Genomic DNA, 72,089 nt, shown 5'->3' with positions numbered 1-72,089 from the left:
CCCTGTACTCTAACGTCCTCCACAGGTAAGAAAAAGAAGATGCACATGCCACTCATGTTCTGAATGAGATGGTTCAGGACTTAGTGATTAAGGAATTTTCATGATTAAGAAACACGTAAGGATGGGTCTACTCATACTCTCTCAAGGGAACCTAAAACACAGATAGTGAAATGTGACAATGTTGACCAAACTACTGAGAGAAAGGGGAGTAAATAGCACTGGAACTATCCTGGGTTTCCAGGAGAGAGTGTAGAGAAGGGACAAATGAATGACACAGGAATTCTATCATCTCCTTTGTTTACTCTCAAGCTAATATACATATATATCTTTTTCAGTAGGTCTTGCTGTGGGTCATATATTTTGTTCCATGTTCTGCTTTTCTTATAAAGGGTAAACCTAGCGGCAAGGTGCTAGCACACCTAGTTGAGCATATCCAATAAATAAATACATAATAAAAAAGAACTATCTTAAAAATAATAAATGATAGCCCATCTATTTTCCTTTTTTTATTTTTGAGTTACAAACTTATTTTTTGTTTATTTCCTTACTTATTATTGGATAGAGACTTAGTGAAACTGTGAGGGAGAGGGAGATAGTGAAGGAGAGAGACAGAGAGAGAGAGACTTGTAGCTCTACTTGGCCACTCATGAAGCTTTCCCCTAATAAGTGGGGACTAGGGTTTGGAACGAAGGCCCTTGTGTACTTAACCAGGTTGCTGCCACCTGGCTCCCTTAACTCATTTATTTTACAAATGACTAAATCTGCCTTTTTACTTAAAATGTTTTTGATGAAATGTTATGCATGTTTTAAAAATGTTTGTATTGGTAAATTAATGGTTTACAGTCAACAGTAAAAGAAAATACTAGTTTTTACTAGAAAAATACTAGAAAATACTCACTAGTTTTCACATGTGTAACATTTCTCAGTTTTTCACAGAACAATTCAAACCTCACTAGGTCTTTCTCTGTTTTTTTTTTTTTTAATTTTTTATTTAAGAAAGGATTAGTGAACAAAAGCATAAGGTAGGAGGGGTACAACTCCACACAATTCCCAACACCCAATCCCCATAACCCACCCCCTCCCATGGTAGCTTTCCCATTCTCTATCCCTCTGGGAGCATGGACCCAGGGTCGTTGAGGGTTGCAGAAGGTAGAAGGTCTGGCTTCTGTAATTGCTTCCCCGCTGAACATGGGCGTTGACTGGTCAGTCCATACCCCCAGTCTGCCTCTCTCTTTCCCTAGTAGGGTGTGACTCTGGGGAAGCTGAGCTCCAGGACATATTGGTGGGGTCTTCAATCCAGGGAAGCCTAGCCAGCATCCTGGTGGCATCTGGAACCTGGTGATTGAAAAGAGAGTCAACATATGAAGCCAAACAATTTGTTGAGCAGGTCTTTCTCTGTTTTATAGGATCTGATCCTTACCTGCCAGCCTGGAATTTTTTCCTTTGGTGCAAAATGTTACGAATAACAGCCCTATTTTTGGCAAGTTCTTGCCTTTCAACTTTGGACTCCTGCATATTGCAGAGGTGATATCATAATGGTTTTGAAGCAATACTTTTCTGCCTAGGCTCCAGAGTCCTAGGTTCAAGCCCTTGCTCCATAGTAAGAGTTTTTCAGTATTCTGGCAAACACACAAACATACAAACAGCACTGTACACAGACTGTCTCTTTATATTTACCCTTTCCCCTGAATGACTGACAAAAAGCATCACTCAATTTCTCTACTATTAATTCAAGTTAAGCCCAAAGGACATTCACAGTATTGATAATTAAATCTATTGTGAATCAAATTCTGGAGAGTGCTAACATTTAATGAGATGATAAAAGCATTTATCATTGGAAATATAAACAAGTAAATAAAGGAAGCATCTTCACCTTCTCAAACACATGGGTATAGCAGGATAAGGATACTGTTACAGAAATTGTTTTAAATTTTTTTTTTACTGCCACCAAGGTTATTGCTTCTAATAGTCATTTTTTCTTATTAATTTTTCCTATTTTATTTGATATGACAGAGATAATGGCCAGGTAGGGTAGGAGAAAGTTAGAGACACATCTTTAGTTTGCATATATTTATTTATATGTTTATTTTGCTGCCAAAGTTATCACTGGGGCTGAGTGTTAGCATGGCAAATCCACTACTCTCACTGGCCAGGTTTTTCTATTCTTGTCTTTATCCTTGTCTTTCTATTTGATTTGATAGGACAGAGAGGGAAGTGGAAGGTAAAGAGGGTGAAAAAAAGACACTTGTAGATCTGCTTCACCATTTGTTAAGTCCCCCCTCCCAAACAGGTGGGGTACAAGAGTTCAAACCCATGTCTTGCACATGATAACCATGTGCATTTAACCAGGTGTGCCATTAAAGGCTTATTTTAATTATTATTTAGATAGAAACAAAGAGATGCAGACAGAAAAAACACACACAGCATTCCTGAGGATCAAACACAATATGTTTATCTTTTCCATAGTTCAAATTTTCAAATATTTTAAATTTTGATACAACTTGTACTGAGAAAGCTTATTACAAAAGGAAACATATCTCATAATCTGATAATTCTCACTTTTGACTCGATTGCAAGTGAGTTGGTTAAATGAATACAAAGGCTATAAGTCATGTGCTAGAGTAAGCAATGTGATTTGGCTTCCTCATTAGCTGGGAAAACACCTATGAGAATTTGCTGAGGTTTGCATTTAACTGGCAACACTACTTGGCTTGTAATTTATAGCTCAACAAAGCTACTTAAGAAAAAAAACAACAGGACAGATAATGACCATCAATGACCCTACAGGTGGTTCTGTACTTGGCAAGTCAGACTAGACTCAAAGTCTCCAAAGTCACTTCTTTATTGGTATTTACCACTTAATGTCATCAGTATGATCATGGAGGACCTAGGTAAGTTTTGGTTTGTTTGTTTTCTCTCAGTTCCCCATGAGTGTGGAACACTGTAAAACTTGATGGCTTATCCAATAGGAAACCTCAGATTCATCCTCAGACTGGAGACCAGAGATGGTCAGAGAGATTGTACTGCCTGATTGGGAGGCAGCGAAGAGATTTGGGATCATTGAAGGTAGAATACTTCCAAGCACCAAAGTTTTGGGGGAAGCACTAGGAATCTCTTGGTATCAGCCCAATGTTGTTGCTAGTTCCTGAGCAGGATAAGATGGTCTTTTTCCTTCAGACCCTGAAACTGAAGCTTCTAGATTGTGCGCCTGACCCTGGAAGAGAAGACTGAGACACAGGGTCAGTCCAGTGTAACTCATCTCTGCTTGCTCTTACATGGAAGGGGGAAACATCCCCCTGAACAACCTTAGTGAAGTTTCCTGCTTTCAGTATCCAGTTACTTAGGCTGAGAGTCCAGACATAGTGGAGAGACTCTGCTTTTGAGCACACAAGTGAAAGGATTACACTATGTTCCCTTTATGTCTTTCCTGATTCAAGGAACAATGTTTTGTGCCTGCCTCAGGTTTACACAATACATGGCCGCATCAATTATACCGCAGGTATAACAACTTCTAAAACTTCTGTAAATGTTGAGAGATGTCTTTGAGGTCAAAGTATCATGCCAGCATAACTGTGATAGCTTGATAAGCACCAGAGGTGGATGAACAGATTCATGACTTTTTGACCATTTAGCTACCAGATATCTGCTAAAATCCCATTAGGGGTGCTAGTTAGATGAAACATTGCAAGCTTGTTGGAAGAAATGTGACGATGTTACTCTTTGTTATACACGCCTCCTAGATGGAAAGTCTTCATTTTGTCTTCTTCATTAAAGAAGGATCATGCCTTTTTCTGATGTAAGATATTTTGAAATTCCAGTGAGGCATCCTCTCACTAACAAAACTGTCGGGACCCTTTCAGTCGGTGCTATACTCCTTCCTATCTACCTGCTAAAGGACGACAAGTTTGTTTTGCAACACTGATGTTCCCTAGAACAGACCTTAGTCTATGAGGAGTTATTTATTTCATTGTAGAATCCTATATGGTAACTGTATCTATGGATATTCACAGGCAAACCCTACAGCACACTATCTATAGGAGATATTTTGCAAGTCCGGAAAAAAAAATCTTTTTAGGGTGTGATTATTCTCATTTGACTCTACATCAGTCATAGGAATGCCATATGTTGGTCTGCAAAACATAAATTAGAGAGGATATTTAATATACCATGCTCAGATATATTCACACAAATAGTTTCCAAATTGCCTCATGCACACACTGTGTGATGCACTGGGGACATCATCTAGCCAATATACTTTTTTTTTTTTCAGTTAATTAAGTAAAATATCTTGAAGGAAACCTGATGACAGGAGAGTCAGCTGAAGTCAGATGAATTCCAGAAATGGCCTCTGTCATTAATGTCTCAGAGGTGATACTTTGATGCAGAGAGACACAGGAGAGGTTTTGGTCTCAGTTCCTCATAGGTCTGGAGCACTGTGTAACCAGTATTATCATTGGGCCAGACCTTACAGTAATAGTCAGCCTCATCCTCAGTCTGGAGCCCAGAAATGAGCAGAAGTCCTTCATTTTTTGAGGTGTCTTTGGATCCAGAGAAGCGACTTGGAGCCCAGCGGCCTTGGTACTTATCTGATTCAGAGTAGTAGTACAGGAGATACCAGGGATGACCCCCATTCTTCTGCTGATACCAGTATATGTGCTTGCCTTCAACACGGATATCACTGCTCAGGGTGCATGTGAGTCTGGCTGTTGATCCAAGAGTTGCAGAGAGGGAGGGAGGCTGAGTCACCATAGACTGGGAGAGGGAACCTGCAAACACAGACACTCATGCTTGATTATACAGGTAAATCAGAGTCAGTGGGGTTGAGAAGGTTGTCCAGTGTGATCTGGCTCAGAACCTACTCCTATCCTACCTGTAAAATGAGAGAAGAACAAAAGGCAGAGAAGAGCCCTGGCCATGGTGCTCTCTGTCCCCTGAGTCCACAGTGTGACTGGGCTGCCCAGTGTCTCCTTTTCTTCTCCACACTTGGTCAGAGGAGGAGCTGTTTATGCAAATGTGTTTTCATCCAGTGAGTGCCCACCCCCTTCAGAGCTCTGGTGCTAGAGCTCAGTTCACACCCTCAACTGAGAAAGATGGAGAATCCTTTTGCCTCTTAAGACACCCTCATAGGAAGCACTGCTGACACCACAATAACAAACTTTTCAGAGCAGCTTCACACACCAGAGGAGACTGGACTCCCAAACCTTTGTTACTGAGCACTTTCAGGCACTGACTGCTTCAACTGAATGATTTCCACTGAACAGTAACAGAGGAATAGAAAGATTGTCTTCGAGTGCCCTCTTCTGACCTCAGTGCACAGTCCCAGAACCCAATAAATCCCTGATAGCCCAGCTCTTTTCTTCTGCTCTTTAGGTCAAAGTCTCTATTCAGACATGCAGGACTTTAACAATGAGTCAACTATCACTCAGTGAGAATTCTTCAGTCATAATTATAAGTAGATGCTCAATGAAAGATTCAAATATCATATATCAGAGATTGTGCACAAATATGAAGCAGTGGTATATAATTAGTTACACATATATATTTTGAATTTGTAAGCATGTTTCTCTCAATATACTTTGTGAGTTAACTTCCTATATTTGAAGAGAACTTATTACTAATTGATAAAGTACAGGAATTATAATGAATGCTATGGCCCCCAGCAACTGTGTTGAATAATGTCATGTTGCAAAATTACTGTAGACATTCTAGAGAACCATCCTGATGTACAACTGAATTCTTACAGCATCATTTATTGACTGCTGTATGTCACTTAGTCAAGTGTAGAACCTTCTCTTTCCATATAGAGAGCTAAAAACACCACTCATTCCTCAAGATGTGTAACAGCAGTGATTGGGGAGTCTAGGGACTAGAGACAATAACACTTTAAGGAGTATTTGACTGAAGAGTACAACATTTCCATTCCAGCTCTCACTCAGTCATCACAGGGCAACCACAGAATGCCAGAACCCAACTCCCTCACAGTCTGTGCAGAGCATCTCTTTGATCTTCCCACCTCCTGCCCCATTCTAGAGACCCAAATGTAAGTGCCTATACTGGCCACAAGTCCATCAGTATTTCTCCTGTGTTGTTATAATCTGCCATAACTAAATTTAATACCCACTAAGTACTCTGTGACAACTCCCACATTAAGAGTGAATTTCTGATCTCTGAGTGTAGAGTCACTGAGACTTCATCCCCTGATACAGTAAAAACGCTGAAACATTATTCAAATGCTATATGTGAGTGCTTATAACTTATTTCCCACCCTTTTTTTTCCCAGTTTGTGGGCTGTTTTTTTTTTTATCAGAACATGGCAAGCTTTTTTTATTTTTTAAATTTATTTATTTTTTGTTATTGGATAGAGACAGAACAAAATTGAGAGAGAAGGGAGAAATAGAGAGGAAGAGAGACAGAGAGAAACTTGCAGACCTGCTTCACCACCAGTGAAGTGATTCCCCTGCAGATAGGGAGCTGGGGGCTTGAAGCAGGATCCTAACTAGTCCTTGCGTTTTGTGCCACATGCACTTAACCTGCTGCCCTACCGCAGGATCTCAGTGATTAGCATTTTTTGTCATATGTTCAGAGAAGGGACGGAACATGAAAGCTCTGAGGGCCAGGGTTGCAGATATTTTGCTTGGTGCTGGGCTGTGGCACACCGGGTTAAGAACAAATATTATCACATTTGCTCCCTCTGATCCCCACCTGGAGGTGGTATACTTTATGAGTGGTGATGCAGGTCTGCAGGTGTCTCTATTTCTCACTCCATCTCTATTTCCCCATCCTCTCTTAATTTCTCTCAGTGCTAGTCAATAAAGTACAGAAAATATACATGTTGTGTGTCATTATTCAGTCTCCCCAGACCACCAACATTTCATTCCTATCCACCTGTCTCACTTATTTTTTTCATATTTATTTAAAAAGAGATAGTGATAAACCATGGTGGAGAGAAAGATAGAGGGACTGAGAAATGGAAACAATTGCCACACAGCTTTATTGCTCTTGAATCTATCCTCCTATAAGTCAGTGCTTGGGGATTGAGCCCTTATAATATGTGCTGTCAGTCAAGTGCACCACTGCCTGGCTCAGCTGGATCACTTATTTCTAGGACTAGAGACTATATAAATAGTTGATAAATTCAAATTGAATCAAATTACACAGAATAAAATTGGATTTTCATAAAATCAATTTTTTCAGTGTATTTTACATGGTGATATTTTCCTTTACCTGCTTTATTTCTATTTTCATTTTTAGCAGCTTACTTTGCTTATATAGATATTTCACTGAGAAGAGAAGCTAGTCATTAAGACAGCCTGTCCTTGTTGCAGCTGTGTGTGAAATGATTATGATGTCTTTTATATTCTTAAGTAAAGCACCTATTTAGAAGGCTAGTTCAAAGACATAAAGTAGCTCCATCTGATTTTTTTAATTAAATACGTATCAGGTGGCCTCACACAATTGAGTGCTGTTTGATCATCCTCCTTGAAACACAGTACAAATTGTCCACTGCTGTCCAGCACTGTTCTTGTATATACTCTTTGCTATTTCCTCAGTTACTATGGTTATAGATAGAGTCCTTGAAAACCTGCTGGTTTCATCTGAGCAAGCTGGAATCTTCTATTCCTGATTTGTGACATCTTTTTACCTTTAGGGACAAATTTACCATGAATATTGAGAAGGGGAAAGTGACCCTGTACTCTAACTTCCTCCACTGCCAAGAAATGAAGATCCATATGCCAATCATGTTCTGAATGAGATGATTCAGAGCATGCTGATTTAGGAATCTTCCCAGAAACATGTAAGGAAGGCTCTCAAACTTTCTCCAGGGAACCCAAATCACAGATACTAAAACGTGACAGACACTGTTGATAACCTAGATACCTGAACTCAAGAGAAATGGGCATAAATAGAACTGAATGTAGACTTGTTTCTGAGGTGAGAAAGTAGAAAAAAGGGATGCTATCCCTTTAAATATTTACCCTTTCTCTTGAATGAGTAACAGAAAGCATCTCTAATTTCTTTAACAGTGATTCAGATTAAATCCAATAGGCACTCACAGCATTGATAATTAAATCCATTGTGAATCAAATTCTGGAGTGCTAATATTTAATGAGGTGATTAAGTGTTTTTCATCAGAAATAAAAACAAGTGACTAAAGAAAGCATCAATACCTTCTCAAAAGTATTCTACTATAGAAAACTTGCAAGAACTACAGTTTTGGGGGCAACACTAGGGATCTATTGGTATCAGCCTGCACATTAATTCCAACATTGTTCCCTAGTAGGGTGGGTCTCTGGGGAAGCTGAGCTCCAGGACACATTGGTGGGGTCTTCAGTCCAGGGAAGCCCGGCTGGCATCCTGATGACATCTGGAACCTGGTGACTGAAAAGAGAGTTAACATACGAAGCCAAACAAATTGTTGAGCAATCATGGACCCAAAACTTGGAATAGTGGAGAAGAAGTGTTAGGGGGATACTCACTGCAAACTCTAGTGTACTTCTGCTTTCAGATATATATTTTGCAGTAGTTTATGGATACGTGTGAACATATGCTCTCTCTCACAGAACCTGGTCTATATCTAGGTTTTTGGGACTTTGTTAGAATGTGAACCACCTGGGATGGAATTAGAGTATACTATGAAAGGAAAGGTCTCACCTGAGTAATGAAGCTGAAGGGTTGTCATTCCACACGTGAAGTATCTGGACACAGTCTGAAGTGAAGCATGTTGAGGTGGCAATCATTGTGTTGATTAGGTTGTGATCGGCAGATGCAATATTTGATATGGATTGGGAGAGGCATACGGGAAAGTGGGCCCATCCAATGGTTCCAGGACTGGGGGAAGTAGAGGCTCTATAGTGGAGATGTGATGTTCCTGCTGTCTTAGGGTTCCAAAAGACAATGGATAGTTAATGTTATCATCACATTATTTGGTAATTGGGTTAACTTTGAAAAGTCCTTTTGTTAGCGTTTGCTGTACAGTACCCAGTATCTTGTATATAGCTGTGCTATTGGTTGCTTCTCATCTACTTGGTCTAGGCTTTTGAGAGAGTCTGCATATCAATTACACAGCCTATATATTAAAAAGATTCATTTTGTGTTTTGAAATACTTCGAGACATACAATTAATTTTCCCCCACTCATATTAATTAACTAGTGATTTATATGACTACATTTTACTAGGAATGTACATAAACACCATTCCCACCACACTACTACGGAAAGAGAGAGGCAGACGGGGAGTATGGACTGACCAGTCAATGCCCATGTTCAGCAGTGAAGTAATTACAGAAGCCAGACCTTCTACCTTCTGCAGCCCTCAATGACCCTGGGTCCATGCTCCCAGAGGGATAGAGAGTGGGAGGGGGTGGGATACGGAGATTGGGTGGTGGGAATTGTGTGGAGTTGTACCCCTCCTACCCTTTGGTTTTGTTTTTTAATCCTTTCTTAAATAAAAGAAAAAAAAATCCAACATTGTTACTGGTTTCTGAGCAGGATAATGTAATTATCTATCCTTCAGACCCTGACACTGAGGCCTCCAGATGGTGCCCTTGGCCCTGGAAGAGAGGACTGAGACACAGTGTCAAGTCCAATGTAACTTTTCACTGCATGTACTCAGATGAAAGGGGCAATCTTCCTCTTGAACAACCTTAGTGATGTTTCCTGCTTTCACTGTCCAGTTACTAAGGCTGAGAGTCCATGATGGTGAAGACACTGCAGGTTCTGCTTCTGAGCCTACAAGTGAAGGGATTGTACCAGATTGCTTGTTGCTGGGCTGTGGCACACCAGGTTAAGAACAAATACTATCATATTTGATTCCCCTGCTTTCCACATGCTACACTTCATGAGTAGTGAAGCAGATCTGCAGTTGTCTCTCCTTCTCTCTCCACCTCTATTTCCCCATTCTCTCATTTCTAACCAATAAAATAGAGAAAATGTATATCTTGGTTGACATTATGCTATCTCCACAGACCATGAGTTTTTATTTACTTAGAAAAAGACAGAGATAAATCAAGATGGAGGGAAAGATAATGGGATAGAGAAATGGACACAGCTGCAACACAGCTTTATTGCCCCTGAACCTATTCTCCTGCAAGTCAGCACTTGGAGCTTGAACCCTTGTAACACGTGCTTTCCAGCTGCCTGGCCCAGCTGTGTCACTTCTTTCTAGGATGGGAGATTGTTCAAATAAATTTTCAGTTCAAATTGAATAAGATTACACTGAATAAAATTTGATTTTCCTAAAATCAATTTTATTTGTGTATTTTTCTTGATGATTTTGTTTCTTTACCTGCTTTTTTTCTTTTTTTCTTTTTCACTAGCCTACTTTACTTACATACACATTTGACAGAGAAGAGAAGCTGTGAGACAGGGCAGCCTGTCCTTATTGCTGGTGTGTGAAATTGTTGTTAAAATTCGGAGGCTCTTGCTGGCCGGGCTAGCTTCACGGGCGGGTAACAGAGATGACCAGAGACATACGGCTGGGCAGGGAAGCTGTATTTCTTTATTCAGGAACAACGATTCATAAACTAAACCAAACTAATCACCAATCACTGCTGCCTCTTTCCCCGTGGCGGCGCCAAACACTCTGGAACTCTGGAATTCTGGAACTCTTTTGGGGTTCCTAGGGGCGGGGCCAAGTGGGCCCACGAAACTAGCAGGACTGATCCAATTTTATTGGCAGGGGAGAGCTAGAACAACCCAATGTAAAGCATACAACAATTCCCCCTTTTCTTTTTAACTAAATGACTACAGTATCAAGGGTGTGGGGTGAACAGAAACCTATATCGTACAGGCATTTTTTAAAAAAGAAACTGGCACAAACAAGAAGAAACATGTAAGCAAGTAACAAGAACCAGTATGCTGCCAAGGGAAGGCCTGAGGGGGCCTTTTCTTGCCTCTGTGGGCAAAACTTTATCAGCTTAAAAAAAACACTTCTTGCCTCTGGGGGGCGTACTTGCCTCGACAGGCATTTGTATGGGGGCGGGGAACGGCCTAGAGTCCCAAAGGCAGCTGGCTGTAATTTACTTACTATGAAACAAAACTTGTCATTAGCATAATCATAGCACAATCTAACGTTTCTAATAGAGAAGGAATTTGAGACTTTTACATATCAACAACATCTTTTTAACCTTTTGTTACACCCATTCAAGATGGAGACACACCCTAGTTGTGCGCAGGAAAGGAAACCTCAGGCATGAGAATAATTAGCATAGCCATTGTGTAATCTACCATTTCTAATAGAGAATATAATGGAGAGTTTTACATATCAACAAGTCTATTTAACCGTTTGTTATACCCATTCAAGATGGAGACACACCCTAGGTGTGCGCAGGTCTTTAGACCAACTTAGTTAAAATATATTGTTAACTAATATTTACCTCAGACTTTAAATGTAAGTTAATTTTATCTTTATGAGAATTACGTTGAAGACCTTTTTCATTTAACTTTGCCTAGTAAGAATTTAGCCTTAAAGTTACTGTTTACCAAACTTTAAACGCACACATAAACATGGTCATTAATACACAAGGAGAGAAACCTTTGTTACGAAGACATGTCATTTTAAACACGAATTTAAATCTGTACTGTCTTAGTTTTTGGAGGGGGGTCACCATCTGGAGATGGCTTCCCACGCAGCTCCACTTCAAGGAATTGCAGGTTGCGAAATCTGTGTACTCCAGCTTGTCTGCCTTCAGACCGGACAGGCAGCTGGAGATCTAGTGTGCCCAGTTTTGGCAGGGAGCCCGGGGGTCCGGGAGGTCCGGGATCATTCCAGAATTCATAGTACGAGGGCGGGCGGGCCAGCCTTGTAGAAGGTGTGGGCCTAGGTGCCCAGGGGTTGCGGCCATGATAGTCTGCCGCTGCCCTGCCCCATGGCCCTGCCATGTCTGCTGCCCTGCTCGCAGTGGCCGAGCAGCATGGAGGGATCACGCATCCAGTGCCCTGCGCCACGTGGTGGAGAGCCAGCTCCTGTGGGCTGGCCTGCGTGCTGGCATTGGGCTCCTGCGTGTTGGCATCGGGCTCTAGCGTGTTGGCATCGGGCTCCTGTGTGGTGGCACTGGGCTCCTGCATGCTGGCGTTTGGCTCTGGTGTGCTGGTGTCGGGCTCCTGTGTGCTGGCGTCGGCCTCCTGCGGGCCGCGGAGCTGCGGGGCTGCGGGCACGGTGCGCAGGGTTGTCTGGGCGCAGCCGGCTGGCTGGCTGTTCCACCAGGTGGAAAAGGCAGCTCCGCGCCTCGCCTCTTGCTCGCTAGCTCTTCCCGACTCCTCTGGCTGTTTTGAATTCACCCAAGTGAGTGGAAACCACAGAGTGGTCAAGAGATAGATGTTCCAGAAACAGCAAAACAGTCTCATGAAGAAAGAGCAGAGGCCTTTGGAGATCTCTTCACAAGCAGAAGAGAAGGCCATAGTACATAGGTAGCCAAATTGTCTTCACTTATCTGAGAGATGCGCAGGTCAGCCCCACGTTGGGCACCATTTGTTGTAAAAATTTGGAGGCGCTTGCTGGCCAGGCTAGCTTCACGGGCGGGTAACAGAGATGACCAGAGACATACGGCTGGGCAGGGAAACTGTATTTCTTTATTCAGAAACAATGATTCATAAACTAAACCAAACTAATCACCAAACAGAACTCTGCTGCCTCTTTCCCCGTGGCGGCACCAAGCACTCTGGAACTCTGGAACTCTCTTGGGGTTCCTAGGGGCGGGGCCAAGTTGGCCCGTGAAACTAGCAGGACTGATACAATTTTCTTGGCAGGGGAGAGCTAGAACAACCAAATGTAAAGCATACAACATGAAATGATTATGATGTCATTTATGTTCTATGGTAAAGCACCTAGTTCAAAGACATAAAGTATCTTCGCCTGATTTTTTTTTTTTTTTTAGTAAAGTATATATCCGATGGTCTCACACAACTCAGTGCTGGTGGATCTCCCTACTTGATGTACAGTAAAAATTTTCAAATACTGTCCCACACTGTTCTTATTTATACATTTCTTCATTTACAATGGTTATAGATGTGATGACATGATAAGCACCTGATATGAATGAAAAGATTCATGAATTTTTGGCCATTTAACTGATAGATATCTGCTAAGATTCCACAAGGGCTCTTTTTAGAAAAAATCTTGAAATATTGCAAGCTTGTTAGACGAAATCTGTTGGACTTACACTTTGTTATCTCTGCCACAATCATTGTGCAGATGGTGCTTCTCCATTTTGTCTCCCTCATTAATGATTGATTATGCCTTTTGCTGATATAAGAAATTTCCTTTGATGTGTCCTGTGACTAACTAATAAAACTCAGCAGATTAAAAGATAACTCAGTAGATTCTGGAAATTCACTACACTCTTTTTTTTGAATTTCATTATTGGGGCCACTCTATTTTTTTTTAAGATTATCACAAGTATGAGTGCCGATTTGACCCCACCCCCACCCCATTAAAACAGGCCTGAGACTTTGGGCAGTTCTTTGATTATATAATCCTATATGGAAACTGTAGTCATGGAGAGTCAGAGTGTACGCCACAGACAACATTATCCAAGGAAGATATTTTGGCATCCACACATAAATCCTAGCTTAATGTGTGACTTTCTGTTTACATAAGAATTTATGTGCCATTCCTGCCAAACATACATTAATGGGGATATTTACTATAACATGCTCAGCAATATTCACACACTTCTAGTTTATACAGTGCCTCATGAACACAATATGTGCTGATCCAGTGATATAATTCAGGCAATATACTTCATTTGAATTAATTGATTACTTAATTAAGTAAAAGATTTTGAAGGGAACCTAATGACAGGAGAGTCAGCTGCTGCTCTGAGATTCAATGGTAGTTTCTGGAATTTGGGCTCATGATGACTGCAGGGAGCTGAGCTTATTGGTGGTGAAGTAGATTCCAGAAATGGCCTGTGTCATGAGTGTCTCAGAGGTGATACTTGGATGCAGAGAGACACAGGAGAGGTTTTGGTCTCAGTTCCTCATAGGTCTGGAGCACTGTGTAACCAGTATTGTCACTGGGCCAGACCATACAGTAATAGTCAGCCTCATCCTCAGCCTGGAGCCCAGAGATGAACAGAAGTCCTGCATTTTTTGAGGTGTCTTTGGATCCAGAGAAGCGACTCGGGACCCCAGAGCCTTGGGGCTTTTCTGATTCAGAGTAGTAGTATAGGAGAAACCTGAGAGGATTCTGATCCTTCTGCTGATACCAGTAAATATTATAACTGCGGACATTAAGGTCACTGCTCAGGGTGCATGTGAGTCTGGCTGTTGATCCAAGAGATGCAGAGAGGGTGGGAGGCTGAGTCACCATAGACTGGGAGAGGGAACCTGCAAACACAGAAACTTATGGTTGATTATACAGGTATCTCAGAGCCAGTGAGGTTAAGAAGGTTGTTCAGTGTGATCTGGCTCAGAACCTACTCCTATCCTACCTGTAAAATGAGAGAAGAACAGAAGGAAGAGAAGAGCCCTGGCCATGGTGCTCTCTGTCCCCTGAGTCCACAGTGTGACTGGGCTGCCCAGTGTCCCTTTCTTCTCCACACTTGGTCAGAGGAGGAGCTGTTTATGCAAATATATTTTCACCCAGACACTGTCCAACCCCTTCAGAGCTCTGGTGCTAGAGCTCAGTTCACACCCTCAACTGAGAAAGATGGAGAATTGCTGCACCTCTTGGGACACCCTCATAGGTGTCACCCTATTGACACCACAAAAATGTACTTTTCAGAGAAGCTTCACACATCAGAGGAGACTGGACTCCAAATCTTTGTCACCGAGCACTCTCTCAGACACTGGCTGCTTCAGTTGAATGATTTTCACTGAACAGTAACAGGGGGATGAAAAGACTAAGAGTGCCCCCTTTCTAACCTCAGTGCACAGTCCCAGAACCAAATCCCTGAGAGCCCAGCTCTTTTCTTCTGCTCTTTAGGTAAAAGTCTCTATTCAGACATCCATGGCTATGGCAATTATTTAACATTCTGTGAGAATTCTCCAGTCTAAATTGTAAATAGAGTCTCAATGAAAGATTCAAATATCATATATCAGAGACTGTGCAAACATATTAAGCAGTGGTATATAATTAGTTATCCATATCTATTTTGAATTTCTAAAAAAAAGTACAAATTAAACAATAGATTCCAATTACTCTCAAGAAATTTTGTGATTTTACTTCCTATAATTGAACAAAATTTATCATTACTTGAAAAAAGTAAAGGAATTATAATGAATGCTAAGATCCCCAGCAGCTGTGCTGAATAATGCCATGATGTAGAGTAAATGTAGACATTCTAGAGATGCATTCAGATTATAATTAGAATCTCACTTATTGATTTCTGTCTTTCCCTCTGTTAAGTGCAGAAACTTCTCATATAAACTGCTAAAATCTCCACTCATTCATCAAAATATTTAATAGCTGGTGTTTGGGAGACTAAGAAATAGTGAACGTTGCTATTCCAGCTTTTACTAGGTCATCACAGTACAACCACAGAACGCCAGAAGTCAATTCCCTCACAGTCTGTGAACAGCATCTCTTTGATATTCCAACCCTCTAGCCAATTCCTGGTCCATGAATTTAGGTGCCTATACCTAATTCCAGAGACAGAGAGATACCTACAGCACTGCTACACCACTCACAAAGCTTTCTCCCAGCAGGTGGGAACTGGGGGTCCAAACCCGGATCCTTGCAAATTATAACATGTGTGCTCAACCAGGTGCACCGACATCCAGCCCCTGTCGTATATTCTTGTCAATATTTCCATTTAAAAATATTTAAAAAAATATTCATTACCAAAGGGAAATAAATCTTTATCTCTGAGTTATTATCATTACTATTCATATACTCTTAAGGATGTCAGCATTTGGCAGTGGTGTACATCTGCTCTACGTAAAATGATTAACAGTCAATTAGGTGTAATCGACCCTGGACTCTTGCTGAATCAGAAGTGAGAGCAGGTGCTTCCCCCCAAGAGTCAGAGCCCCCAACCATTTAGGCTTCTTTCTCAGTTCTTCCCAAAATAACACATAAGTTTAATGCAGTGCTTATCAAAACACAATAGTGTACTATGAATAGGTGGCTAGAAACACATGTGAATGTAGTATTTTTAAAAAGCAGGTACACTAAAGGATTAATAATTAATCAGAATATGTGGCTATTATGCTTTACTCTGTCCTTTGAAGTAAGCCTCCTCCCCAACTTTCACCTGCTTTATGAAACTAGGACATGATGCCCTTCACCTTAGATACACATTCTTTTTTCCCTATCGGGTTTGGCAATTATGTGGGAGGCATGAATGACCATTGCGCTGGGCTGTAGAATATTTTGTATTTTCTTTTATATTCTATGGTAAAGCACTTCATTAGAAGTCTTGTTCAAAGATATAAATTACCTCCACCTATTTTTTATATTTATTTATTTATTCCGTTTTGTTGCCCTTGTTGTTTTATTATTGTAGTTATTATTGTTGTTGTTATTAATGTCATCATCGTTGTATAGGACAGAGAGAAATGGAGAGACGAGGAGAAGACAGAGAGAGGGAGAGAAAGATAGACACCTACAGACCTGCTTCATTGCCTGTGAAGCGACTCCCCTGCAGGTGGGGATCCTGGGGCTCGAACTGGAATCTTTATGCTGGTCCTTGCGCTTTGCACCACCTCACCTATTTTTTTTTTTTTAATCAAATAACATTCAGGTGGCCTCACAGCATTGAGGGCTGGTGGATCTTTCTCCTCAACCCACAATCAAATTGTTCACTGCTGTCCCACACTTTTCTTATGTTTTAAATTTATTTATAAAATAAAAAAATATTGACAAGACCATAGGAATTAGGGATACAATTTCACACAATTCCCACCATCTAAGTTCCATATCCCATTCCCTCCCCTGATAACTTCCCTGTTCTTTATCCCTCTATGACCATGGACCAGGGATCATTAGTTGGCACATAAGGTGGAAGGTCTGGCTTCTGTAATTTCATCTCAGCTGAACATGGGCGTTGGCAAGTTGATCCATACTCCCAGCCTGTTTCTATCTTTCCCTAGTGGGGTAGGGCTATACACTCTTCCATTTCCTCATTTTTAATGTTTATAGATGTGATGGCATGATAAGCACCTGGGATAAAAGAAGAAATTAAACATTTTACCCATTTAGCTGCCAGATATCTGCTAAAATTCTATTAGGAATGCTAGTTTGAAGAAACCTTGAAACATTGCAACTTGTCAGAAGAAATTTGATGGACTTTCTCTTTGTTATCTCTGCCACAATTATTCTGCAGATGGCACTTCTCCATTGTGTATCCTTTGTTGATGTAAGACATTTTGGAATTTCTTTGATGTGTCCTGTAATTAACTAATAAATCTTAAAGGATTCTGGAAGTTTGCTCCACAGTTTTTTTCTTATTTTTTTAAATCTATAAAATGGAAACACTGACAAGACCAGACTTTAAAAAAAATCTATCTACTAGAGGATTGCAAGTATGTGTGCCACTTTGATCCCCCTCTCCATTAAAAAAGGCCAGATTTATTGGGTGGTTATTTATTTGATTGCATAACCCTACATAGAAACTGTCATGATGGAGAATCACAGTGTAAACCCACTGAAGACACTAACCAAGGAAGATATTTTGGCATCCCCAGATAAATCACTGCTTAGTGTGTGACTGTTATTATTTGACTGTACTTCAAAAATAGGAGTGCCATGTGTTGACCCTGACAAACAGAAAGTAGTGGGGCTAATTAATATAACATGCTCAGCAATATTTACACATTTCTAGTTACTAACGTGCCTCATGCACACAACACAGTGTATGATGGGTCAGGGACATTATCCCGCCCATATACTTTTTTTTCTGTTAAGTTAGTAACTAAGTTACACAAGGGGTATCTTCTGGAATTCATGCTCATGATGACAGCAGGGAGCTGGGCTTGCTGGTAGTGAAGCAGATTCCAGAAATGACCTGTGTCATGAATATCTCAAAGGTGATTTTTGGATGCAGAGAGACACAGGAGAGGTTTTGGTCTCAGTTCCTCATAGGTCTGGAGCACTGTGTAACCAGTATTGTCATTGGGCCATACAGTACAGTAATAGTCAGCCTCATCCTCAGCCTGGAGCCCAGAGATGAGCAGAAGTCCTGCATTTTTTGAAGTGTCTTTGGATCCAGAGAAGCGGCTAGGTACCCCGGAGCCTTGGTGCTTATCCGAGTCAGAGTAGTAGCTCAGGAGATACCTGGGAGTACTCCCATCCTTCTGCTGGTACCAGTTGATGCGCTTGCTGCCAACATTGATATCACTGCTCAGGGTGCATGTGAGTCTGGCTGTTGATCCAGGAGATGCAGAGAGGGTGGGAGGCTGAGCCAGTATAGACTGGGAGAGGGAACCTGCAAACACAGACATTCATGGTTGACTATACAGGTATCTCAGAGTCAGTGGGCTTGATAAGGTTGGCCAGTGTGATCTGCTTTAGAGCCTACTCTTATCCTACCTGTAAAATGAGAGAAGAACAAAAGGCAGAGAAGAGCCCTGGCCATGGTGCTCTCTGTCCCCTGAGTCCACAGTGTGACTGGGCTGCCCAGTGTCTCCTTTTCTTCTCCACACTTGGTCAGAGGAGGAGCTGTTTATGCAAATGTGTTTTCATCCAGTGAGTGCCCACCCCTTCAGAGCCCTGGTGCTAGAGCTCAGTTCACACCCTCAACTGAGAAAGTTGAATTGCTTCACTTCCTGGAACACCCTCATAGGAAGCACCTGCTGACACCACAAAAACAAACTTTTCAGAGAAGCTTCACACACCAGAAGAGACTGGACTCTCAAATCTTTGTCACTGAGCACTCTCTCAGACACTGGCTACTTTAACTGAATTATCTTTACTGAACAGTAACAGGAAAGTGAAAGACACTCCAAGAGTGCCCTCTTGTGACCTCAGTGCACACTCCAGGACCTTATCACTGAGAGCTCAACTGTTTTCTTCTGTTCTATAGGTCAAAGTCTCTATTCAGACATCTATGACTATGGCAATGATTTAACACTCAGTGAGAATTGTTCAGTCATAATTACCAGTAGGTGCCCAATGAAAGATTCAAATATCAGAGACTGTGCAAACATATTAAGCAGTGGTCTATAATTAGTTATGCGTATATATTTTGAGTTTCTAAACATATACACACTAAACAATAGGTTCCATTAAACAACAACAAAAAAACTAATATAGCCACAAGCTCTTTGGAATATAACTAAAATATGCCTACTAGCTAGCTACAAAATGGAGAGCCCCCCTAACTCTTCATCTGCACTATTCCTTGTTGTATGCTTCACATTGGTTTGTCCCCCCACCCACCTCTGGGAAATTGTGGTACAGCCCATGCTAGTTTCTTGCCTTTCCTTCTCCCTGCCCCCTATCCTACATACTTGGAGGGTCCCCTGTCCTCAGCCAGAGGGCATATAGGATATAGATGGAGGAGTACATGGTGTGGTGATCTGCTCGCTTGTGAATAAAGGCGTTCTCAGCTCAGCCGTATGTCTCTGGTCATCTGTTACCTGCCTGTGAGGCCTGCCCCGGTTTAAAAAACAACATATGGCGCCTACAATGTGGGACGTGACCTGCGCATTTCTCAGATAAGTGAAGACAATTTGGCTACCTATGCACTATGGCCTTCTCTTCTGCTTGTGAAGAGATCTCCAAAGGCCTCTGCCCTTTCTTCATGAGACTGTTTCGCTGTTTCTGGAACTTTTATCTCTGGACCACTCTATGGTTTCCGCCCAACGCCAGCCCAAAGAAGCCAAACACCAGCCCGCAGAAGCTGGCTTTCCACCGTGTGGTGTGGGGCATTGGGTGTGGACTCCCTCCACGCTGCTCAGCCACTGGGAGCAGGGCAGCAGGCATGGCGGGCAGGGCTGCAGCCCATCCTGGCTGCCAACCTCGGCCTGTGCCTTCTGCTTGGCCACCCCCCCCCCCGCACTCCTGCTATGAAGTATGGACAGATCCCAGCTCACCCAGAGACCATGGGCTCCCTGCCGAAACTGGACCCCCTGGCGGAGATCGTAACCTGCAATTCCTGGTAGTGAAGTTGCCCAAGAAGTCACTGCTGGACAATGCACTCCCTGAATGCTAACACAGTATAGATCTAAACTCATGTTTAAAATGACATGTCTTTGTAACAAAAGTTTTTCTCCTGTGTTGAAGACCATGTTTACATGTTACATTTTTAACATTAAGGTTAAAAATGTAACTTTAAGGCTATATTCTTACCAGACAGAGTTAAATAAAAAAGGTTTTTAACCTAATTCTCATGAAGGTAAAATTTACTTACATTTAAAGTCTGAGTTAAAAACTAGTTAAAAAATCAATATATTTTAACTAAGTTAGTCTAAAAAAAAACCTGCGCACACCTAGAGTGTGTCTCCATCTTCAATGAGTGTAACAAAAGGTTAAATAGACTTGTTGATATGTAAATCTTTCAAATACCTTCTCAGAAATGGTAGATTACACAATGGTTATGCTAATGATTCTCATGCCTTAGGCTTTTTTTTCCATGGTTCTTCTGTTTATCTTTCCACAGTTTATTGTTTAACAAAAAAAAGACTTCCAATTGTAATAGAGTTATCAATTGTGGTAAACTTCTAACCTGCTACAAGTTTTGTCTCATAAGCAAGTGAATTACAGCTGTTAAATTCTCTACAGAAAAGCAGAATTCCAGCAGCTGACCTTCCTGATACAATGTTCCACCCCCTGAAATTCTTCTGTGGACATCTGCTTTGGACTGCAATTTATATCAAACTCACTGGTACACCTCTTGGGCACTTTGCACAAAACTAACAGCTTCCCTTTATGCTGCTGGGTTTCTCAAAGACTGATTGCAGCCAGCTGCCTTGGGACTCTAGGCCATACCCCACCCCCATGCTAAAAAAAATGCCCGTCGAGGTAAACACCCCCCAGAATTAAAAAATGGCCCCCTCAGGCCTTTGCTTGGCAGCACACTGGTTCTTGTTGCTTGATTACATGTTCCTCCATGTTCATGCCAGTTTCTTTTTTGAAAATGCCTGTATGATATAGGTTTCTGTTCACCCCACACTCCTGATACTATGGTCATTTAGTTAAAAAAAAAAAGAGGTGAATATTGTTGTATGCTTCACATTGGTTTGCCCCCCCCCCGCCTCTGGGAAATTGTGGTACAGCCCATGATAGTTTTGTGCCTTTCCTTCTCCCCGCCCCCTATCCTACATACTTGGAGGGTCCCCTGTCTGCAGCCAGAGGACATATAGGATATAGATGGAGGAGCACATGGTGTGGTGATCTGCCCGCTAGTGAATAAAGGTGTTCTCAGCTCAGCCGCGTGTCTCTGGTCATCTGTTACCCACCTGTGAAGCCAGCCCCAGTTTAAAAAACAACAATTCCTGCCTTTAGGTTCATGATTGTTCAACATTTTTTTTTTTTGGTTTTCTATGTTAACTGTCTTTGCAACCACCAGGTTTCAGGTGCTAGAATAATGTTGATCAAACTTCCCTGGACAGACAACCCCATCAATGTGTCCTGGAGACCTTCCACATTAGGGAAAGAGAGAGACAGGCTGGGAGTATGGATTGACTTGTCAAAGTCCATGTTCAGTGGAGAAGCAATTACAGAAGTGAGACCTTCCACCTTCTGCAGCCAATAATGACCCTGGGCCCATAATCCCAGAGGGATAAAGAGTAGGAAAGTTAGCAGGGGAGCAGTGTTCTGGTGGTGGGAATTGTGTAGAGTTGTACCCCTCTCATCCTATAGTTAAGTCAATGTTTCCTTTTTATAAAAAAATTTAAAAAACAATAGGTTCCAGTTACTGTGAAGATACTTTGTGATTTAACTTCCTCTATTTGAGGAAAACTTACTATGAATTGATAAAGCAAAGGAATTATAATAAACACTACGTCCTGCAGCTGCAGTGCTAAATAATGCCATGCTACAGAATTACTATAGACATTCTGGAGATCTATCCAATTCTGTGTTTGATTCGATTCTCTCACCATCACTTACTGACTGCTGTTTTTCAGTCTGTTATGTGCAGAACCTTCTCTTTTCATATAGAAAACTAAAACCCCACTCATTACTCAAGACATATTACAGTAGAGACTTGGGAGACTATGGAATAGTGACAATAACAATTTAAGGTGAAGAGTTGAACTTGCTATTCCAGCTGACTAGGTCATCACTGGACAACCACAGGATGCTGGAACCCAACTCCTTCACATTCTGTGTGCAGCATCTCTTTGATCTTCCCACTTCCTGCCCCATTCCCAGGCCCTAAGTGTAAGTATCTATACCAGCTACAAGTCCATCAGTATTTCTCCTGTGTTATGATCTACCATATAACTCAATTTAATACCCCATTACCGACTCTTGATAACTACCTCATTAAGAGTGAAATTCTGATCTCTGTTCTTAGAGTCACTCAAAGTTCATCCCCTTCGATTCAGGAAAATCACTGAAACACTATTCAAAGCCTATATGAGTGGTTATTATATTCTTTTCCACTTTTTTGTTTTGTTTTTCATGGATTTTTAAAAAAATTATTTATTTATTTATTTATTTATTCCTTTTGTTGCCCTTGTTGTTTTATTGTTGTAGTTATTATTGATGTAATTGTTGTTGGATAGGACAGAGAGAAATGGAGAGAGGAGGGGAAGACAGAGAGTGGAGAGAAAGACAGACACCTGCAGACCTGCTTCAACGCCTGTGAAGTGACTCCCCTGCAGGTGGGGAGCTGGGGGCTCGAACCAGGATCCTTCCACTGGTCCTTGTGTTTAGTGCCACTTCATGGATGTTTTTTATCAGAAAAATGATTAATATTTTTGTAGTGTGTCCAGAGAGGGGATTGAACATGGAATATCTGAGTGCCAGGTATGGTTATATTTTGCTTGGGGCTGAGCAGAGGGACCCTCAGTTAAGAACAAATATTATCACATTGGATCCTCCTAATCCCCACCTATAAGGGGGTACACTTCATGAGCATGTCTGCAGGTATTTATCTCTTTCCATCTCCATCTCCTTATAGTCTGGTAATTTCTTTCTGTTCTACCCAATAAAATAGAGAAAGTGTGTATTTTGCATGTCATTATGCTATCTCCCTAGAACACTGAGAAGCCGATACTTCTTTCCTAGCCAAGTGACTCACTTAATATTTTAATTTTTATTTGGAAACAGACATACATAAATCAAGATGGAGGGAACAATAGAGGGATAGAGAAATGGAAACAGCTGAAACACAGCTTGATTGCTCTTGAATCTGTCCTACTGCAAGTCAGTGCTTGGGACTTGTGCCCTTACAACATGTGCTCTCCAGCAAGTGCACCACTGCCTGGCCAGCTGCATCACTTCTTTCTGGAACTGGAGATTGTACACATAAAAGTTTGACCAATTCAAATTGAATCGAATTACATTGAATAAAATTTTATTTTCATAAAATAAATTTTATTAGTGTATATTTCATGGTAATATTTCACCTTCTTTATTTCTGTTTTCATTTTCACAAGCTTACTTTATATATATGTCACTGAGAAGAGAAGCTGGTCAATAAGGCAGGCTGTCCTTATTGCTCCTGGGTGTGAAATGATTATGTTGTTTTTAATATTCTACAGTAAAACTGCTAGTTAGAACCCTAGTTTAAAGACCTAAAGTATCTATGATGCTGAGGAATTATTCTGATGCAGTCTCTGCCCCCAGGTTTTACCATGCCCCACAGTGCCCCCTTCAACCAATCCTGCCCCCACAAGTCACCCCTGGTTATTGCCCAATATAAGCCCCCTCACTCCCCCCCTCCTTCTCTCTCTGGACTCTCTCGGCTCTCTCTCTCTCTCTGTGCTCGCTCCCTTCTTGCCTCGTGGTGAGGTAGTGGGGACGGCCATTGTCAGCTGACTCCACGTGGCCTGAGCCACCACCCCCCCATCCTATAATAAAGATTTGTGTATCCCACTCTCTCTGGACCTTCTCTCTCTCTGTCTTCTCCATGGTGCAGCCTGACACCTAGACACAACCAACACCTGGCGCCCATCATGTCCTGCACCCATGCTCCACTGGTTGGCCTGGCCTGAGGTCCCCAAAAGCTGCCCAGACACAGGTATGTGGCATCTGCCCGCCTCTGTGGCCCTGTGTTTCCCTCCACCATGGGAATCTTTTCGTTTTATGAGGAGGTGTCCCATACATTATCTCCTTCTTTCTGGGGACAGGCCCTCGCTCTCAGAGACAGTTTAATTTTCGCTACACTGTGGGTTCTCATAACTGTAATTGCAACTTACAAGATATGTACAACGTGGTCTGCCCTGAGGATACGTGACCTTGAGGCTGAGATATACGAGTTAAAGCACATGTGCTTAAGACTTAGACGCCCTAAGCGATCAGCAGCTAGACCCAAAACTTCCGTTCCCACAGACACGCACATGTGTTCGGAGGCTCCTCCTTTGACCCCGCCCCCAGCTTATACGGCCGGCCCAGTTCCGGTTTCCACCTCTCTAAGCCTGCCTTCTGTTGAACCCATGGTTCTGGTATCTGCCTCTCTAAGCCTGCCTTCTGTTGATCCCATGGTTCTGGTGTACGTCTCTCTAAGCCCTCCTTCTGTTGACCCTGTGGTTCCGGTTCCTGCTTCCTTAAATCCTCCCCCTGCTGATACGTCATCATTAAGAGACCTTGTGGCTGAGATATGAGAGTTAAAGGATAGTTTTTCAGCATTTAAGGACCTTAAACCATGTGCAGTCCCCCAAGAGCTCCATCCCCATAGATATGTGTTCAGTTTCCCCTGTAGCCACTACAGCAGTTTCCAAGGCACCTTCCACTTCCGTAGCTCTCTCCCCAACATCATCAGACAACATCCACACCTTCCCGGTAAATGTGGCACCCTCTAGACAAAACCCTCAGGTGTGGCACCCATACACCTCGAAAGAACTCAAAGACCTCCGCCAAGCGGTCAGGGAGGACGGATTTCATGCACCATGGACTAAGTCCATTTTAAGGAGTTTTTACCAGCACCTTAACACCCCCCAGGACTGGAAAGACCTGGTTTGTGCTGCACTCCCAGACCCCCTCTACCTACAGTGGACAGCATGCTTCCATGATGAACGCTCTAGACTATCGCAGGAAAATAGTAGCAAACAGGTAGAATGGAATTTTGATTCTTTGTTTGGAGCAGGAGCGTTTGAATCCGGAATTCAGCAGGCAGAAGCCAGGTTTCCAACCAGTTATTTTGAACAGGTATGCATCTGTGCAACACAAGCATGGGAAAGGGTGACCCCACCCAATATTGATTCATCAGTTTCCATTAACTCTCTTCACCAAGGCACTGATGAATCATTAGCGAGCTTCATCTCAAGGGTGAAGACAAGCTTAGAGAGAAAGGTTTATAATCCTGAAATCCGCTTTCTACTTCTGCGCTCTATTGTCTGGGAGGGAATGACAACACAATCCCATCAGGCGTGCCTTAATTTTAAACACCTGCACCCAGATAATTGGATTTTAGCAATACAGGAACTTACATCAGGCAATTATGGGGCACCTGCTATCACACAGGTTTTTGCAGTTACCCCACGTAATCAAAACGGGGCCTGCTTTCAGTGCGGTCACCAAGGGCATTGGTGTAATCAATGTCCAGATAAGCTGCAACCACGCCTCCAGTCAGAGCAACCCTGCCTCCAGTCAGGACAACCCCGCCTTCAGTCAGGGAGCCAGAAGCCACGTACGGTTTGTCTGAGATGTCGTAAGGGGTTTCATTGGAAGAGAGATTGTTGGTCCCAATTTCATAAATATGGTTCACCCCTGAATGGTACAAATTCAGGGCCTGAGATTTTGTGGACCACTCCTGTTTTAGAACGAGGTCAACCATCTATGATAGTAAAGATTGCCAATATTCCTTTTAAATTTTTGATTGACACGGGGGCAGAAAAGACGATTTAAGGCAAGAAGAGGTTCCCCAAGATTGGGAACTCCTCCCTGGACCCAGTATACATGGAGTAGGAGGGATGACCTCATCATTTTGCACATGAGATTCGCTCATGTGGGAAGACCCGGAAGGCTCTACCGGACATTTCCGCCCTTTGGTAGCTAACATTAGCACCAACCTACTGGGCAGGGATCTTCTAGAATGTCTTGATGTTAGGATATCCACAGATGCTTCTGCAGAGCGTAACACTCGCTCCTGCAAGACCAGATCTAATCAGCACCCCCAATACTAAATGCCACTGTTCGTATGCAGACTCCCCGCTTAGGCTGGCTTTCTAATGAGCCTGTCTGGGTGGAACAGTGGCCTTTACCTAGGGATAAATTAATAATTTTAAAGGAGCTTGTCAGAGAGCAGTTATCCTTGGGACACATTCGTCATTCTCGAAGCCCATGGAATACTCCTGTCTTTGTGATTAAAAAGCGCTCGGGAAAATGGTGCCTCCTCCAAGATCTCTGTGCGGTAAATAAAACCATGCAGGTCTGGGGCTCCCCCCAAAGGGGTTTGCCTCTTGCCTCTGCAATCCCCACAGGAATTCCAATCATAGTTATTGATATACAAGATTTTTTTTCTCTATTCCCTTGCATCCGCAAGATTGTAAACGTTTTGCCTTCTCTGTTCCTGCTATTAATAATGCCAGCCCTGCTGATAGATTTGAATGGGTGGTGCTCCCCCAGGGTATGGCCCCTAGTCCTACAATTTGTCAGGAGGCTGTTAAATCTTCCCTTTTTCCATATATTCATAAGGGCCTTAATATTTTTCATTATACAGATGATATTTTAACATGGGGAAAATCAGATACAGATCTCTATGCCTTATGTGATTTTCTTATTCCTGCATTAAAGAAAAACGGCCTTAATGTAGCTCCTGAGAAGATACAGCTAATTCCTCCAATATCTTTCCTAGGTTCAGAGATTTCTCTAATGCAAATTCTTCCCTTAAAACCTAATGTCACCTTTCCTTCTAACCTTACTCTTGCTTCTTTACAAAGTTTTCTAGGAAATTTATATTGGCTTAGGCAATATCTCTATCTGCCTACAAGCTGCCTCCAACCACTGTTTGACCTGTTGAAAGGAAACAAACAGCCCTCCTCAAAACATAAGTTAACTCCCGAGGCCTCCTTGGCACTAGAAAGGGTTAACCAGGTCCTCCAGGACATGCACCTTGTTCGATTCTACCCCTCCTCTCCGGTAAACCTTCTAATATTCAACTCCACCCCCACAGTAGTAGGGGCATTGTGGCAAGACCATGGGGTCCTCGAGTGGCTTCACACACCAGTAGGAGGAGCTCCAAGACTCCTCCCTGAGATAGACGCGTTAGCATTCATGGTTCGCCAAGGGAGAAATAGGTCTGTGCAGGTCTTAGGGAAAGAACCGGATTTAATCATCCTGCCCTTTTCTCTCACAGATACAGAGTGGCTTATATGCTAACATTCCCGCTTTGCCATAAGCTTCGTGGGGTTTCCAGGACAAATAGATAACCATTTTCCTTCTAATAAATTAATAGCTTCTTTACCTCTTTTGCCTCTACTAGCACCTAAACTTTTCTCTCAGGATAACCATTCCCTCTGCTCCTACAGTCTTTACTGATGGCGGAAAAAGGGGAACTGCTGTCCTTATATATTACCCAGACAAACAATCTCCTAAACCTCTCTTTACTGAGCTTCCTGAGAATTCCCCTCAGTACAAAGAACTTTATACTGTTTTCCTTGCATCAAAAGCTGTACCAGAATCCTTCAACCTTTTTTCTGACAGTGTGTATACTGTTAACTTACTTCCATGGCTTGCTCATTCTTATGTGAAAATTGATGACAACCCACTTTCCCCTCTCTTGATTCAAATCGCCTCTATGCTCTGTTCTCGAACCCAACCACTGTATATTCAACACCTTCTTTCCCACAGGCCTCTTCCTGGTTCCCTGTCCGAAGGGAATGCTGCAGTTGACTGCCTTGCCTCCACAGGAACTTTCCCAGTCTCTGTCTCTGATCCTGATAATTTTCATTCTCTAACCCATGTTAATCTTAAAGGCCTTTGAGCTCTATTTCCTGATGTTCCTTTACCACAGTTAAAACATATTCTTGCTACATGCTCTTCTTGTGCAAGTCTCATAAAGACACCTGCTATCCAGACCCTTGGGTTTAACCCCCGAGGTTTAAAAGATAACACTATTTGGCAAATTGATGTCACCCACATACCAAATTTTGGCAAACAAAAATATGTGTTTGTCTCAATCGATGCCTTTTCTAAATTTATGTGGGCTACAGTTCAGACAGGAGAAAGCGCTAAAAAGCTTGTAAGCCATATGCTTTCTTGTTTTGCCGTTATGGGGGTCCCATTAATTTTGAAAACAGACAATGGACCTGCTTTTACTAGCAACAATTTAAAGATTTTTGTTCCCTCTGGAATATTACTCATACCATGGGCATTCCCTACAATCCACAGGGACAAGGCATTGTCGAGAGGGCCCATCAAACTCTGAAGGCTCAATTAAATAAAGATAAAGGAGGAACATATTCCCCCCAATATCCAGCTAGCAAAAGCCTTAACTATTTTAAATCTCTTTAATATTTACAATAATTTGGACCTACCTCCTATCATTCTTCACTGGCAAACACCATCTACCCTCCCATCCATTAAGGTCAAATGGAAAGATCCACTCTATAAAATTTGGAAAGGTCCTGACCCCCTATTGACCATGGGTAGGGGTTTCACATGCATTTTCCCTCAAAATTTCTCTAAACCTGTCTGGGTTCCTGCCCACAATGTCCAAAAATACCCACAGGATGGCGCTGTTATCCCTGAAGAACAAGAAATACTACAAGAGGACCAGATGCAGGATACATCCCAGGACCCATAATACGACGTGGCTGAACCTACAAAATTTGGCTCACAGAGACCTCTCTCCTACCCTTTCCCTGAATGTCTTATGTTATAACTGGCCAGTTGTGTTTTGTGAGTGAGTGTGTTGAATGACAAAATTTTTTTTGCATGACCCATCTACTCGGAGCACTCTAAAGGTAATTGGCTTTATATAAAAAATCTGGACACAGCCAAAGTTTCTGGAGACATCCAGAAACATTCTAAAATTTTTGTTTTTCTTCCTCTTTTGATTTTTATATATAGTTTTGGTATATACATAAGTGTTTAGTCTTAAACTGTGTAACTAACGACAGATATAAAATTGTTTTTATAATGATATGTTTTTATAACAAAAGTTTTTTTTTCCTTTCCTCCAGTGTGTTATAACTAAATGTTTATGGGTATGTCTCAGGTTTGGTAACACTAACAGTCAAAAGTGTAACCTTACAGCTACATTATTACCAGACAAGGTAAAAATTAATTTGCTAAGGTAACTAACTATTTAAGGTAAAGTCTAATGTTTAACGTGACAATACATTCCCAAAACTAAAATATAAATTTTCTATACAGGTCACTTTTGGAGGGCCCCCAAAAGTGCCCTGTAAACTATCTTGTGGAAATTAATCCACAACAGATCTGGCATCAATCTGGCACTGTAAATGTTAAAATCATTGTCACAAAAATGTGTTAACTCTCTATGTAATTTGAGTCTGTTTATAGTCTAAAGTAAAAATAGTTAAAATTCAAAATACACATTTTAACTAAAATTGGTCTCAAGATCCTGCTGCAGAGACTGCTACAGGAGGTCACATTAGATGACCTTTAAATAAAATCATAAAGATATTTAAACCAATTATAATCATCGAGGTATCAACTATAATAAACCTCTAACTTGTTACAAGTTTAAATTAACCACAAGAAGTAGATTGTTTGTGTTTCTTTCACAGGAATCCGGGAAAAACCATCTGAACCCCTGCACACCCTGACGTCACCCACTAGACGGCACAATTACAGTGACAACCCCCCCCCCCGAAACCCTAGATGTCACTCAACACGACCTGAAGAACCTGATACACACACTCCAAGGACAGAACTTTCTTAATACTTGCTTGCCGTTCCTGCTTCTGATTTTCCTGTCACGTGTTGGTGGTTCCAGCTGGCTATCTACAGAAAAGCAGAATTCCAGCAGCTGACCTCCCTCATGCAGCATCTCATCCCCTGCCAATTCTTCCCCTAGCCATCTACTTTGGACTGAGACTTGTATCGGACTTGCTGGCATACCCTATAGACACTTTACACAATTTTAAAGCAGCTTATTTCCCTTCATGCTGCTGATTTTTCATAGACTGATCCTGAGTAGTTCATAGACTTTACAGACTGTTGCCTTGAGGACTATACAATGCCAAATAGCCCCTCTGTTGGGTGGGTCATGCCCTCCTGCCTCCCCCCCATTATGTACCCTTGCCCCTCCCCCCCAAGCAGGGAACGTTCCTTTACACACCAATCCTTCCCTTCACATCACACTGGCTTTTACTACTCCCCTACTTGTCCCTTCCTGTTTTGTCATATCATTTAGGTTTATGCCCAAAAGGTTTCTGCTCACTCCTACACCACGATAGTCTTTCACAGACTTTGAACCGTCTTGTGCTATGACTAGATAGAAAGATAGAAAAGATGTAAAGATATTGTGAAGAGATGGTTGAGCAGGCTATGCTTAAACCTATGAGATGAGTCCCTCCAGGTAAGTCTCTCTCTAAAGAGGGGTTGAGCACAGGAGGGACACATAAATCTCACAAGGTTGGCAGCCATTTAAGCCTTCCCTCCTCCACAGAAGGTCCTACATCTTAGCACCTGAGCATGGCATTCCTTAAAAACATTTAAGCCTGCTCCATTCCATTTTTCTTTACTGTGTCCATTTAGATATAAAGGGAAAGGAGGAGATGATGCTGAGGAATTATTCTGATGCAGTCTCTGCCCCCAGGTTTTACCATGCCCCGCAGTGTTCCCTTCAACCAATCCTGCCCCCACACATCACCCCTGGTTATTGCCCAATAAAAGTCCCCTCACACCCCGCCTCGTTCTCTCTCTGGACTCTCTTGGCTCTCTCTCTGCCCTCTCTCCCTTCTCACCCAGTGGTGAGGTAGTGGGGATGGCCATTGTCGGCTGACTCCACGTGGCCTGAGGCACCCCCCCCCCCGATCCTATAATAAAGATATGTGTATCCCACTCTCTCTGGACCGTCTCTTTCTCTGTCTTCTCCGCGGTGCAGCCCGACACCTGGACACAACCAACATATCTACACATGATTTTTTGTCTAATCAAATACATATCAGGTGGCCTCACACAATGGAATTCTGGTGGATCTTCCACCTTGATTCACAGTACAAACTGTCCACTGCTGTCCAGCACTGTTCTTGTTTATACACTTCACTATTTGCTCAGTTACTATGATTGTTGATAGAGTTCTTGAAAACATGCTGATTTCATCTCAGCAAACCTGAATATTTCATTCCTGATTTGTGATAGCATTTCACCTCTAGGAATAATTTTATCATGGCAGGGAATATCGAGAAGGGCTAAGTAACCCTGTACTCTAACGTCCTCCACAGGTAAGAAAAAGAAGATGCACATGCCATTCAAGTTCTGAATGAGATAGTTCAGGACTTAGTGATTAAGAAATTTTCGTGATTAAGAAACACATAAGGATGGGTCTACTCATACTCTCTCAAGGGAACCTAAAACACAGATAGTGAAATGTGACAAACAATGATGATGACCAAGCTACTGAACATGAGAGAAAGGGGAGTAAATACACTGGAACTGTCCTGGGTTTCCAGGAGAGTGTGGAGAAGGGAATGACACAGGAGTTCTATGATCTCCTTCATTTACTCTCAAGCTAATATACATATATATTTTTTTCTTTATCTATAAAATGGAAACATTGACAAGACCACACTTTAAAAAAAAATTATCTACTAAACGATCACAAGTATGTGTGCCACTTGGATCCCTCTCTCCATTAAAACACACCTGAGTCATTGGGCAGTTATTTATTTGATTGTATTATCTATCCTACATAGAAACTATCATAGTGGAGAGTCACAGTGTAAACCCACTGAAGACACTATCCAAGGGAGATATTCTGGCATCCCCAGATAAATCCTTGCTTAGGGTGTGATTGTTGTCATTTAATTCTGCTTCAAAAATAGGAGTGCCATGTGTTGACCCTGACAAACAGAAAGTAGTGGGGCTTATTAATATAACATGCTCAGCAATATTTACACATTTCTAGTTTCTAAAATGTCTCATGCACAAAGCACAATGTATGATGGGTCAGAGACATTATCCAGTCAATATACTTTTTTTTTCAATTAAGTTAGTAATTAAGTTACACAAGTGGTGACTTCTGAAATTCATGCTCATGATGACAGTAGGGAGGTGGGCTTGCTGGCAGTGAAGCAGATTCCAGAAATGGCCTGTGTCATGATGTCTCAAAGGTGATTTTTTTGATGCAGAGAGGCACAGGAGAGGTTTTGGTCTCAGTTCCTCATAGGTCTGGAGCACTGTGTAACCAGTATTATCATTGGGCCATACAGTACTAGTCAGCCTCATCATCAGTCTGGAGCCCAGAGATGAGCAGAAGTCCTGCATTTTTTGAGGTGTCTTTGGATCCAGAGAAGCAGCTAGGAACCCCAGAACCTTGGTGCTTAATTGAGTCAGAGTAGTAGTACAGGAGATACCTGGGATGACCCCCATCCTTCTGCTGGTACCAGTAAATAGTGTAACTGCCAACATTAAAGCCACTGCTCAGGGTGCATGTGAGTCTGGCTGTTGATCCAAGAGATGCAGAGAGGGAGGGAGGCTGAGTCACCATAGACTGGGAGAGGGAACCTGCAAACACAGACACTCATGGTTGATTATACAGGTATCTCAGAGTCAGTGGGGCTGAGAAGCTTGTCCGGTGTGATCTGGCTCAGAACCTACTCCTATCCTACCTGTAAAATGAGAGAAGAACAGAAGGAAGAGAAGAGCCCTGGCCATGGTGCTCTCTGTCCCCTGAGTCCACAGTGTGACTGGGCTGCCTAGTGTCCCTTTCTTCTCCACACTTGGTCAGAGGAGGAGCTGTTTATGCAAATGTGTTTTCATCCAGTGAGTGCCAACTCCTTCAGAGCTCTGGCATTAGAGCTCAGTTCACACACTCAACTGAGAAAGATGAAGAATTGCTTCACCTCTTGCGACACCCTCATAGGAAACACCTGCTGACACCACAAAAACAAACTTTTCAGAGAACCTTCACACACCAGAGAGGACAGAACTACCAAATCTTTGTCACTGAGCACTCTCTCAGACACTGGCTGCTTTAACTGAATTATCTTCACTGAACAGTAACAGGAAAGTGAAAAGACACTCCAAGAGTGCCCTCTTCTGACCTCACCGCACACTCCAGGAACCTAATCACTGAGAGCCCAGCTTTTTTTCTTCTGCTTTTTAGGTCAAAGTCTCTATTTAGACATCCATGACTATGGCAATGACTTAACACTCAGTGAAAATTGTTCAGTCATAATTACCAGTAAATGGTCTCCTTTCACTGCTCTATTTTTCTTTTTTTTTTTACACCTGATTTTTTTTTATATCAAATACATATCAGGTGGCCTCACACAATGGAATTCTAGTGGATCTTCCACCTTGATTCACAGTACAAACTGTCCACTGCTGTCCACCACTGTTCTTGCTTATACACTTCACTATTTCCTCAGTTACTATGATTGTTGATAGAGTTCTTGAAAACATGCTGCTTTCATCTTAGCAAACCTGAATGTTTCATTCCTTATTTGTGATATCATTTCTCCTCTAGGAACAATTTTATCATGGCAATGAATATCGAGAAGGGGTAGGTAACCCTGTACTCTAACCTCCTCCACAGGCAAGAAAAAGTGATGCATTTGCCACTCATGATCTGAATGAGATAGTTCAGGACTTAGTGGTTAAGGAATCTTCCTAGGAACACATAAGGATGGTTCTACTCAAACTCTCTCAAGGGAAACCAAAACACAGATAGTGAAATGTGACAGACAATGTTGATGACCAAGCTACTGAACATGAGAGAAAGGGGTGTAAATACACTGGAACTGTCCTGGGTTTCCAGGAGACAGTGTAGATAAGGAGCTAATGAATGACACAGAATTCTATGATCTCCTTCATCTACTCTCAAGCTAATATATATATATATTTTTTTTCAGTAGGTCATTCTGTGACTCATATATTTTGTTCCATGTTCTTCTTTTCTTTTTTAAATGTTTTATTTATTTATTATTGTATAGAGACAGAGAGAAACTGAGAGGGGAAGATAGAGAGGGAGAGAGACAGAGAGACACCTGCTTCACCGCTCTTGAAGCTTTCCCCCTGCAGGTTGGGACCAGGGGCTTGAACCTGGGTCCTTGTACACTGTAATGTACTCGCTTAACCAAGTGCGCCACCTCCTGTCTCCTCTTCTTTTCTTATAAAGGCTAAATCTAGGGACAAGGTGCTAGCACACCTAATTGAGCATATCCAACAAATAAATATATAATATAAAAGAACTATCTTAAAAATAATAAATAGTAGTCCATTTATTTTAGATTTTGTATGTTTGAGATATGAATTTATTATTTATTCATTTAATTACTTATTATTGGATAGAGACTTAGTGAAACTGAGAGGGAGAGGGAGATAGTGAATGAGAGAGACAGAGACCTGTAGCTCTTCTTGGCCACTCATGAAGCTTTCCCCTAATAAGTGGGGACCAGGGGCTGGAACGAAGGTCCTAGTGTACTTAACAAGTTGTGTTGCCACCTGGCTCCCTTAACTCATTTATTTTACAAATGACTAAATCTGCCTTTTTACTTAAAATGTTTTTGATAAAATGTTATGCTTGTTTTAAAAATGTATGTATTGGTGAATTAATGGTTTACAGTCAACAGTAAAATGAAATATTCACTAGTTTGCACATGTGTAACATTTCTCAGTTTTTCACAAAATAATTCAAACCTCACTAGATCTTTCTCTGTTTTACAGGATCTGATCCTTCCCTGCCAACCTGGAATTTTTTACTTTGGTGCAAAATGTTATGAATAACAAATAAATATTTCAGCTTCAGACTCCTGCATATTGCAGAGGTGATATCATAATGGTTTTGAAGCAAGACTTTTCTGCCTAGGCTCCAATGTCCTAGGTTCAAGCCCTTGCTCCATCATAATTAAGAGTTTTTCAGTATTCTGGCAAACACACAAATACACAAACAGCAACGTACACTGTCTCTTTAAATATTTACCCTTTCCCCTGAATGACTGACAGAAAGCATCACTCAACTTTTCTACCATTGACTGATGTTAAGCCCAAAGGATATTCACAGTATTGATAATTAAATCTATTGTGAATCAAATTCTGATAGTGCTAACCTTTAATGAGATGATAAAGCATTTCTCATTGGAAATATAAACAAGTAAATAAAGGAAGCATCTCTACCTTCTCAAACACATGGATATAGCAGGATAAGGATACTGTTACAGAAATTATCTTTAAAAAATTTTTTTACTGCCACCAAGGTTATTGCTTCTAATAGTCATTTTTTTCTTACTCATTTTTTCTATTTTATTTGATATGACAGAGATAATGGCCAGATAGGGTAGGAGAAAGATAGAGACACATCTTTAGTTTGTGTATATTAATTTATATGTTTATTTTGCTGCCAGAGTTATCACTGGGGCTGAGTATTAGCATGGCAAATTTACTGCTCTCACTGGCCACGTTTTTCTATTCTTGTCTTTGTCCTTGTCTATCTATTTGATTTGATAGGACAGAGAGGGAAGTGGAAGGTAAAGAGGGTGAAAAAAAGACACTTGTAGATCTGCTTCACCATTTGTTAAATTCCCCCGCCCCCATAGGTGGGGTACAAGAGTTCAAACTCATGTCTTGCACATGATACCACGTGAATTTAACCAGGTGTGCTATTAAAGGCTAATTTTAATTATTATTTAGATAGAAACAAAAAGATGCAGAGAGAAAAAACACACACAGCATTCCTGAGGATCAAACACAATATGTCTATTCTTTTCCATAGTTCAAATTTTCAAATATTTTAAATTTTGATACAACTTGTACTGAGAAAGCATAGTTACAAAAAGGAACATATCTCATAATCTGATAATTCTCACTTTTGACTGGATTGCAAGTGAGTTGGTTAAATGAATACGAAGGCTACAAGTCATGTGCTAGAGTAAGCAATGTGATTTGGCCTCCTCATCAGTTGGGAAAACACCTATGAGAATTTGCTTAAGTTTGCATTTAACTGGGAACACTTTTGCTTATATTTTATAGTGTAACAAAGCTACCTAAGAAAAAAACAACTGGACAGATGATGACCATCACAGACCCTAGAGATGGTTCTGTACTTGGCAAGTCAGACTAGACTCAAAGTCTCCAAAGTCACCTCTTTATTGGTATTAACCACTTAATGTCATCAGTATGATCATGGAGGACATATTTGTTTTCTTTCAGTTCCCATGAGTGTGGAACACTGTAAAACTTGATGGCTTATCCAATAGGAAACCTCAGATTCATCCTCAGACTGGAGACCAGGGATGGTCAGAGAGATTGTACTGCCTGATTGGGAGGCAGAGAATAGATTTGGGATCACTGAAGGCAGAATACTTCCAAGCACCAAAGTTTTGGGGGAAGCACTAGGAATCTCTTGGTATCAGCCTGCACCATAAAATCCAATGTTGTTGCTAGTTCATGAGCAGGATAAGATGGTCTTTTTTCCTTCAGACCCTGAAACTGAAGCTTCTAGATTGTGTGCCTGACACTGGAAGAGAAGACTGAGACACAGGGTCAAGTCCAGTGTAACTCATGTCTGCTTGCTCTTAGATGGAAGGGGAACTTCACCTAAGTGAAGTTTTCTGCATTCAATATCCAGTTGCTTAGGCTGAGAGTCCAGGACTTGGTGGAGACTCTGCTTCTCAGCATATGGTGGCCTGCCACACATAAATCAAAGAGGATATTTAATATACCATGCTCAGATATATTTACACAAATAATTTCTAAATTGCCTCATGCACACACTGTATGATGCACTGGGGACATCATCCAGCCAATATACTTTTTATTTTTCAGTTAATTAAGTAAAATATCTTGAAGGAAACCTGATGACAGTAGAGTCAGCTGAAGTCAGGTGAAGCAAATTCCAGAAATGGCCTGTGTCCTGAAGGTCTCAGAGGTAATACTTTGATGCAGAGAGACACAGGAGAGGTTTTGGTCTCAGTTCCTCATAGGTCTGGAGCACTGTGTAACCAGTATTATCATTGGGCCAGACCATACAGTAATAGTCAGCCTCATCCTCAGTCTGGAGCCCAGAAATGAGCAGAAGTCCTTCATTTTTTTCCTTTGGTGCAAAATGTTATGAATAACACCCCTATTTTTAGCAAGTTCTTGCCTTTCAACTTTGGACTCCTGTATATTGCAGAGGTGATATCATAATATTTTTGTAGTAATACTTTTCTGCCTAGGCTCCAGTGTCTTAGGTTTAAGCCCTTGCTATGTCATAAGTAAGAGTTTTGCAGTTTTCTGGCAAACACACAAATACACAAACAGCAACATACACTGTCCCTTTAAATATTTACCCTTTCTCCTGAATGACTGACAGAAAGCATCACTCAACTTCTCTACCATTGACTCATGTTACTCAAAGGGAATTCACAGTATTTATAATTAAATCCATTGTGAATAAAATTCTGGATAGTGCTAACATTTAATGAGATGATAAAGCATTTCTCATTGGAAATATAAACAAGTAAATAAAGGAAGCATCTCTACCTTCTCAAACACATGGGTATAGCAGGATAAGGATACTGCTACAGAAATTATCTTTAAAATTTTTTTTTTTACTGCCACCAAGGTTATTTCTTCTAGTTGTCATTTTTTCTTATTCATTTTTTCTATTTTATTTGATATGACAGAGGGAATGGCCAGATAGAGTAGGAGAAAGATAGACACATATCTTTAGTTTGCATATATTTATTTATATGTTTATTTTGCTCAGAGTTATCACTGGCGCTCAGTGTTAGCCCAGAAAATCCACTGTTCTCATTGGCCAGGTTTTTCTATTCTTGTCTTTGTCTTTCCTTTTTATTTATATAAGACAGAGAGGGAAGTGGAAAGTAAAGAGGGTGAAAAAAAGACACTTGTAGACCTGCTTCAATATTTGTTAAATCCCCCACCCCATAGGTGAGGAACACGAGGTCAAACTCAGGTCCTTGCACACCATACTATATGCATTTAACCAGATGTGCCATTAAAGGCTTATTTTAATTATTATTTAGATAGAAACAAAGAGATATAGAGGGAAAAACACACACAGTATTCCTGAGGATCAAACATAATATTTCAATTCTTTTCCATAGTCCAAATTTTCAAGTATTTTATATTTTGATACAACTTGTACTGAGAAAGCTTAGTTATAAAAGGGAAAATATCTCATAATCTGATAATTCTCACTTTTGACTGGATTGCAAGTGAGTTAGTTAAATGAATACGAAGGCTACAAGTCATGTGCTAGAGTAAGCAATGTGATTTGGACTTCTCATCGTTTGGGAAAACATCTATGAGAATTTGCTGAGGTTTGCATTTAACTGGGAAAACTTCTTGGCTTATATTTCATAGCTCAACAAAGCTACTTAAGAAAAAAACAACAGGACAGATAATGACCATCACTGACCCTGCAGGTGGTTCTGTACCTGGCAAGTCAGACTAGACTCCAAGTCTCCAAAATCACTTCTTTATTGGTATTTACCACTTAATGTCATCAGTATGATCATGGAGGACATACGTAAGTTTTGGTTTGTTTGTTTTCTTTCAGTTCCCATGAGTGTGGAACACTGTAAAACTTGATGGCTTATCCAATAAGAATCCTCAGATTCATTCTCAGACTGGAGACCAGAGATGGTCAGAGAGATTGTACTGCCTGATTGGGAGGCAGCGAAAAGATTTGGGATCATTGAAGGTAGAATACTTCCAAGCACCAAAGTTTTGGGGGAAGCACTAGGAATCTCTTGGTATTAGCCTGCACCATAAAATCCAATGTTGTTGCTAGTTCCTGAGCAGGATAAGATGGTCTTTTTTCCTTCAGACCCTGAAACTGAAGCTTCTAGATTGTGTGCCTGACCCTGGAAGAGAAGACTGAGACACAGGGTCAAGTCCAGTGTAATTCATCTCTGCTTGCTCTTACATGGAAGGGGGAAACTTCCCCCTGAACAACCTTAGTGAAGTTTCCTGCTTTCAGTATCCAGTTACTTAGGCTGAGAGTCCAGGACATGGTGGGGAGACTCCGCTTCTGAGCACACAAGTGAAAGGATTACACCATGTTCCCTTTATGTCCTTCCTGATTCAAGGAATAATGTTTTGTGCCTGCCTCAGGTTTACACAACACATGGCCTCATCAATTATACCGCAGGGGTAACAACTTCTAAAACTTCTGTAAATGTTGAGAGATGTCTTTGAGGTCAAAGTATCATGCCAGGACAACTGTGATAGCTTGATAAGCACCTGAGGTGGGTGAACAGGTTCATGACTTTTTGACCATTTAGCTACCAGATATCTGCTAAAATCCCACTAGGAGTGCCAGTTAGATGAAACATTGCAAGCTTCTCGGAAGAAATGTGATGGAATTGTTCTTTTTTTTTTTTTTTTTACCAGAGCACTGCTCAGCTCTGGCTTACAGTGGTGCAGAGGATTGAACCTGGGACTTTGGAGCCTCAGGCATGAGAGTCTCTTTGCATAACTATTAAGCTATCTACCCTCCGGAATTGTTCTTTGTTATCTCAGTCACAAGCCTCCTGGATGGACAGTCTTCATTTTGTCTTCTTCATTAAAGAAGGATCATGCCTTTTTCTGATGTAAGATATTTTGAAATTCCGGGAGTCGGGCTGTAGCGCAGTGGGTTAAGCGCAGGTGGCGCAAAGCACAAGGACCGGAGTAAGGATCCAGGTTCAAGCCCCGGCTCCCCACCTGCAGGAGAGTTGCTTCACAAGCGGTGAAGCAGGTCTGCAGGAGTCTGTCTTTCTCTCCCCCTCTCTGTCTTCCCCTCCTCTCTCCATTTCTCTCTGTCCTATCCAACAACAACAACAACAATAATAACTACAACAATAAAACAACAAGGGCAACAAAAGGGAATAAATAAATAAATAATAAATTTAAAAAAAAATTTAAAAAAAAGAAAATGATTCTTTTTTAAAAAAAAAGATATGTTGAAATTCCATTGAGGCATCCTCTCACTAACAAAACTGTCTGAACTCTTTCAGTCGGTGCTATACTCCTTCCTATTTACCTGCTAAAGGATAACAAGTTTGTATTGCAACATTGATGTCCCCTAGAACAGACCTTAGTCTATGGGGAGTTATTTATTTCATTGTGGAATTCTATATGGAGACAGGATAATCACAGGCATAAACCCTACAGCACACTATCTACAGGAGATATTTGGTAGGTCCAGAAAAAAAAATCTTTCTTAGGGTGTGATTATTCTCATTTGACTCTGACATCAGTCATAGGAATGCCATATGTTGGCCTGCCAAACATTAACTAGAGAGGCTATTTAATATAACATTCTCAGATATATTCAGACATCTAATTTCTAAATTGCCTGATGCACACACTGTTTGATGCACTAGGTACATCATGAAGCCAATATACTTCATTTTTTTCAGTTAATTAAGTAAAAGATCTTGAAGGAAACCTGATGACAGGAGAATCAGCTGCTGCTTTGGGAGACAAACTGTCACTTCTGGAATTTGGGCTCATAATGGGAGCTGGGCTTGCTGGTGGTGAAGCAGATTCCTTTAATGACCCATATCATGAATGTCTCAGAGGTGATTCATTGATGCAGAGAGACACAGGAGAGGTTTTGGTCTCAGTTCCTCATAGGTCTGGAGCACTGTGTAACCAATATTGCTGCTGTGCCAAATATTACAGTAATAGTCAGCCTCATCGTCAGCCTGGAGCCCAGAGATGAGCAGAAGTCCTGCATTTTTTGAGGTGTCTTTGGATCCAGAGAAGCGGCTAGGAACCCCAGAACCTTGGTGCTTATCTGAGTCAGAGTAGTAGCTCAGGAGATACCTGGGAGGCCTCCCATCCTTCTGCTGGTACCAGAAAATACTGTAACTGCCAACATTAAGACCACTGCTCAGGGTGCATGTGAGTCTGGCTGTTGATCCAGTAGGTGCCGAGAGGGAGGGAGGCTGAGTCACCATAGACTGGGAGAGGGAACCTGCAAACACAGACACTCATGGTTGATTATACAGGTGTATGAGAGTCAATGGGGCTGAGAAGCTTGTCCAGTGTGATCTGGCTTAGAGTCTTCTCCTATCCTACCTGTAAAATGAGAGAACAGAAGGAAGAGAAGAGCCCTGGCCATGGTGCTCTTTGTCCCCTGAATCCACAGTGTGACTGGGCTGCTCATTGCTTCCTTTTCTTCTCCACACTTGGCCAGAGGAGGAGCTTTTATGCAAATGCGTTTTCATCCAGTGACTGCTAACCCCCTTCAGAGATCTGGTTCTAGAACTCAGTTCACACCCTCAATTGAGAAAGATGAAGACACCCTCTTAGGACACTCTCATAGGAAGTACCTGGTGACACCACAAAAACAAACTTTTCCTAGAAGTTTCACACACCAGAGAAGATTGGAATCCCAAATATTTGTCACTGAGCACTCTCTCAGACACTGGCTGCTTTAATTGAATGATCTTTCCTGAAGAAAGGCAGGCTTACAGTGCTCCGTCCTGATCAGTGCATACTCCACCAACCTAATCACTGAGAGCCCAGCTTTTTTCTTCTGCTCTTTAGGTCAAAGTCTCTATTCAGACATCCATGACTATGGCAATGATTTAATGCTCAATTAGTCATAATTACTAGTAGAAGCTCAATGAAAGATTCAAATATCATATATCAGAGATAGTGTAAACAAAAGAAGCAGTGGTACATAATTATACATATCTACTTTGAATTTCTAAACACATACAAATTAAACAATAGATTCTAGTTACTCTCAAGATGCTTTGTGATTCAACTTTCTATATTTGAAGAGAACTTATTATTAATTGACAAAGTAAAGGAATAATATTGAATGCTAAGACCCCTAGCAGATGTGCTGAATAAAGCCATGTTGCAGAATTACTGAAGACATTCTATAGAGATCCATCCAGATCTATGATTAGATTTCCATACCATTGCTTATTAACTTCTGACTTTCACTCTGTTAAGGGTAGAAACTTCTCTTTTCATATATAGAGCTAAAATCTCCTCTCATTCCTCAAGACATGTAACAGTACAAATTTTGAAGACTAGGGACTAGTGACAATAAAACTTCAAGGAGTATTTGATTGAAGAGTTGAATATTAGTAATCCAGCTTTTACTTGTTCATCACAGAACCACCACAGGATGCCAGCACTCAACTACCTCACAGTCTGTACACAACATCTGTTTGATCATGCTAACCTCTACCCAATTCCTGGTCCCTGAATATATATGCCTGTACATAATAACAGACTGTCAGTGTATCTCCTGCCATAAAACTCAGTTTCTTACCCCACCACCTAGTGGGTGATATTTCACATACTAAAAGTGATATTTCAGATCTCTGTGCTTAGAGTCACTCAATGTTTATCTCCATAGAGTCAGTAAAAACACTGAAACATCATTTAAATCATACGTTAATGATCATCGCTTCCTTTCCTTTCCTCTTTGTTTTGCTTTTGAGGATTTTTTTTTAATTTAAGAAAGGATTAATTAACAAAACCATAGGGTAGGAGGGGTACAGCTCCACACAATTCTCACCACCCAATCTCCATATCCCATGCCCTCCCCTGATAGCTTTCCCATCCTCTATCCCTCTAGGAGCGTGGACCCAGGGTCACTATGGGTTGCAGAAGGTGGAAGGTCTGGCTTCTGTAATTGCTTCCCTGCTGAACATGGGCGTTGACTGGTCGGTACATACTCCCAGTCTGCCTCTCTCGTTCCCTAGTAGGGTGTGTCTCTGGGGAAGCTGAGCTCCAGGACACATTGGTGGGGTCGATTTTTTTTTAATCAGAACAGTGATAACCTCTTTTGATAGTGTGTCCAGAGAGGGGATTTAACATGGAAGCTCTGAGTGCCAGTTATGAAAATATTTTGCTTGGAGCAGAGCAGAGGAACACTCAGTTAAGAGCAAATATTATCTGAGCCTTACATCTGATATGCAGTTGGATCCAAGTTATTGTCTGGGGAGATGATGTCATGACTGCAAAAATGACCAGAAAGCTGGATCAGGGAAGAGAGTAGCTCCCAAATATGGGAAATGTGTATAAATGTTTTTGACTATAAACCCCATCAATTTGATGTGATCTGTGGCCCATATTCAGCTTTAGAGCCTATGTGACCTCTGAATCCCTATAGATATGATGAGTTCACTTTCTGTGGTCATGAGTAGGAACATTCCAAGCTGCCCCAATTTTAGGACCCATCTTCCTCAGGTGGAACATAGAGGATCCTGTCCAGATTCCCTTTGTAGGATGGAACATTCTCTGCTGACAGAAGCCAGACATTCCACCTTCTGCACCTCATAATGACCCTGGGTTCATACTCCCAGAGGGATAAAGTATAGGAAAACTATCAGGGGAGAGGATGGGATGCAGAGTTCTGGTGGTAGAAATTGTGTGGAGTTGTACCCCTCTTATCCTATGGTTTTTGTTAGTGTTTCCTTTTTATACATAAAAATTTAAAAAAAGGATAAACCACAAAAAGAAGATCAAATATTATCACATTTGATCCTCCTGACCCCACTTGTAGGCAATACATTTCATGAGTGGTGAAGCAGGTCTGCAGATGTCTTTGTATCTCCATTTCTTTTTTTAATTTTAAAAAAATATTTATTTATTTATTCCCTTTTGTTGTCCTTGTTGTTTTTATTGTTGTAGTTATTATTATCGTTGCCATCATTGTTGGATAGGACAGAGAGAAATGGAGAAAGGAGGGGAAGACAGAGAGGGGGAGAGAAAGATAGACACCTGCAGACCTGCTTCACCGCCAGTGAAGCAACTCCCCTGCAGGTGGGGAGCCAGGGCTCGAACTGGGATCTTTACACCAGTCCTTGAGTTTTGTGCCACCTGCGCTTAACCCGCTGCACTACAGCTGGACTCCTTGTATCTCCATTTCTGTCTCCCCATCCTTTCTCAAGTTCTGTCTGTTCTACCCAATAAAACAGAGAGTGTGTGTTTTGCTTGTCATTATACTATCTCCCCAGACCACTGAGTAGCCAATATTTCTTTCTTAGCCACTTGATTCACTTATTTTTTTAAGTATTTATTTGGAAAGAGACAGAGATAAATCAAGATGGAGGGAATGATGGAGGGACAGAGAAATGGAAACAGCTGAAACACAGCTTAATTGCTCTTGAATCTGTCCTATTATAAGTCAGTGCTTGGGACTTCAACTCTTATGACATATGCTCTCCAGCAAGTGCACCACTGCCTGGCCCAGCTGCACCACTTCTTTCTAGGACTGGAGATTGTACACATAAAGGTTTGGTCAATTCAAATTGAATCAAATTGCACTAAATAAAATTCGATTTTCATAAAAATCAATTTTATTAGTGTATTTTTCATGATAATTTTGTTTCTTTACCTGCTTTCTTTCTGGTTTCATTTTCACCAGCTTATTATGTTTATATACACATTTCACTGAGAAGAGAAGCTGTGGGGAAGGGCAGCCTGTCCTTACTGCTGGTATGTGTAAAATAATTATTTTTTTTTGTCTTCTACAGTAAAGCACCTACTTAGAAGACTAGTTTAAAGGCATAAAGTACCTCCACCTGTTTATTTTTTTAATGAACTTTTTATTAGGTGTCCTCTCATAGTTGAGGTGGATCTTCCTCCTTGGCCCACAGTACAAATTGTCCACTGCTGTCCAGCACTGTTCTTGTTTATACACTTCACTATTTCCTCAGTTACTATGGTTATATATGGAGCCCTTGAAAACCTGCTGGTTTCATCTGAGCAAACCTAAATCTTCTATTCCTGATTTGTCACATCATTTTACCTCCAGGAACAATTTTACCATGACCGTGAATATTGAGAAGGAAATGAAACCCTGTAAATCAACCTCCTCCACATCCAAGAAAGAGCAACAACAACAACAAAAGATGCATATCTCACTCATGTTCTGAATATGATGGTTTAGGGCTTGCTGATCTAGGAATCTCCCAGGAACCTATAAGGGAAGATGTATTCAAAATATCTCAAGGGAACCCAAAACACAGTGAACTGTGATAGACAATGTTGATAACCAAGCTACTGAACATGAGAGAAATGGGAATGAATAGGATGGAACTAGCCTGGTTTCAGAGGAAAGAAAGTAGAGATTAATGAAGAGACATGGGATTTCTTTTTTTAAGTTTATTTATAAAATGGAAATATTGACAAGACCACAGGATAAGAGGGGTAAATTTACAATTCCCACCACCAGAACTCTGTATTCCATCCCCTCCCTTGAAAGCTTTCCTATTCTTTATCCCTCTGGGAGTATGGTCCCAGGGTCATTATGGGGTGCAGAAGGTGGAAGGTCTGGCTCTGTAATTGTTTCAGTGCTGAACATGGGCGATGGCAGGTCGATCCATACTCCCAGCCCTGTCTCTATCTATTTCCTTGGGGCAGGGATCTGGAGAGGCGGGGTTCCAGGACACAATGGTGTGGTTACCTGCCCAGGGAAGCCAGGTTAGTGTCATGGTAACATCTGAAACTTGGTTGCTGAGGAAACATGGTGATACAAAGAAAAAAAAAAAACCTGTTAAGTAATCAGGAACCTAAAGATAAGAATATAGCAGATGAGATTTAGGGTCTCTATTTTGGAGAAAGCTAGTAGGTCTGTTTAGGGTATATTTCAAGGGTTTTATGACATTACTAATTTTTGCTTGAGCCCAACAGCTAACATGCAGCTGGACCAAAAGCATTGTCTGGGGAGAAGGTGTCAGAGTTGGGAACAGAAATAGAAAGCTGAATCAGGGAAGAGAGTAGCTCCCTAATATTGCTATTATGCCTTTAGCTGATGTAAGATACTTTGGAATTCCATTGAAATATCATCTAACTAATTAATAAAACTGAGGAGGTTCTTTATGCCAGTCTTGTACTCTTTTCTATCTACCTATTAAATGATAACAAGTTTCTACTGCAACATTAATGCCCCCTAAAACAGACTTTAGTCTATGGGGTGTTGTTTGTCTTTGTAATCCTATGTGGAAATTGTATCTATTTAGAATGATAGGTGTGAGCCCACACAGTATACTATATAATGGAGATATTTTGGTAGCAAGAATCCTTGATTAGGGTGTGATTGTTTTCATTTGGCTCTATCTTCAAACATAGGAATGCCATATGTTGACCCTGCCAAACTTAAATTAGTGGAGATATTTAATATAACATGCTCAGATATATTCGCACACTTCTAGTTTCTAGAGTGCCTCATGTACACAATGTGTAATGCACTAGGGACATCATCCAGCCAATATACTGATTATTTTTTTAGTTAAGTAAAAGATCTTGAAGGAAACCTGATGACAGGGAAGTCAGCTGCTGCTCTGGGAGACAAGTGGTCACTTCTGGAATTTGTGCTCATGATGACAGCAGGGAGCTGGGCTTGCTGGTAGTGAAGCAGATTCCAGAAATGACCTGTGTCATGAATGTCTCAGAGGGGGATTCTTTGATGCAGAGAGATACCGGAGAGGTTTTGGTCTCACTTCCTCATAGGTCTGGAGCACTGTGCAACCAATATTGCTGCTGTGCCAGATACTACAGTAATAGTCAGCCTCATCGTCATCCTGAAGCCCAGAAATGAGCAGAAGTCCTGCATTTTTTGAGGTGTCTTTGGATCCAGAGAAGCGGTTGGGGACCCCAGAGCCCTGGTACTTATCTGAGTCAGCCTTGTAAGTAAGGAGATACCTGGGAGGACTCCCTTCTTTCTGCTGTAACCAGTTTATGTACTTGTCGCCAACATTGATATCACTGCTCAGGGTGCAGGTGAGTCTGACTGTTAAACCAGGAAATGCTGAGAGGGAGGGAGGCTGAGTCACCATAGGCTGGGGAAGGGAACCTGCAAACACAGATACTCCTTGTTAATTGGACAGTTACTTTAGAGCGGTTGAGAAGATTGTTCGACGTGATCTGCCTCCGAACCTACTCCTACCTGTAAAAAGAGAGAGCAACAAAGAAATGAGAAGAGTCCTGGCCATGGTCCTTTCTGTCCCCTGTGTCCACAGTGTGACTGGGCTGCCCAATGCCTCCTTTTCTTCTCCACACTTGGCCAGAGGAGGAGTTATTTATGTAAATTAGTTTTCATTCAGTGACTTCCCAACCCCTTCAGAAATCAGGTACTAGAGTTCAGTTCACACACCCAGTTGAAGGAGATGGAGAATCTCTTTACCTCTTGGGACTCCCTCATAAGAACCTGCTGACACCACAAAAACATCCTATCAGAGAACCTTCAGATACCAGAGAAGTCAGGACTCCCAAATCTTTGTCACTGAGTACTCTCTCAGACACTGGCTGCTTTAACTAAATGACCTTCACTGAACAATGATGAAGAGGTGAAAGGAAAGTCTAAGAGTGTCCCCTTTTGCCCTCTGTGCATACTCCTGGAACCAAATGACTGATACTCCAGTTTTTTTCTTCTGCTTTTTGGGTCAAAGTCTCTATTCATGCCTCCATGACTATGGCAATGATTTAATGCTCAGTGAGAACTGTTTATTCATAATTACAAGTAGATGTTAAATGATAGGTTTAAATATCATATATCAGAAATTGTCCTTACTTGGGGTGTAATTGTCCTCATTTGATTATTTTTTTTAACTTTTTTTTTTAAGGTAGGACAGAGAGAAATGGAGAGAGGAGGGAAGACAGAGAGGGCGACAGATAGACACCTGCAGACCTGCTTCACCACCCATGAAGCAACTCCCCTGCAGGTGGGGGGGCAGGGGCTGGAACCGGGATCCTTATGCTTGTCCTTGCACTTTGTGCCATCTGCATTTAACCCGCTGCACTACCACCCGACTCCCTTCTCATTTGATTCTAACTTCAGTTACAGGAATGCCATGTGTTGACCATTTCAAACATAACTTAGTGGGGATTTTCAGTATAACATGCTCAGCAATATTCACACACTTCTAGTTTCTAATTTGATTATTTATTTATTTGGCCTCTTGGGGTATACTTGGGCTCTGTGCCGGCACTACAAATCTACAGCTCTTGGTGGCCATGTTTTCCATTTATTGGATAGAACAGAGAGAGGACTTGAGAGAGGAGAGGGTGGATAAAGAGAGGAAGAGAGACACCTGCAGATGTGAATCACTGCTGTTTGTGAGACATTCCCCACAAAGGTGGGGAGTAGGGGCTGGAAACTGGGTTCTTTTGCACATATCCTCGGGCTTTCTGCTATGTGTGCCACTACCTGACCCCTAGACTTTGCTTTATTTTAAATTTTCTAAATTAGAATTTTAATAATGATCTATGAGATTGTGGGATAAGAGGGGTACAATTCCATACAATTCCTACCAACAGAGTTCCTTATACCCTTACCATCCACTCGACATTCCTAGTCTTTTTTTCTCCTCCTCAATTAATTATGTAAAAGTTCTTGAAGGAAACATGATGATAAGAGAGTCAGCTGCTGCTCTGCAAGACTAGTAATGGTCAGAAGGCTGAGCTGCTAGACTTGAAACCAGAGACTCTTTCAGTGAGACCCTGGGCTGATTGCTATAATTACTAAAGAAAAGTGTGGCGAAAGTTCCTAGAGGTTGTTGGTACCAAGTCCCATTCCTACCACTCCTAACAGTGGTGCTGCTTCCACTGCACATAGTAGTGATGTTCTGGTCCAGGGCCCCAGATATTGAGGGTTGCTGAGTTAGCACAGAGTAGGCTCAAGATTCTAGAAATGAACAGACAGTTGATGATTTGGGACTAGTGAGAAGAGGAAGAAGTGGGACCTTTTGTAAATTCCCAGATCCTTTCCTGTGTCCCCATCAACATTCACCTGTGTAAGGAAAGAGGCACACTAGAAGGAGAAGATTCCAGATCATGGTGTATACATACACTTGAGTCCACAGTTGGACTGGCCTACACAAACAATCTTTTATCTCCCAACATCAATCAGAGGAGAGGCTATCCATGCAAATTGGTTTCCATCCAGTAAATGTACAGCTCCTCCCTGAGTTTCAGAGCTAGTGCTCACCTCACACTCCAAAATGAGAAAGATGCATCTTTATTTCACCCTTTGGAACATCCATGAGCAGAAGCACCTGTACGGAACACAAAAACGTTCCTGCTTAGGTGAACCAGGCCAGAAAGGGTACAGCTGATGAATCTGAGTTCTGGGTTCAGCCCCTTGTTCGCACTCTATTGGTTCTCACTGAGTTACTCTGCAGTGATCTCACATACCCTACTACAGAGCAGAGCAACTCACATCACCCTCTACTGGTGACAGGGTCACTCTCACCATAGCTCAGTCTCAGAGCCTAGTTCATTTTTTAATTAGTGATATAATACTGAGTTACAAAATTCATGGGACAACAGGGATATAATACCACACCTTTCCCACTATCAGAGCTCTGTGTTCCCATTCCCTCCATTGGAAATTGCCATAGTTATCCCAAGACAGAGATATGGGTTGACTATTACTCCTATAACTTTATTCCTATTCCCATTTATATTTATATCTGCCCTTTTTCTATAATCCTGCCTTTTCTTCCTTTCTAAGTCACACCTACATCTATTGATATTTCCATTTTTCCTCTTTTCTCTCCAGATCTTGGGGACTTGATGGAATTGGAATTCAGTGCCCTCTGGTCATCTTCATCTAACTTTGCACGTTCTCTGGGTATATGGGCAATATAGTTTTAGGGCTGCTGAAGGTGGGCAGGCTACTGTATAATCACTCATCATGGCCTGACTTCTTCTTTTTTTTTTTTGAAAATATTTTATTTATTTATTAATGAGAAGCATAGGAGAAGTGAGAAAGAGCCAGATATCACTCTGGTACATGTGCTGCCGGGGATTGAACTCAGGACCCCATGCTTGAGAGTCTGATGCTTTATCCACTGAGCCACCTCCTGGACCACCGTGGCCTGACTTCTAGGTACTATCTTTTTTTATTGGAGGTTTAATGGTTTACACTATATACAATTGTTGATACATGTATAAAATTTATCAGTATTCTGCAAAGCACTCTCAACCCAGCCTAGGTCCTCTCCACTATCCTGCACCAGGATCTGAAAACTCCACTCCCTTTCCAACATCCTGTACTTTGGTGCAATATATTCCATCCTCAAGACTTTGAAAAAATGAGTTTCCCTTGAAAGTGCATACTTATCCACTAGGATTGCATGTTTTTTCTTGAATTGATAGTCTTCAAATACTGATTTCTTGAGGAGGGCTGTCTAGGTAACCCTGCAAGGAAGGTGCTACTGTTATAAAAAGCAACTGCTTGAAAAGAAGAGATTCATGGATTTGAGAAGTGACAGTTGGTGGTCCCCTTTCAGTGAGCACTGACCCAGCCTTAGATCAGTGGGTATTCATCTATCTGTGAGCTCCCTCTACATGGAGAGCTCCATACTACATGACAACATTTTTTTCTTTTTTTAAAAAATTATTTATTAGATAGAGACAGACAGAAATTGAGAAGGGAAGGGGAGATAGAGAGGGAAAGAGACAGAGAGATACCTGCAGCCTTACTTCACCACTCATGAAGCTTTCCCCCTGCAGGTGGGGACCAGGGGCTTGAACCTGGGTCCTTGTGCCTTGTAATGTGTGCGCTTAACCAGGTGTGCCACCACCTGGCCCCCATCATGGCAATTTTTTATAGCCACATTTAAAACTTTGGTTTCTTTCATACTCCTAATATTTTTATTATTTAATATTTTAATATAGCCCTATGCATAATGACCTGGAAAATTAAACTTATACTGGCAACATACTCCAAATTTCTGATAATAATATTTTTAAGTTTATGACTTGTTGGAAAAGTAAGGAGGAGTAAGAAATTAATAACAATATATTTAGTCTGTGCTAGGCACATAAATATGACTTTAATCTTCCCATGACATGAGTCACTACTCTGCAAGCCAACTGAATTGTGTACTTTATGTGGGTGAACTTCATGACTTACTATTTATATTTCAACAAAGCTATTTAAGAAAAAGTAATGTGAGGCTATGGCCATCACTGAACCTTTAATTGGATCTGTATGTGAAAAATCAGATTCAACTACAATTCTCCATAAACAACCTCTTGACAGTTTTTCTTCATAAAGAGTCAAGGGTGTGATCATGGAAGATAAGAGTTTTTGTCTTAGTTTCCTATGGGTATAAAGCACTGTGCCACTGCTGATGCTATAATCCCATGCTGAGCAGTAGTAATCAGCCTCATCCTCAGGCTGGATACTTGAGATGGTGAGATAGGCTGTGCTGCCTGATTTGATCCCAGAGAACCGATCTGGGATCCCTGAGGGTCGAGTACTTGTGATCATCACAGTTTTGGGTGCTGCACCAGAAATCTGTTGGTACCAGCCTACATTGCTTGCCCCAACACTGTTACTGCTTCCTGCACAGGAGAGGGTGACCTTCTGTCCCACAGACCCTGACACTGAAGCTTCTTGTGTCAGCCTAGACTGTGCCCAGGACCCTGGAAGTAGAAAAGAATACAGAGGTAAGATTGGGGTTATTGCTTATAGAATGTTCTCAGAATAAAAAGGGCCACATTCCACTAGAATCTTCCAAAATCACTCCTCTTCCTTTTCAGTCAGTCACCTGGGCAGTCACTGAAGAGGGCAAGCAGGAGAAGGGCCCAGACCATGATAGAGATGTCCTGAAATCAGTTTCTGAGTCCAGAAGTGTGAGAACTGCACAAAGAATTTCTTATCTTCTCCCTATAGGGAGGAATATAAAGAACCCTTCATGCAAATCACCCTCGAACTCCACCCTTACTTTAGCTGCATTTAAGTTTGGTGAAATCTAAGTTAAGGATGGGACTAGAATGCTTCTCTTGGGACCTTTAGAGATCCCACTAATTAGTCCCCAGGGATCACAGTGCAGAAGGCAGAACATAAGGCTGTTGAGTCCAGTTTCTCCCTGACATCACCCTCCACAGTCTGAGAGATGGGTAAACAACTCCCCCTACTGTATCAGATTCACACACCCATAACTGGAATGGAGTTCCACAGTAGACCATAAAGTAATCTGACTTCACACTTGACTTACACCCATCCACCCCACACAAATGCTAAGTTCAGAGGCTCCTTGCTTTAATACCAGGAACTTCACATCTTATTTATCACTTTAAAAGTGTGATGTCATCAGTATAGAGTCACCTTCTGATTCTTTCACAGTTAAATGATTATTTTGTTGGAATCCTCAAAGAGAATGGATCCATTGAGCAGCAAGGTGTGTATCAGGGCCTTGGAAAAACTGGTGTCTTTCTTACTGTCTCTTCCCCTAATCACTACCATTTTTGGCAAGACTCTGTAATCCATTTCCTTGCCCATATATTCTGTCATAGTGAGGAATTTACTAATAAAATTCATAGGATAATATTCAAAAAAGCATTGCTTTATTCACCAGAGAGTCCTGCCCTCTTGTCTTTCCCCCTTAGAAATGTGTTTCAACACAAACTGAAGTTCCATGATACAGTAAGGAAGGTGTTGGGACCATGGGAAGTGCTGATTTGAAGTTGCAAATTTAGGAATATAAAAGCAACAAGTTCCAAGATATCCCTTCTAATCCTTCCAGCTACTGCACCTGGGTAGGCCTTGCTGTGATTCTTGTACTCTGTGAGATATTTTTCTTTCTGTCTTATAAAAACTAACCCATTTATTTTCCAAATGATCTTATCTGATTGTAAACTAAAATATTTTGTAAGCTGCAGTCTATTACAAGTGTATTTCTACCAAGTTTTTGTCTTTCAACTTCAGACCACTGTAGGGCTCCCTTTAAAGATTTACCCTTCTCTGAGTGAGTTCTAGACAGCATCACTCAATTTCTTTAAGACTGATTCAGATTAACACAAAGGGAATTAATAGCATTGATAAATAGGTCTGCTGTGAATCAAATTCTAGAGAGTGCTAATATTTTAGGACATGATCAAATAGTATGTTCATTGACAATATAAATTAGTAAATAAACAAATAAAAACCTCATATCTACCCACCCAAACACTTAGTAAAGCAGCTGTGGATAGCATGTTAGACTTTTTTCTTTCTGTTGTTTTTTAAGCACCTATACCACAATTATGCACATGGAGTCTAGATGGAAACTCCCATGTTCCTTAGCCTAAACAGTTTCCTAACTCTGTATATTCTGTCCCCCACCCCCACCACCAGTTTTATTGCTGAGGCTCAGCCCCTCACCACAATACACAGGTCTCAGTAGACATTTTATACTTCTCAGCCTTTTTTATTTGATAAGACAAAGAAATCGAGAGGGAGGGAGAAATAAAGAGATAGTAGAAGACACCTGCAGAACTGTTTCACCACTTGCAAACCTTCCCCCTTGTGGGTGAGGAGTAGAAGTTTGAATCTGGGAACTTGTCACGGTAACAGGTCATCTATAACAGATGTTTCTCTCAGCCTGTGTATTCTAACTCTTCTGTTCCTATACATCTTGGCCAAAAAAAGCACCAGAAACTTTGCTAGTTTATTCACTTATTTTTCTAGATTAACATGAAATTTCTGATTTTTTAATTTTTGTGTGTAGTCTCATATCTCTTTCCATTAATATTCCAGTAATTCTTTCTTTATTTTTTAAGATTTTATTTATATATGAGAAAGATAGGAGGAGAGAGAAAGAACCAGACATCACTCTGGTACATGTATTGCCTGGGGTTGAACTCATGCTTAAGAGTCCAATGCTTTATCCACTGTTCCACCTCCGGGACCACTATTTTTTTTTTCTTTAAAGTCCATGTTAATCCAGTGTTTTCCAAGAAGCATATGGTTTAGATTGAATAAGCTCCTTTTAATCATTTTATCTTTGTGAATAATTACAGATGGTATAGGATTAGTTAGAAATGGGGTTTACAGTCAACAATATTTATATACCTTCCACATATTTGGGAGCTAATCTGTTCCCTGATCCAGATTTCTGGTCCCTTTTGCAGCCATGATATCATCCTCCCAGACAATAACTTAGATCCACCTGCATATCAGATGTCAGGATCATAAAAAAAAACTAGTATAGTCATAGGCCCTTTGGAATATAACTAAAATAGACCTATTAACTATCTACAAAACAGAGGCCCCCCCAACTCATCATCTGAACTTTAGGTTCATGAATAGTCAATAATTTGTTCTGCTTTGTATGTTAACTCTTTTTTCAGACACAGGTTCCAGATGCTACCATGACGCTAGCCAGACTTCCCTGGGCAAACGACCCCACCAATGTGTCCTGGAGCCCCACTTCTCCAGATCCTTGCCCCACTAGGGAAAGAGAGAGACAGGCTTGGATATGGATCAACCTGTCAATGCCCACGTTCAGAGAGGAAGCAATTACAGAAACCAGACCTTCCACCCTCTGCATTCCCATAATGACCTTGGATCCATACTCTCAGAGGGTTAAAGAATAGGAAAGCTATCAAGGGTGGGGATGGGATACAGAGTTCTGGTGGTGGGAATTGTGTGGAGTTGTACCTCTCTTATCCTATGGTTTTTGTCAGTGTTTCCTGTTTGTAAATAAAAATATAAAAATTAAAAAATATATATTTGATATTATTTCCATCCTCACATGCTTATGAATACTTGTTTTGTGTCCCAGCATATGACCCACCCTTGAAATATGCCTAAAGCCATCAAAACTATAAATCAAACTCTCTACATGAAAACTATTCAATAAATGTTTCTTTACCCCATCTATTCTAGCTCTTTTTAAAGGCTGTTATATTTTATTCTCTTATAATTTTAAATGGACATACCTGTAAATGTTAAATTCCTCTTATTGGCCTAACCCACTAGGAACAGATAGAAACAGGCTAGAGGTTTATATCGACCTACCAATGCCCATGTCCAGTGGAGAAGCAGTTACAGAAACCAGACCTTCCACCTTCTTTATCCCATGGAGTATTTTGGTCCTCCCAGAGAGGTAAATGTTAAGGGAAGATGACCAAAAGTCTGTGAACTCCACCAAGACCTGGAGAGAGAAGAGGAAAGAAAAAAAAAAAGACAAGTATTGCTAGGTCTACTTAGAAAGGAAGAGAAGACAGAACTACATAAAAAAATGAGCAAATCGATACATATATAGATAAATAGTTATAGAAATAATAGCCAACCCATATCTATGATCTTGGGAGTATTAATACAGTTTTATTTTTTATAACTAAAAATTGCATTATTTTCATTTATTTATTAGACATAGACAGCCAGAAATCAAGAGGAAAGGGAGTGATAGAGAAGGAGAGAGACTGAGAGACACCTGCAGCACTGCTTCACTATTTGCAAAGCTTTTCCCCTGCAGGTGGGGACTGGGGCCTTGAACCTGGCCTTGAGCACTGTAACATGTATACTCAACCAGGTGCGCCACCAACCAGCCTCAATTAATGCAGTTTACAATGGAGGGAATGTGGATACAGAACTCTGGTGGTGGGCAATGCCTGAAATTATATCCCTGTTATCTTATAATTTTGAAAATAAATATTAAATCACTAATAAAATGTTTCTGTCTTTATTTATAGTAAAATTGTATTTATAAAAATATAATAAATATATAATAAAATAATTCATAATGCTAGCTGTATAAATAAAGACAACAGTATTTTTATTATCTTTATTTATACAGTTAGCATTATGAATTATGAACAGCTGCCTTACACTTTGATCATACAAAAATATACTCAAATGCACTAAAATACATAAATGTGGCTTTGAAAAATGATATTTTAAATTAAAACAAAATAAAGATAGCATTATATTGCAAGGTCTATATTTGAAGCTCTTTTTTCTGCGTGTCAGAGGCCTTCCTGAAGGCTATTTATTTATTTTATTTTAAGATATTTTTAATATTTTATTTATTTATTATAGTATAGAGACTGAGAGAAATTTAGAGAGGAGTGGGAGATAAAGAGGTAGAGAGACAGAGACACCTGCAGCACTGCATCATTACTCATGAAGCTTTCCCCTTGTGGATTTGAATATGTTTCCTTGCATTCTGGAATGTGTGCTCTTACTCAGGTGTGCCACTGCCTGGTCCTCCATTTATTTTAAGATTTTTTAACTTTATTTATTTGGATAGACCAGATATAAATTGAGAAGGAAAGAAGAAAGAAGAGAGAGAGAGAGAGAGAGAGAGAGAGAGAGAAAGGGAGAGACCTGAACCACTTCTTTATCGCTTGTGAAATTTTCTTTTTAAAAAATTTTTTTATTATTATTTATTTTCCCTTTTGTTGCCCTTGTTATTTTTTATTTTTGTTGTGATTATTGTTGTTGTTGATGTCGTCGTTGTTGGATAGGACAGAGAGAAATGGAGAGAGGAGGGGAAGACAGAGAGGAGGAGAGAAAGATAGACACCTGCAGACCTGCTTCACCGACTGTGAGGCGATTCCCATGCAGGTGGGAAGTCGGGGCTCAAACCGGGATCCTTACTCCGGTATTTGTGTTTCGCGCCACAAGCGCTTACCCCGCTGCGCTATTGCCTGACTCCCAACTTGTGAAATTTTCTTCTTCGTGCAGGTGGGGTCTCAGAGTTTGAACCAGGGTCCTTGAACATGGTAACATGTGCACCTAACCAGATGCACCACCCCCTAGCCCTCTGAAGGCTATTTCTTGTCTGTTTTCCACTGTCCACTCACCGCTTTCTCCTGATTTAATAGACATGCATCAAATACAATGAAAATATTTATTTTTAGTTCTTGTAGGGAAATAAAGATTTCATGGAAAATATGAACTAAATGGCATAAAGAAGGTGGCTTATTGAAGTTAAAATGGAACATTTCTTTAATAATGTATTGATTTAAATAATATAAGCAAGCATTAACAACAATAATAACAACAACAAACTGTCCTTAGATGACAATGATGAGCTTTTTATCTTTCATTACTATCTTTTTTTCTAGGCATATGTTGCTGTGAGGATAGATGGGAGAGGAGGAACCTTCATTTTAGTAGATGCTTCATGAAGAACTTGGACCAGGAAATCAGCAAAGCAAAGCAACCATAGGCTGTGAAGCCATTTTTCAGGTGGTTATTCATTTGGCAGAACATAAAGGGAGATTTTTATCTCACTTCCTCATGACAGTGGAGTGATGTGTGTTCGTACAGACTATAATCATAGGTATGACAGTGATACTCAGCCTCATCCTCAGGCTGGAGCCCAGTGATGGTCAGAGAGGCTGTGTTGCCAGACCTGGAACCAGTGAATCTGTCAGGTCTATTGCTGTTACCATAGATGAGACATTTGGGTTCTGTTCCTGGGAGTTGTTGGTACCATGATGCACCATATGAATTTCCGATGTTGTTACTATTTCCATTGCAGGTGGTGGTGACCCTCTGTCCTGGGGTCCCAGACACTGAGGGTGGCTGAGACAGCACAGACTGGGCCAAAGATCCTAAAAGGGAGAGGGACACATAAATAGAGATTATTATCCAAAAAGGAATGTATGTCTCTAATAATCATTATATAGTCCCTTTTCTATTCCCACATGTAGCCACCTGTGTATTGAATGATGGGGATGAGGAGGAGAAGGAGCCAGGCCATGGTGGAGATCATCAGTGGTTTCTGCCTTCTGTGGTTCACAGGTAAATTGAAGTCTCTCCCAGTCTCTCTCTTCTTTTCTTCATAAATGAATGAGGGGTTTTTCATACATGCAAATAATTTTCAAATCTGTTGTATGCTTTACATTGGTTTGTTCTAGCTCTCCCCCGCCAAGAGAATTGTATCAGTCCTGTTAGTTTCACGGGCCTGCTTGGCCCCACCCCTAGGAACCCCGACAGAGTTCCAGAGTTGCAGAGTTAGAGAGAGTGTTTGGTGCCATCGCGGGGCAAAGAGGCAGCAGAGTTCTGTTTGGTGATTAGTTTGTCTTAGTTTATGAATCGTTGTTCCTGAATAAAGAAATACAGCTTCCCTGCCCAGCTGTATGTCTCTGGTCGTCTCTGTTACCCGCCCATGAAGCTAGCCCGGCCAGCTGGAGCCACCGAATTTTAACAACAAATGGCGCCCACGTGGGGCTGACCTGCGCATCTCTCAGATAAGTGAAGACAATTTGGCTACCTATGTACTATGGCCTTCTCTTCTGCTTGTGAAGAGATCTCCAAAGGCCTCTGCTCTTTCTTCATGAGACTGTTTTGCTGTTTCTGAAACATTTATCTCTGGACCACTCTGTGGTTTCCACTCACTCGGGCGAACTCAGAACAGCCAGCGGGAATAGCCAGCGGGCGGGAGGCGAGGCGCGGAGCTGCCGTTTCCACCTGGTTAAACAGCCAGCCAGCCTGCTGCGCCCAGACAACCCCGCGCACCGCGCCCGCAGCCCCGGAGCCCGCAGGAGGCTGACGCCAGCATGCAGGAGCCCGATGCCACCACGCAGGAGCCCGATGCCACCACGCAGGAGCCCGATGCCAGCACGCAGAAGCCCGATGCCACCACGCAGGAGCCCAATGCCAGCATGCAGGCCAGCCCACAGGAGCCGGCTCTCCACCGCGTGGCGCAGGGCACTGGACGTGTGATCCTTCCACGCTGCTGGGTCACTGCGAGCAGGGCAGCAGACATGGCAGGGCCATGGGGCAGGGTCGCGGCGGCCTATCATGGCTGCCACCCTTGGGCACCTAGGCACACGCCTTCTACAAAGCTGGCCCACCTGCCCTCTTGCTATGAATTCTGGAACGATCCCGGACCTCCCGGACCCCTGGGCTCCTTGCCAAAACTGGACATCCTGGCAGAGATCCTCAGCTCCTGTCTGAAGGCAGACAAGCTGGAGTACACAGAGATTTGTACAGAGATTGCAACCTGCAATTCCTTGAAGTGAAGCTGCCCAAGAGACCACCACTGGATAACGCACCCCCCCAACAACTAAGACAGTACAGATTTAAATTCGTGTTTAAAATGACATGTCTTCGTAACAAAGGTTTCTCTCCTTGCGTATTAATGACCATGTTTATGTGTATGTTTAAAGTTTGGTAAACAGTAACTTTAAGGCTAAATTCTTACTAGTCAAAGTTAAATGAAAAAGGTTTTCAACGTAATTCTCATAAAGATAAAATTAACTTACATTTAAAGTCTGAGGTAAAAATTAGTTAACAATCAATATATTTTAACTAAGTTGGTCTAAACAAAAGGTTAAATTGACTTGTTGATGTGTAAAACTCTCCATTACCTTCTCTATTAGAAATGGTAGATCGCACAATGGCTATGCTAATTATTCTCATACCTGAGGTTTCCTTTCCTGTGCACACCTAGGGGTGTGTCTCCATCTTGAATGGGTGTAACAAAAGGTTAAAAAGACGTTGTTGATATGTAAAAGTCTCAAATTCCTTCTCTATTAGAAATGTTAGATGCTAATAACAAGTTTTGTTTCATAGTAAGTAAATTGCAGCCAGCTGCCTTTGGGACTCTAGGCCGTTCCCCACCCCCATGCAAATGCCTGTCGAGGCAAGTACGCCCCCCAGAGACAAGAAATGTTTTTTTTAAGCTGATAAAGTTTTGCCCACAGAGACAAAAAAGGCCCCCTCAGGCCTTCCCTTGGCAGCACACTGGTTCTTGTTACTTGCTTACATGTTTCTCCATGTTTGTGCCAGTTTCCTTTTTAAAAAAATGCCTGTATGATAGAGGTTTCTGTTCACCCCACACCCTTGATACTGTAGTCATTTAGTTAAAAAGAAAAGGGGGAATTGTTGTATGCTTTACATTGGTTTGTTCTAGCTCTCCCCCGCCAAGAGAATTGGATCAGTCCTGTTAGTTTCGCGGGCCTGCTTGGCCCCGCCTCTAGGAACCCCGACAGAGTTCCAGAGTGGCAGACTTAGAGAGAGTTCTTCTTGGTGCCGCCGCAGGAAAGAGGCAGCAGAGTTCTGTTTGGTGATTAGTTTGGTTTAGTTTATGAATCGTTGTTCCTGAATAAAGAAATATAGCTTCCCTGCCCAGTCGTACGTCTCTGGTCGGCTCTGTTACCCACCCGTGAAGCTAGCCCGGCCAGCTGGAGCCGCCGAATTTTAACAACACAAATCCCTCCCCAAGAGGGGAAAAATCTATACATGCAAATCAGACCTATCAGCCTCTGTACCTTCACTGATGCCTGGGTCAAATTGCTTTGCCTGAGGGTGGCAGTCAGGTGGGTATTTAATAGGGCTGTGTACCACACTGGGTGTGGGGATATCACAGATGTGAACTAAGAGTAAAAAATTAAGTGGTGGTCCTACTTTTTTATCACTCCCAAATCTCACAGGAATGAGCCTTGAAGACCACTTGTGCCTATGTCACACATACCTTGGTGCTCTATGGTAATTAAATTTCCAGAAGAACATCTAATACCCCAAATGTTCTCTTCACTGTTCTTTGTCTATGATCAGTCAAGCAGGTCCTTTATGAGGGAACTTATATAGTTCCCTTTTGTGGTCTCCTCATGATAATCTGAAGATTCCTTGACTGTTAGTCAGGACTTAATTGAAGTATCTCATACAAATTATACTTAGATCAAAATCACTTCCTGGGAGTCGGGCTGTAGTGCAGCGGGCTAAGCGCAGGTGGCGCAAAGCACAATGACTGGCGTAAGGATCCTGGTTCGAACCCCGGATCCCCACCTGCAGGGGAGTCGCTTCACAGGCGGTGAAGCAGGTCTGCAGGTGTCTATCTTTCTCTCCTCCTCTCTGTCTTCCCCTTCCTCTCTCCATTTCTCTCTGTCCTATCCAACAACGACAACAACAATAATAACTACAATAATAAAACAACAAGGGCAACAAAAGGGAATAAATAAATAAAATAAATATATATAAAAAAATCACTTCCCAATAAGTGATTGGCAGGCTGTAAGTTCATGCTATTGTGCTTATGCCAGCAGCTGTCAATATGAGTAAAAAAAAAGAATCCTGCAACAGTATTGTTCAACCCTTCCACGCAGCACTTTTGTTTCTGTCCATTTTTAACCTCACCACCAAGAGGCTGAGATTTCTTTCCTATGAATTTCTTGAGTACTGTGGAGGAAGCTCTTCTCTTTCTGGATGTGAAGTTATGGTAAAAAGCCCTGAGGGATTCCTATTAGTTATTCTATACATACTAATTGACTGTTAATAGTAATCATATATAGTAATAACCAGGGAACTTACAAATAAAATATACTTTCAAGCAAAGAGGGTAATAAGATAAATCCAATAGGGAGAGCTAACAGAGTTACACCCAGATACATAAGAACAGCAGTAACTTATATGAAAGGAAAACTGACATCAGCAGTAATAGCATGAGTCTTTTAAGAGACAGATATGTAGTTAGTCAAGAGAAAGATAGGGAGAAAGAGAACATAGATTTTGAAGCTTACTTCAAAGCAGTGAGGTCCAGGCTTGAATCTGAGGCATGAATCTGGCAAAGCAGCATACTGTCCAAGTGAGCTATTTTGCTATTTCAAGATCTTACTGATCACTACAAGAGCTAGATCATCAGCACAAATATAATGACAATTTGACAGTGTCCTTGAATGAAACCATAGATAAAACAAACTTAACAGATTTATACAGAATGTTCCATCCCAGAAACAATGAATACATATTCCAGATGGAACATTCTAGTGGACTGATCATATGTTGGAAATCAAAGACGGACTTAGTAACTATATGACTATTGAAACCACAGATAGTGTCTCTCCTAACCATGATGATATGAGGCTATAACTCATTCACAAAAAGTAAAAAAAAATAATACTCCCAAATGTGAATATTAAACAGCATGTTTTTGAGTAACACCTAAATTACGGGAGTAAACATAAACCATATGGCAAACAATAATAAAAAAGGTCCCCAACTGCAGGGGGAAAACTTCAAGAGTGGTGAAGCAGGGCTGCAGGTGTCTCTCTGTCTCTTTTCCACTCTATCTTCTCCATCCCCTCCCAATTTCTCTTTGTGTCTATCCAATAATAAATAAAAATACAATTAAAAAAAGAAGGAACCATCTACCAGGCCCTATGAAATATAATGAAGACAGTCATAATAGTTAAGCTCAGAAACAAACATAAAATAAAATAATAAAATGAAATAGTTAAGCTCATGGCAATTCAGGCCCTCATTAACAAAGATAATTAAAATAAACTATCCAGCAACACAACTGAAGTGACTAGAATAAAACCAGAGATCTAATAGTCAGCAGAAATAAGGAAATGATAAAAATTAACAGGAATAAATAATGATGTAGACACAAAGAAAAATGATGATCCCTCAACATGATAAATCAAGTAGATAAACCATTGCCTGGACTCATCAAGAAAGAGAAAAAGCTATAATAAGGACAATAAAAAATAAGGTAGGTAAAATTATAGCTGTTGATGCAGAAATACAAAGGATCATATGCAGAGACTCCAAGGTTCACTCTGCAAACAAATTTGACAATCTAGATGAAGTGCTTATATTCCTAGAATCATATCACCTGCCAAGTCTGACCCAAGGAAGTACATAGCTGAACAAGCTAATCAGTTATGCATAAATTGAAGCAGTAATCAAATATCTCTCCAGGAATGAAAACCTAGAATCAGATTACTAAGCTAATGAATCCTATAGAACTTGCTTCTCTTTATTTCCAGCCATAGTCGGTCTTTCTCCCTTTTTGTCTCTCCCCCCTTTCAATTTCTCTCTGCTCTGTCCAATAAAATGGAAAAATGGCCACTAGGAGTAGTGGATCATTTGTGCTAGCATCTATCCCAAGAAAAACCCTAGAGGAAAACAAACAAACAAAAATAGAGGGAGGAAGGAAAGAGAAAGGAAGGAGAAAGGAAGAAAGGAGAAAGAAATCTTTGTAGGCAAGAGAGAATACAGCTGCTGAGAGTTCATTAGTGAACACAGTTCCCTAGCTCAATTTTCTTGGCTAGAATGCTGTTCATTGACTAGGTATGTAGAAATAACAATACAGTCTTAGAGCTCTCCCCCCTGGCCTTAGATCAGACACCATAGACCTGATCCTTAAGGGCACAATTGATTTCTCCAGCTCACCAAGCAGTTGATCCTTTCATTCAGCAGTCTATTAATAATGCATAGCTTTTAACTCACAGTGAAACTTCTTCTGTGGAAGTTACAATTATAATATAAATAATTCAAAAATTAAAACTCAAAGACTAGCAAGGTAGCTTACCTGGTAGTATGCCTTTGTTGTCATGTGTATAGCCCAGATTCTAACCCTGACCTCATCAAAATGGAGGCAGTTTTGGTGAAACATTTGTCTTTCGCTCTCACCCTCTAGTTTCTCTGTTTCTGTCTCTCTTCTTTTCGCTACAAAAAGATCTTGGATATAATAAAATATTATTATTTATATATTTCACAAAAGTATTAATCACTCATTGGTATACAATTTGCACTATTGGTACATTCTTCTGCCCCTGAACTATTGTAGTAAAAAAATAATACCCCCTACTTGTTAGCCATTATTAAATAACTAATAAAAATTTGGGGTCTGGGTGGTGGTGCATGCAGTTGAGTGCACACATTACCATGCACGAAGAACCAGGTTCATGCCCCTACTCAACACTTGCAAAGAGAAGAGGGGGCAAACATCATGATTGGTGAAATAGGTCTGTGAGTATCTCTCTTTATCCCTCTCTATCTCTCTTCACCTCTCAATTCCTATCTAATAAGAAAATGAAAGGGAGAAATAAATAATAATAACAACTGGCTAATGAGAGTTATCAATTTCTTTTGCAGTCAACAGTAACCTTAATGACAATAAAAGAACAATAATTTTTTAAAAGAGGGATATCCACATGTGAGAAAAAGAGATAAACATAGAAATACAGAGATAAAGAGGGCAATCCACAGACTGGTTTGATTTAATGTTCTTCTTCTAGCGTTTGCCCTTCTTCCATAGCCAGTCAACAGCGTCAGGTTGAGCATGATGTCAAGTTTCGAGAACTCCTTTGAATCTGGAGAGGTGGCAGTCGTTGACTATGTGGGTCATAGTCTGTCTGTAGCCGCAGGGGCAGTTCGGGTAGTCTCACGCCCCACAGCGATGGAACATAGCGGCGCACCGGCCATGGCCTGTTCGATAGCGATTGAGGAGGGCCCAATCATAACGTGCTAGGTCAAAGCCGGGTTGACGCTTGCAGGGGTCTGTGATGAGGTGTTTGTTCTTGACCTCAGCTGACTGCCAACTCTGTTTCTAAGAGTCTGGAACAGAGAAGTTCAGTGTAGGCATAGGGGACCAGATTGGGTGACGAGACGTCAACAGGGTGGGCGAAGATATCCGCGTATATTGGCAGGTCCGGTCGAGCGTACACGTGGGAAATGAACTTAGATGATGCCGCATCCCGACGAATATCTGGCAGGGTGATGTTGCTAAGAACTGGCAGCCATGGAACCGGGGTGGAACGGATGGTTCCAGAAATTATCCTCATGGAGGAATATAATTTGGAATCGACCAAGTGGACATGGGGGCTACGGAAGCATACTGAGGCACAGTATTCTGCAGTGGAATAGCATAATGCCAGAGATGATGATCGTAGTGTGGAAGCGCTCGCGCCCCATGAGGAGCTGGCCAGTCTTGCAATGATATTATTCCTCGAGCCCACCTTTGCTGCAGTTTTTGTGAGATGTTCGTGAAATGACAGAGTGCGATCAAGAGTAACGCCAAGATAGACTGGCTGGGCTTCATGCCGGATTCTCGTATCGCCAAGCTGCACATTAAGCTCACGCGAGGCCGAGGCATGGTGTAGATGGAAAACAGATGATACCGTTTTTGCAGTGCTAGGGATTAGTCGCCATTTTTTACAGTAATCAGATACCAGAGACACGTCTTTCGTGAGTGTTTCCTCAAGGATGTCGAACTTGGATGCCTGAGTTGCACAGCAGATGTCATCAGAGTAGATGAACTTCCTTGAAGAAGTTTCTGAGAGGTCATTGATGTAAATATTAAATAGCGTAGGAGCCAGAACAGAGCCCTGGGGGAGGCCACTTGAGACAAGTCTCCATCTGTTAGACTTGTCGCCCAGATGCACCCGGAATCTTCTGTTTTGGAGAAGAAACGATATAGTGTTGGCCACCCATGGAGGCAGGCATCTTGAGATCTTGACCAGGAGACCACGGTGCCAGACCGTGTCATAGGCTGCTGTGAGATCAACAAAGACAGCACCCGTCTTTAAATTCTTCTGGAATCCATTTTCAATGTAAGTTGAGAGGGCCAGGGCTTGTTCGCAGATAGATCTTCCTGGGCGGAAACCAGGTTGGGTGGGTGATAGGAATTTCTCTGTAAGAGGAGAAATACGTGACAGAAGCAGCCTCTCAAGGAGTTTGTAACACACGGAGAGGAGAGAAATTGGTCTATAGCTGGCGGCCAGTGTTGGGTCTTTCTTTGGTTTCAAAACTGCTATTATCTTCACACGACGCCAAATTTTGGGCATAGATTCAGATTCCAAGATGTGGGACAGGAATGAAGTGAGCCACTTCTTTGCCATGGGGCCCAAGTGAAGAATGAGTTCTGGGGTGATGTTATCATAGCCAGCAGCCGTTCCCGGTTTAACCCTCTTCAAAGTGTCTTCCAGTTCAGACAGTGTAAAGGGAGATTTAATGTAAAACAACATAACACTTCAGGGTCATGCTAAATTATTTTGATTTTAGATTTTATTTTCCCAAAGCTTTCAAAATATTTCTTGGGCCTGAGGCAATACAGATGATAAAATTACCAACTAGTTTGTTTGCATGCATACTTTTTAGCCTCTTAAGCTGTAATAGAATGTGAGTGAATGGGTGGATGACTTCGTCCCACTTCCTCATCTATGGAATCATTGTGAGAAAAACTATTGCTATGAGAAAATAACAGACTGATACTGATCTCAGACTGGAGCCAGTAAAAAAGAAGAAATGCTGTAGTGATGGAGTGTCTTTGGATTCAGAGATACAGTAGGGAACCTCAGAGTTTTGGTGCTTATAAGAGACAGAGTAGTAGTTAGGGAGATGCTGGGGAGGGCTTTCTGCCTTCTGCTGACTATACCCATAAGTAATGTTATTACTTCGGTGATTATTCCCAAAGAAGTAGAGAAAAAGAGTGCCTGAGTCACTTGATTCTGGGAGAAATAACTTATAAACACAGATATATCAGAATGAACAGAGTGAACTAACTGGACACCTGAGCCAAAATGATTTAATCCCAGCTTATGATACTATTCCTATTTCTTTCTAAATATTTTTTATTGTCTTTACTTATGTTTTGGAGACAGCCAAAAGTTGAGAGAAAGGAGGAGACAGAGAGTGAGAGACAGAGAGATACCTGCAGCACTGCTTCACCACTTGTGAAGATTCACCCTTGCAGGTGGGGACTGGGGGCTTGAACCCAGGTCCTTGTGCATTGTAACGTATGTGCTCAACCAAGTTTACCACCACCTGCCCCCAGAATAACATTTTTTTCTTAATTTCTGTCCTTAACTTTACTGTGAGAGAGAAAGATGAGGAGCAGAGAACTTCAGGCCATTGTGCACAGAGCACCCTGATCCACAATGGGGGTAGGCTGTTGAAGCCTTTTCATATCTGCTTCTCAATCCACACTGAGAAGGGATTATTTGTGCAAATGGACTTCCTCCCTCATCCTCAGGTACACTAACAGGACTGAAGCCCTTGGACAAGAGGTAGGAATCTGTCCTATACACTTCATGCACATCTTGAGTCAAATGATGGGAGGGAACTTGGTCTTGCATGTGCTGCAGGGACTTCACACCTTTGTAACTTAAGATGAAGATCTCAATGTACTTATATTATATACTTTCTCTGTCCTATGAGATAAGCCATGACATTTTCCCTCTTAGAATACCAAATCCCTCAAGTCCTTCATCCTAGAGAAATAGATTCTTCTATGGATGGCATCAAACTAGTCTTCTCTCATTCATGTTTGGTTCAAAGATTGCTACTGAGACTCAATGCAGCTAGGCAAAAGCTCCTAACACTTAGCTGTCCTTCCCAGAGAGGAGCTTCTTGCATCTCAGAGTATTCCCAGCTCAAAAATCTTTACAAAGTCCTAATATATAATGGTAATGTGTTCTTTGGAAGTGTAGATTTCCTGTTAGTCATATATTTGTGAATTAAGAATATCATATCTTAATGTAGTTACAGTGGTCACTAGAGCCAAAAAAGATAGACATTTTGGGAGTTGGGTGGTAGTGCAGCGGGTTAAGCGAAGGTGGTGCAAAGCACAAGGACCAGCCAGCATAAGGATCATGGTTCGAGCTCCATCTCCCCACCTGCAGGGGAGTCGCCTCACAGGCGGTGAAGCAGGTCTGCAGGTGTCTATCTTTCGCTCCCCCTCTCTGTCTTCCCCTGCTTTCTCCATTTCTCTCTGTTCTGTCCAACAACGACAACATCAAAAACAATAATAACTACAACAATAAAACAACAAGGGCAACAAAAGGGAATAAATAAATAAATATAAAAAGACATTTCAATTAATAAATCGGATATATATATATATACACACATATATATCATCTATATGGAGAGAGAGATTAGTACCTAATACTATGACATTCAGTAGACCATCTACATATATTAGCTCACTTAGAATCAGTAACTATGTGCATGCTTCTTTTTTAATTAATTCATTCTCTTGGATAGAGACAGTGAAGTTAAGAAGGAAGGGGGAGAGGGAGCAGGAGAGAGAGAGATACACTTGAACCACTGTTTCACAACTCTTGAAGCTTCACCCTAGAAAATTGGGACTGTGATCTTGATCCCAGTTTTCTGCATTGTAATGTGTGTTCTCAACCAGGTTGACAACCACCTGCTCCATATGTGCATTGTTTTTTTACTTCTCTGTGTCAAGAAAAAAGACATTCTGTGCTAAAACAATTGATCCACCTAAACTGAGCAACCTTTCCAGCCACAGATAACATCTGATTATGGCTGTATGTAATTGGAAGAAAATGTCTATTATGTAAAAGAAGCCAGAATGGATTTTTGTTGTTGTTGTTGTTGTTGTTTCCAGGGTTATCGCTGGGGCTTGGTGCCTGCACTACAAATCCACTGCTCCTCGAGGACATTTTCCCCATTTATGTTGCCCTTGTTACTCTTGTTATTACTGTTGTTGTTGGACAAAGAAAAATTGAGAGAGGAGGGAAAGACAGAGAGGGGGAGAGAGAGAGACACCTACAAACCTGCTTCACGGCTTGTGAAGTGACTTCCCTGCAGGTGGGGATCTAGGGGCTGGAACTGGGATCCTTATGCTGGTCCTTGTGCTTTTACGCCAGGTACACATAAGCTTCTGCGCTATTGCCCAGCCCCCCAAGAATGGATTTGCATTGAAGAAAATGCGACACTCCCTGATGTGTCTGACCTAACAAATTTTCAGTGGGCAAAACATAGAGACACTTAACTCCTGTCCTACCGTGCACTCTACACAACCTTCTGATAGGTAGGACTTCCATTCCAAATTGGCTGCAAGTGCCACCACAATTTACTGCTCGCTTCTGTGGTTAATATAATTTTAAATGTTTATGGACATATGGGAAAATGGAAACTTACTTACACATATTAATACAAACAAATCCTCTTTGGAGTACAGTTCGACTGTTGCTCAAAAACTATCATAGAATGACTGTATATATGGTTGTCACTGGACCTCAGCGGCTTCATAATGAGATCATCCCTCCTGGCAGAAATTTTTATGTAGTGTAGCAAACAGAGAGAGGTAGAGTCGAAGAGAAAGTCAAAGAGAACAGACACCTGCAACACTGTTCTACTTCTCATGAAGCTTCTTTTCCACAGGTGGAGACAGGGGCCTTAAACCCAGGTTGGTGTACATGGTAATATGTATATCCTATCATGTGTGACATCATTTGCTCCCCATATACTTTATTTCTCTCAATTAATTAATGTGGCAATAAAACTTGAAAAGAATCAAAACTCTAGGATGGACATAGTGATTTCAGTTACCTCCTTCCTCAGTTATCATCTTCCTGAAGGGCCATTTAGTCCAATGAACTGATTTATGAGAAAATATGAGTTAGATGAGAGAAATGAGGGTTTTTTAACTAAAGAAAAGGAGAGGGCATGTGCACATTCTCAAACTTATGAAAAAGAACTGGTGTCTGAGGAAGTGACATAGATGACACCCAGAGTTAGCTTTGGTTCCTGGCAGAGACACAGAAGAGGTTTTACTCTCACTTCCCTCCAGATCTGGATCACAGTGTAAGTTTTAGTGCTAGTGTGCCATAGGGTACAGTAATAGTCAGCCTCATCCTCAGCCTGCACCCCCGAGATGAGCAGAAGTCCTGCATTGGCTGAAGAATCTTTTGATCCAGAGAAGTAACTTGGGACTCCAGAGCCCTGTTCTTTACTTGAGTCTGTATAGAAGCTCAGGAGAAACCGTGGTGGACTTCCTGGTTTCTGCTGGTACCAGTATATTCTGTAATTACTAACAATTATGTCACTGCTCAGAGTGCAGGTGAGTCTGGCTGTTGATCCAGGAGATGCAGAGAAGGTGGGTGGTTGAGTCAGCACAGGCTGGGAGAGGGAACCTGTGAACACAGACACTCATGGATGATGGAGCTTGGACTACAGAGGAGCTCTTAAGGATCTCTATAAGAGGAGATGACAAGGATGCACAATATGATGCTCTTACCTTTGCAGTGAAAGAGGAGAACAAGGAAAAGAAGAATCCAGATCATGGTGCACAGTGTCCTCTGATCCAGATTATCTGGATGGGCTGCCCCAGGCCTCCTTTTCATCACCTGGTGCAAAAAGGTGGGACTTCCTATGCAAATTAGTTTCTAGGCAGTGACTGGCCAAACCTTTCATAATACAAAGGTCCCTGTGAATTCTCTGTCAGAGAACATTGTTCCTACTGCCCCCCCCCATGGGGTCCATGGTATTACTGGTAGTCAGAGAATTGGCCTATATAGGTGTCAACACAGCGTTAACACACCCTCTGCTGGACTGAGGTAACACACACCATGGATCAAACCCCTGAATGCCCAGCTGGTTTATTCTGTTGACTTGATCATTCTCTAGTTACACATCTATGAATACTGTATTGATATTCACTATCAGTTACTTGTTTTGTAAGAAATACAGCCAAGACAAGCTTACTTACCAGGGTCAATACCAGCTAGTAACAGAAATTATAATCAACCCGTATCCACAAACTTGGGAGAACGACTGTAGTTTCCAATGGAGGGAATGGGGATACAGAACTTTGGAGATAGGAAAGGTATGGAATTATACCCCCATTATGTTACAATTTTATAAATAAATATAAAGTCACTAATAAAATTTAAAAAATAATTTATAAAATTATAAAAAATTTCATCGTTAAAATATTCTAAAAAATATTAAGTCATGTAATATATGACACATATGGAAGTTATAGGTAAGAAAGAAACATAACGAACATTCATTAAGAGTGCTATACAGGGAGTCAGGCTGTAGCACAGCAGGTTAAGCACATGTGGCACAAAGCACAAGGACCAGCATAAGGAGCCAGGTTCGAGCCTCCGGCTCCCCACTGGCAGGGGAGTCACTTCACAAGTGGTGAAGCAGGTCTGCAGGTGTCTTTCTCTCATTCTCTGTGTCTTCTCCTCCACTCTCGATTTATCTCTGTCCTATCCAACAATAATGACATCAATAACAATAATAAAACAACAAGGGCAACAAAAGGAAATTAATAAGTATAAATTTTTTAAAAGAGTGCTATACAATTTATAATGTGCATATGTTTTAATCTTCCAATTTAAAGCAATAGATTTAATTTATTCTCACAATAATTTATTTGTAATTTAATGTCTTTCTGTGAAATTAAATTATTTACCAACTAACCAACTACAGAAATTTTAGTGAGTCACAGGACTTGTAGCAGCATCTTGAATGATGCCATATTGCAAAAGGAGATTGTAGAAATAGTATTATCCATATTACATACATACATCCAAACTGGCTAAAAATGTCCTCTGACAATCGTTTGTTGGCATCTATCATTTATTTTTCAGTATTGAGCCATCACTTTTAAAAAAATATTTTTTTATTTATTCCCTTTTGTTGCCCTTGTTTTATTGTTGTAGTTATTGTTGTGCTTGATGTCATCCTTGTTGGCTAAGACAGAGAGAAATGGAGAGAGGAGGGGAAGACAGAGAGGGGGAGAGAAAGATAGACACCTGTAGACCTGCTTCACCGCTTGTGAAGCGACTCCCCTGCAAGTGGGGAGCCAGGGGCTCAAACCGGGATCCTTCTGCTGGTCCTTGCGCCACGTGCACTTAACCTGCTGCGCTACTGCCTGACTCCCAGAGCTATCACTTTTTGTACATAGATATCACAAACCCAAAGGCCAGCCAGTAGCATATCCATGTTATGACAGGCAAAGACCCTGTTAAAAGCCCTGCACCCCATTTACATGGGGGAAGTTTCATGAGTGATAAAACAGTGCTACAATTTTATCTCTTTCTCTGCCTCTCTATCTCATTTTCTCTTCTCAGTTTATTTCTGTTTTAATTAGTAATTTCAATAAAGAAAATAATGCAGGTAATTGGATTCATGGTGCAGATAATTGGATTCATGGTGCAGGAGTCAAGCCCCAGTGATAAGCATGGTGATGATATATATTTAAAGGAATAAAAAACACCACTAATCTTTTCTCTAGATATTTGCTGACAGTAGGTATTTGTGAGTCTAAAAGCTAGTGAGCTGAGGGACTTTTATGGGATTTTTGGCCAAAGAGTTGAATGTTTGTATTTTAATCTTCATTTACTCATTACAGAACAACCACAGAAGGGGTTCACCATTACTGAACCCCCTCCACTGTGCACTACACCCCCACCACCCTTGTTCTTCATACCTCCTGTCACTCTCTGTGGTCTGATTTAACATATAATTCACTTTGATACTTTTACCAGAACCTGATTAAAATTTCACATATCTGTGCAAAGAGCAATACTTACAGATTCCTGTGATAAAATTCCATAAAAGTTTTTCCCATACATTTATCAAGGACAATATATTCATCCAGAGTGAGTACCTAGGTTAAAGGCTAAAGTCACAACAATGGAGAACTGTACAAAAAAAGAAGCTCCATGAAAGGTAGAGTATTGTGCTGGTTTCTCTCCTACTTCTGCCTCC

General features: G+C 41.3%; 9 gene segments (V, D, J or C); all 9 read right to left on the bottom strand.

Annotated features, from left to right (window-relative positions):
* LOC132539055 (immunoglobulin lambda variable 5-45-like) overlaps positions 1-1,515 on the bottom strand; it is a 5,127-nt gene extending 3,612 nt beyond the window's left edge. The window contains 1 exon segment of the V gene segment in view: positions 1,461-1,515. Within this exon segment, the coding sequence occupies positions 1,461-1,515 (55 nt within the window).
* A 2,822-nt stretch (positions 1,516-4,337) lies between these two features.
* LOC132539001 (immunoglobulin lambda variable 5-37-like) lies at positions 4,338-4,948 on the bottom strand. The segment is given in 2 exon segments: positions 4,338-4,766; positions 4,871-4,948. Coding segments are annotated over 2 exon segments (450 nt in total).
* An 8,976-nt stretch (positions 4,949-13,924) lies between these two features.
* Positions 13,925-14,492, bottom strand: LOC103127116 (immunoglobulin lambda variable 5-37-like). The segment is given in 2 exon segments: positions 13,925-14,328; positions 14,433-14,492. Coding segments are annotated over 2 exon segments (450 nt in total).
* Positions 14,493-17,572: 3,080 nt separating this feature from the next.
* On the bottom strand, positions 17,573-18,534 carry LOC107523463 (probable non-functional immunoglobulin lambda variable 5-48). The segment is given in 2 exon segments: positions 17,573-18,368; positions 18,473-18,534. Coding segments are annotated over 2 exon segments (450 nt in total).
* A 13,841-nt stretch (positions 18,535-32,375) lies between these two features.
* On the bottom strand, positions 32,376-32,856 carry LOC132539000 (probable non-functional immunoglobulin lambda variable 5-48). The segment is given in 2 exon segments: positions 32,376-32,692; positions 32,797-32,856. Coding segments are annotated over 2 exon segments (339 nt in total).
* A 7,814-nt stretch (positions 32,857-40,670) lies between these two features.
* Positions 40,671-41,282, bottom strand: LOC132538999 (probable non-functional immunoglobulin lambda variable 5-48). The segment is given in 2 exon segments: positions 40,671-41,099; positions 41,204-41,282. Coding segments are annotated over 2 exon segments (447 nt in total).
* A 5,251-nt stretch (positions 41,283-46,533) lies between these two features.
* Positions 46,534-47,134, bottom strand: LOC132539054 (immunoglobulin lambda variable 5-39-like). The segment is given in 2 exon segments: positions 46,534-46,949; positions 47,043-47,134. Coding segments are annotated over 2 exon segments (462 nt in total).
* Positions 47,135-51,017: 3,883 nt separating this feature from the next.
* LOC132539053 (immunoglobulin lambda variable 1-44-like) lies at positions 51,018-51,748 on the bottom strand. The segment is given in 2 exon segments: positions 51,018-51,529; positions 51,655-51,748. Coding segments are annotated over 2 exon segments (558 nt in total).
* A 17,302-nt stretch (positions 51,749-69,050) lies between these two features.
* Positions 69,051-69,665, bottom strand: LOC103127119 (immunoglobulin lambda variable 5-37-like). The segment is given in 2 exon segments: positions 69,051-69,499; positions 69,604-69,665. Coding segments are annotated over 2 exon segments (495 nt in total).
* Positions 69,666-72,089: the final 2,424 nt, after the last annotated feature.

The sequence above is a fragment of the Erinaceus europaeus genome, chromosome 6 (genome assembly GCF_950295315.1).
Source record: "Erinaceus europaeus chromosome 6, mEriEur2.1, whole genome shotgun sequence".
NCBI lineage: Eukaryota > Metazoa > Chordata > Mammalia > Eulipotyphla > Erinaceidae > Erinaceus > Erinaceus europaeus.
Note: the sequence above shows the minus strand (reverse complement) of the source record. Positions and strands in the feature narration are given on the sequence as shown.